Source organism: Pteronotus mesoamericanus, unplaced genomic scaffold (genome assembly GCF_021234165.1).
Source record: "Pteronotus mesoamericanus isolate MK-2021 breed Mesoamerican mustached bat unplaced genomic scaffold, CSHL_Meso_final contig_1224, whole genome shotgun sequence".
Classification (NCBI taxonomy): Eukaryota; Metazoa; Chordata; class Mammalia; order Chiroptera; family Mormoopidae; genus Pteronotus; species Pteronotus mesoamericanus.
In genome coordinates, this window is record NW_026555048.1 from 2,750 (window position 1) to 74,838 (window position 72,089).

Sequence of the window (72,089 nt, forward strand, 5' to 3'; positions counted from 1 at the left end):
CACTGGTTCAATTCCCAGTCAGGGCACGCGCCTGGGTTGTAGGCCAGGTCCCCAGTAGGGGGAGTTCAAAAGGCAACCACACATTGATGTTCCTCTCCCTCTCTTTCTCCTTCCCTCCCCATCTCTCTAAAAGTAAATAAATAAAACCTTTTAAAAAAATAAACTGAACCCAACCATATAAACAGAGATTTCTTATAAGGAATTGTCTCACGCGGTTATGGAGGCTCTAAGATGTTAGTCATCCTCATTGTGCCTTTTCTCCTGCTTAGTGCCAGTCATCCACAGGCTTGAGGTGTCACTCAATGATGTCACGCACACACCCAATAAATAAACACCTATGACAATGGTCAAAATCTGGTACAGTGACAGCCCCAAATGCTGTCAAAGATGTGGAGCAGTAGGAATGTACATTCATTACTGGTGGGAATGCAAAATGATACAGGGAGTTTGGAAGTCAGTTTGACAGTTTCTTATAAAAGTAAACATAATTTTAACATATAATCCAGCAACCATGTAACTACTTACCCAAAGTTGATGATGGTATATCAGTGTAGACACATCTGTTGTTAAAAATGGACTATTCTGATGGGGGACATGATAACGGGAGATAGTATACATGTGAGGGGGAAGCAGAGGCTTACTGGGAAATCTCTGTATCATTCTCTTTATTTTTCTCTTCATCTAAAAGTGCTGTAAAAAATTGTCTTAAAACAAACAAAATATGAACAACAATATTGGAAAAACAAAACTTGAGCAATCCCTGGGGGAAACTAAAGACTATGATGATGTGGGATGTGTGTTCAGGAAGGGGCCTTGGGGCAGCAGGGAAGTTGGGAAGGGCTGCAGACTGTATGATGAAGATGACAGGGAAGGTAAGAGAAAAGATTTTAAACTCATGCCCCTACTTCTTTACAAAAGTCTGAGGCATTTAGCCCACACATGCCTGTAACACTGGGGAGCTCTCTTGGCTAGATGACCAAAGGAAGTGTCTCCTGAATTCTATAACTGGATGTTAGACAGCCTGAAGATTTGATACAAGGAGTAGGGCCTCAGACCAGCAAAAGGATGACCCTGGTACAGCTGAGAGTCAGGTTGAGGTACATGAGGGAGAATTGCAGAGACCCTGGACCTCACAGCATAAGTGACCCAACAGAAACCTGCCCCTGCTCTGATCCCTGTAAGTCCCCTTAAAGGTATTAATTATAAGTGGCATTTTCTGGCTTCCACATTTGGGTCTAGGAGAGACTGGAAAATGTATAAAGGGCCCCCATTCAGTTGACTATAGGGAAGGGCCCCGGTTCTGGGGGTGGGAATCAAGGCAAGGACCTTGAGGGGGGAATGAAGACCTAGGACCCCAAAGCAGAGATGGATCCTATGCCCCTGCACTCAGTCTCTGTAGGCTCCAGACCAGCAGGATAACCAGAGGAGGTGATTCCTGACTGCTGCCCAAGGGTAGGGGTCATCTGGAGGTATAGGCCTTGGTCTGAGGAGTGTGGCTTCAGAACAGCAGAGTAACCTCGGCCTGCAGGATGCATCCTCAGGTTAGGAGAAGGGATAGATCTAGGCCCTGACAGGAGGAAACACAGATACCTTGAGGCAACTGAGGGCACTCCAACCACACCCAAAGAGGGCCCAATAAAGTTGGCCCCTGTCATCCTTGTCATCCCTGAAGGTGATATACTCCTTTTGTTCATGGGCAAGAAGATGGAGATTCATTAGGAAGGTGAGGTCTTGGCCCAAGTGGCTGAGATCAGTTATTCCAAGCAGGTGGTCTGGAAATAAGGCAATCCATGGCATGACTAAAAATGAATAACCTGCAGGAGGACTGGGAAAACCAACCAATGCAGAGGGTGTGGTCTCTGCTGTCAACCTTTTGTGATGTTGGCAGAAGCCAGGTGGTTTTGAGTATGAATATGAGCCTCATTCCTTTGCTCTGTAGTCTCTTAGGGAGGTGAGGACCTTGGTCTGAGAGGACAACATCAGCTCATTTGAGGAAGTGTTTCTGCTCAACAGAGACCAGAAACCACAGGTCCTGCCAAGAGTCAAGGTGAGGACCCTGAAGGAGAAGTGAGTGTATCTCAATCTCCAGAAAAATTTGTGGGCCCCAAATAAATCTGATCTGTGCCTACTGTCAACCATGGAAACCCTGGACAGGACTTTTATGTTGAGCACCTTCTTGTTTTCAGATCCATGGTTTCAGGGAAGGCATGGTCTTGGTCTCAGGGTCTGGACTCAGGTCAGGTGAAGCAGGGTCCTAGAACCTGGCAGAGGTCATGGTGAGGACTGAGGAGATCCTTCACACCAGGTCATGTGGAACCCATAGTGTATGGCCACCCGTTGTTGTCACTTGGTGACCACTATAAGTTCCTGGGCAGGTACTGCCAAGTAAGGGAAATTTTAACTACCTTCTGTTATGTTTCAGTAATGTTTGGTCTTGTTGTAAGAATTTGGTTTCAAGCTAGCAGGTGGGGGTGGGAGGTGGAAGCTGGACCTTAGTTAGCATGCAACAATCCCCCACTGAGAAATGAAAGAAATTTCTAGCACCCCACCTTACATGATTCTACTGTCAGACCCAGAACCTCTGACTGTGCCAGCTGCATAGTGGTTTCAGGATGAGGGATCTTAGGGATATGAAGTCTGAGAGGAAATATCTGAGCAGCCTTCTCACTTCTTTTTTTCAGAATGTTAAGGGATAGGTTACTCAGGAGGCAAGACCCTGTGCGACCTGAGAGTACCCCTAAAGATCAGACCTAAAAGTCACCTTCATTGGAGCTGCCTAGGGTGTATTTGTCAGCTTAGGTCACTCACACACTCTCTCTCCCCTTGGTCTGTGGGTTCCCATTGCCCACCTCCAGCCCACACTCTGGCTGCTGCCTGACACAAGTCATCATACTTCTGGGTCAGATGAGTGAGATCTGCAAGCTTGAGGAAGACCACCAGGATCCAAGAGAAAACCAGGGCCTGCTGGAGGAGCAGCTGATTTGGGCTGAGGAGGAGGTGACCATGTCTGCCTCCTCCTTTTCTTTCTCTCTCTGACTTGTTACCAGAAAGCCTAGAGGAGGTGGCTTCTTCTGGGACACCTAGTCCTCCCCAGAGCTCTCTGGGTACCTTCCCTTCCCCCATCCCTGCCATGTTACCCCCACCCCCCAATGGAGCCAATCTGAAAATGAGAGTTCCAGAAGCAAAGATGAAAATGAGCCAAGAAGCGGAGAGGTCTCTGAAGATGCTGAGTCCTCACTCTAAGATACCCTACATTTGACGATGGCTGACTTGATGGAGTTCTTGCTCCTGAAGTATTGTGCAAAGGAACCCACCACAAAGGCAGAAATTATGAGCAGCAGCATCAAAGAGTACCAGGAAAACTTCCCTGAGATCTTCAGAATAGCCACTGATTGTATGCAGCTCCTCTTTAACATTGACGTGAAGGAAATGGACCCCAGTGACCACACCTATATTCTGGTCACCAGCCTGGGCTTCACCTATGATGGAATGGTGAGCAATGGGAGATTATGCCCAAGACCAGCCCCCTGGTCATGCTTCTGAGATTGATTCTCTTAGAGGGCAACTGTGCCCTTGAGAAGGTCTGGGAAGCTCTGAATGCGGTGCATGCCTGAAGGAAGCCTTATATCCATGGGGAGCCCAGGAAGCTCATCACCAAAGTTGGAATACAGGAGTAGTAACTGGAGTACTGGCGGGTACTCAGCAGCCATCCTGCATGCTACAAGTTCCTGTGGGTTCCTAGGATCCATACTAGAACCAGCAAGTTGAAAATCCTGGAATATTTGCTAAGGGCCAATAACAAGGATCCTAGTTTCTTTCTATGCTTGCCTGAAGGGGTGGGGAGCAATGAAGATGAAAGAGCCTGAGGCAGAGTTGTACCCAGGCACATTTCAGACCCATGTCCATCATCTCCCTGGGAGCATGAAGTGATACTGAGTCGTCACATGGTGTTTGAGGAGAGAGCAGTCAGCATTCTACGTAGTGAGGGCCAAGGTAAGTGGGGGATTAAGGGGTGTAGCATATTTGGTCTTGTATGATAATTCAGAAGTTTATCCTTGTTTCCTTTAGGCATTTTTCAAATGTCATTCCTTTTAATGGAAGCTTTCATAAGTTTCAGTATCTAAGTTTGCTAATGACATTGATCACACAGGTATTTGTACAGTTCAAGAGCAAGAGTTTTGCTACTGTGTCACACAAATTGGGAAACCCTCCATCCTACTTTGTGATCCCAAACTAGATAACATGGCATTAGAACAGTGAAAGAACTCAGCAGTGCAATCAATGGAATCAAGAAATAGGGAAATAAAAGCAAAAGGTTGTTAATTCTTGCTTCTTATCCCTTCTGTCTGTCATTCCATGAAGCAAATTATATAAGTATCCTTGGATTTGTTTGGATAATTCAAGAAAATAGAGATATTTCATGTGACTAAAGATGACTCCTGCTCAGTGGTTCATTCATTCCCTAGACAGTCACTGAGCCGCTGTCCTCTGGAAGGTCCTGTGTTATAGTGGGGACACTAGGATAAGCAGGATATACCTACCCATAGAATGACAGTGTGGGAGCCACAGTCATATAAGGAATATGGTGAGGCATCCCCAAAGTCCTACATAACAAGTAAAGGAAGGGGAGAGGTGATGGGGCTCCAGGGGAGGGCACTCAATTGTAAATGGCCTGAGCCAGGGCAGATTGGGGCTTCAGAAAACTGTAAATCCTTCTGTGGGCTTTGATTGTAATGAAGCTGGGTGGTGGCAGTGGCCAGACTCCACAGACAGTGCATCTTGGGCATGAAAGTCTGTAATGGAGAATTGCTCTGAAGTTCTTTTTGGATTGTGGATAAACCAGAGAGAAATGTCCACCTGAGGCAGGTAGGATGGTTCCTGTCCTGTGCTTCTGTTGCATGGCAGAACACAGTAAAGCGATAGTTTTATCCCCATTATCTGCATGGTTTCCCACATAAATTAGGATTTTGATCCTTGAAGCAATGCCCCTAAATTACTGGACAGACACTCTTCTCTCCGGTCTGGGAAATCCAGGGCTGACTCCATTGAAATGACAATTTATTATAGTTACATTTAGTTTACCTTGGGCAACTATATGTAAGTGCTAGATTTTAGTGAGAGTTAATGAAAGAAAATAGGAGGTTTTAATGAAAGGGCAACTGCAAAGAGGAAAGGAGTGGTCTTGGAATGGAATTCTGGAGCTTTGGGTTAGTTGCACCCTCTAGGTGATAGTCTCCACCCAAGAAGAATCATCTATCTTCCAGGAGGTAAATATAACAAGCAGCAATTTGGGCTGATTTCCTATTTAGTTGCCAATTGAGCTGCAAAATCTCTGACTAATCAGAGAAACAAATTTTCAGAGGAGAGATTGTTAGGGTCTGGGGTCAAAATTTTACTAGAAATAAACACCAACTACTGTAGATTTAATATATTCCAGTTTATTTGCTAATGCACGTTCAGAAGTGTGAAAGGCAGCAGAGACTCACAGGTGAATATTGTGACATTACTTGGAAAGAAAGGAGAAAATTTATCCCATAAGATTTTAGGTGTTATTGCCATGGGAAGTGCAGAAAGGTGCTCTGGTGTGAAGAGGGTGATGCCTTTCTCTGAGATGTATAAATATTTTGAAAATTAGATGTGATTTTGGATTTGAAACACCTGCTGCACTGAAAAAAGGTGGAGAATTTTGAGGGAAATATGACTTTTTGAGAAAGTCCTCCTAGAAATAAAGGGAATTTTGTCATAACAGAATATAGCAGCTGCTTTTGATGAGCGCCTACTATGCAGCAGTCAGCTGGACAGATGTCAAGTGCTCGTCCTCCCCTTGTCTTCCTCTTACATGGCTTGCTGAACAAAGGGGGACACTACATTGCCAGTCCTTTTGTACTCAAGAAGGGTTACATGATGACCCTTTGCAACGGAATTTTGAGCAGAAGGATTGTTTGTCACGGCCATTTCTATAGAAGGTGGCACAGGGTCTGTGGATTTATTCTCAAACCATGACAGTGCAGACTAAGAGCAGTCTGTTTGCTCGCCCAATGCCTTAAGTCATGCACATTTGCCCCTGACATGTGAAATAACAGATTGTGTGCCTTTAAGGCCCTGGGCAAGTGTGGGAGTGTTCAAAAGAGGGGATGGCCAATCGGAAGCTGGCTGCAGGAACTCATGCCTCCTGCACCCCTAAGCCCCTGAGTTGCTCCCATTAATCCACTCAGTGCTGTGATGAGTTGTAATAAGAAGGCCAGCCACCAGTTGGCCCTGTTGTAATAGTGGTGTCCTCCTTCTCGGGCCCAACCATTGCCCCCATCACCACTGCTGCCCACCTCACTCAATCTCTCTCCACCCTGGCCCAGCCTACACAGCTTGGGGCTTTACTCTGCCTGTGTTCCCACAGACAACTGCTCAGTCCCCAGTAATGATGTTCACATGCAATTATCTTCACATGACAGTCCCCAGAAGTTGATCCCCCTTTCAACACAGTGTGGTTCAGGCAGAGCTGGCAGAACGTGACATATCTTCTCAGTGAGTCTCTTAGTGGCTGGTAAATGACAATTATTGCCTGTACATATGTGACTAATCACTGTGAGTTTGAGTTATTTTCAAATAATTCCCTTTGTAATGCCCAAACACTTGATTAAACTGATGACCTTGTTTAGGTGATTATGAGATGTTGCTGTCTGAGGCTGAGGCAGAGAGGGCAGGAGAGGTGCCTTGTCAGTCACCCACAGAGCCATCTGAGACTTTGGTGTCCCAAACAGGCAGTTTGAACCAGGTGAAAGCCTGAAGCAGATGGTATAGGTGGTCACCAGGATGCTCCCCCAGGTCCCCGGAACTCCTAAAGTCAAGCGAGGGTTTGGAAAGGACCTGGGAAGATGAGTGTTCTTGGGGACCTAGGATGCAGGCTGTGAAGAGGCTCAGCAGTTCCAGGAGAGGGGAAGTGAGGGGGACCTGTTAGATTTCATCTGAACTGCCCTGGGCTGGCCTGCAGAGGAACTGTGGGGCAGATGCAGCAGGAGGTGAGCTAGAACCCTAGATACATCATGAAATGAGTACCCGTGGGAGACATCACAGGACCAGAACCCTGTGGGGCACTGCAGGATGGAAGCAGGGACACCAAGTGCTGGTTCTTGGAGGGAACTTGCTGGTATAAGACAGTGCTTGCCCAAGGAGGCTATGGACCACAGGGTTGTGGCAGCTGGGATGTCCCAAGCATCTGCCAGATTCTTCAGAGAAGCCTTTCCAGGGTGCAGTACACTGTACAGCAACTTCTGTGCAGACACACACCACCCAGGTCCCTAGCCAGTCCTGACCAAGGTGGGGCAGAGCACACAAGAGCTCCACCCATCATCAGGAGTGTTCTGACATTCTCTAGATGCCCTGAGCCTGCCCCATTGAGCTGTTGGTATGCCAGGTCTCAGCCATGACCCTGCTCCCTTAAAAAGCCCCCATTCCCCAGCCAGGGCTATAGCTTGCTGTGAACTCCAGCCTCCTTGGCAAGGGACTGACCTCCTGCCTGGTTTTCGCTCACCCTCTTCTCTGGCAAATATTGCTGTTAGGTCCCCTGGGACCTTTGGTAGCAAGAAATTAGTCCCAGGTCTCAGCCTGTCTTTGGTCCCAGAGCTGGGGTTTGGCACAGGGACAGCGCTAGGCTGGTGGCAAGATGCAGGGTGTGATGCCAAGGGACATCCACAAGATAGAGTCAGAGGCAGTCATGTTTGCCCAGCACCCAGAGATTTTATCCAAAAGGGCCCCATAGAGGCCCCCTTGTGGAAGCAAGAGAGAACTAGCCCTGTGGGCACTGTGTAGGAAACTGCAGGCCTGCAGTGTTCCTGATGTCTAGCCTGCCCAGGGGATTGAGCCATAGGACAACTTTGCTTTCCATGAAAGTAGCAGTGAATTTGAAGCAGTGTAGGTACATATACTTCTCAAAGATTGGGGATGTGAGGCCTTGCTTTAGTCCTATTCTTCCCATATATTCTCATGGACAGGCCTGTATGCTCCTCTTGGCAATTTGGTTTGTTAGAGTAAAAGAATATGTTGGCAACTTGTATATTCATGTCCTATTCCCTGGGCTAAACAGTCCCCCTGCAACATGTTCATCTCTGGGGCAGCGGTGTACCTGTGGAGCAGTGGGTTCAGCTCTGAGAGTTTCTGGTATCTCAGCAAAGTAGTATGTGCCCTTGAGGCTCTGGACCCTGAGCAGCCAGCCTGATCTCTGTGAAACTCTTGAAAGAGTAACAGTGCCTGTTGTTCAAGTGTCTTAGCAGATAATTTCACCCCTTAATACTTTTTTGGGGTGAGTCTGACAGTAATTAAGATGGGTCTGGCCAATCTGGCCATTGTCAAGTACCTTTTTCTAGAAGCATGTGGGTTGCAGGTTCAGCCAGACTCCAAGTTGCAATTTTGCTCCTATACCCTTACCAGCTGGATGGCTCAGGACACATTCTACAAGCTTCTATGTGCCTCAGCTTTCTCTCCTGTATATAAATGTGTACTGGTAAACTCAGGGGTAGATACTTGACTCTACCTGAAGGGTGTGCAGGGGAGGTGGACCAAAAAGTCTACACTGGGCCCTGGTGCTTCAACAGCTGACAAACTCGATTCAGTTTACTCATCCTTAAAAACACTGCATGTATTAATATCCATTTCCCAGTGGGTTTGGGAAGCCTAATTACTACTTGTGAAATGTTTTAAAGTTCTCAGAAGAAAGGTGATGCATCATGGCAAAGTATGAGTATCATAATTGTGATCTTCTTAAGGTGCCCTCAGGGATAACCCATATAAAATGGTCATTCATGAAACTCTGGTATTATAATAAAATTATCCATGATATTAGAGTAATGTCCAAGGTATTGCTGTGCTCATGGAAAACTCTTAAATCATCCAGAAGGAAGTGAAGAAGGTAGACTAAGTCACCTGCTGTGACCTCATTCTGCTCTCCAATTCCAAAAGTAAATAGGCTCCTTGAGGAGGTAGGCAACTCAAAGAGCACCAGATAGTAAGAGCATTCTTTGAGCACTTAAGTGGCATGTATCAGGCACTGTGTTACGCAAATTATGTCATGGAATATTCCCAACAAGATTAGAAAGTAGGCTTTATCATTTCCATTTTGCAGAGGAGAAAAATTGAGGCTCTAAGATGTTGACTTGCCCAATGAAGATGAACCTGGGAGTTTAAAAATGATGGTCTGGAGTGGTGGGAAGAGGCCAGATGTGAGGTGACCAAAAAGTCTAGGCAGGAATCAATGAGTCTTTGAATTAGGTTACTAAAGCAAGGATGATTCCCAAATTTCCAGTTTGGGCACTCCTCAATGCCCTCCACAGCCCCCTTTGCCCTGTGAATAGGTCTGCTGCCAAAGGAGAGGCAACCCAGGAGGCCAGCAGAGCAAGGCCATTGGGAGGAAAGATGACTTTTGTGCCGGGTAACCTGAGTTTGGGATGGCTAGAATATCCTTGACCCTTGGGAGGGAAGTTGAGAAGCAGGCTTTGGAGTCACTGACGGCTCTGACAAGTGAAGCCTGGAATTAGATTGCCAAAATGCAACGTATCACCCTTGGCCATTACCTCCTCTCCCCCAGGAGGTTTAGTGCTCACTGAAGGAAATATCCAGAAGGCAACGTAGGCCAAGGTGACAGGTGTCCTTGAAGACCTTACTGCACTACCTTCCTGTAAGCCTGCACCTAGATAGCGTCCCCGCTTGGTTGTCCGTCCCCTCCCACGGATCCCAGTCTTAACCAGCCCCTAGACCCCACAGTAACCTTAACCCTCCATGAGGGAAGAGGGCCCAGGAATGGCGTGCTCCCGCAGTTACCAGTGCTTCCCAGGGTTGGTGGGCGGGGCATAGTGCGTAAGCGCAGCCGCTGTACGGAAACTCAGAAGGAGGGGGGCAGGAGACGGTAGCTCAGGTTTCTCGGGGTGGTTGCAGTAGTGACGGGGCGGGGGCAACAGCAGGGGCAGCGGCAGCGGCGGCGGTGTGGTGGCAGCGGAGGCAGTGGAGGCGCGGCTGGAGTGGGCACTATGGATCCACTCTAACGCGCAGGCTACGCGGCGCGGGGGGGCTGGGGGGAGGGGGGAGGAGGAGGCTGCCGCTGTGAAGTTCTCCGCCATGAACCTGAGGGGCCTCTTCCAGGATTTCAACCCGAGGTGAGGCGCCACAAGCTCAGCCTCAGGGAGGCTCAGCGGGCTGATGCTGCAGCGGGAGGCCGGGCACCTGCAGCTCGGGGCTCCGTTCGAGCCTCCCTGCGGGTGAGAGAGACTCTCCGGATAAACAGTCGGTCTCGGCACAGGCCCGCTTCTTTCTCGCGCGCCTGGTGCCTTCAGTTTCTGGTCCGCAGCGCCTTCTAAAACCTCCCCTCCCAGCCAAGGCCCCCTCCTGGCCCCGGGGGAACCCCGTTCTTCCTGGTGTGCCCTCCCTCAGTACTGTCCCAACTTTCCCCTCTCTGTCCCAGCTTCTCGCACCCCGCTACCTGTGCCCCCTTTCCCTAAGTCAAGGCCATTTTATTTGCCCGCACACACCTACCCCCCACCCTAGCTGTTTCCTCCAGGTCTTCTTAGCCCTTGAGGTTTTTCTTGGAGGTAACCCCATCCCTCCCTTCTTTGCTTCTTTGTTGGAATGATATCTGAAACGTTGAATCCTTGGAGTCGGTGTCAGGGTATGGCAAGGCCTTACATAATGCCTTTGGGGGTGAACCTGACAATTTTCCATACGCGTTTTCTTATATGTTTACTATAAGTTCATTTGCAGAAAGTAGATTTTGCTGCCCTGTTTCACAGTTGGGCAATATCCATTGGACAGTATGAAGAGAATACTGGCTAAGATATAATGTATCTGTCCATGCACTTGCCCAAATGGTCTGTAACTGTTTCCTCCCCCCAGGCTCTGAGCTCCTTGAAACAGAGGCCATCTCCTGCTTATTTCACTATCTCCAGCACCTCCCACCGTGTCTGACGTATAGTAGTCACTTATGAAATATTTGGGAAACTAAACTGGGCCAGCAGACCTGGATTGGAGACCAGATCATATATTATTAGGTGATTCTCTGCTCATCTGAAAAATAAAAGTTGGCCTAATTGATCTCTTACCTCCGCTCCTCTATGAAGTACCTATTCTCTTATTTGCTGGTGGGGAGCCATGCACTCAATAAGCCTGTTGTATGCTAGGTCTTGCGCCAGGTGCTTTAGATGCTGGGTGGTTCCAGGTTGTGGATAAAGAAGGATATGCACATAGACGCTTGACAGCACTGTGCATTTGTACTGTGGGAGCCCAGTGGAGCCCACTTGTCTGAGCTGCTTATGGGGAAAGAAAGGCAGTCTTGGGGGTAAGGGGGGATGGAGAGAGAGATTGAGTGAGTTGGGAGTACAGTCTCCGTAGGAACAGTGACATTTCACACAAGTTATTAGTCATTGTTATTTCCTAGGTGTTCTTGTTGCTCTTTGAGCACTAAGTTCGTATTTGGGTCTGGAGTGCCAATATCCCAGTCACAGTGTAGTCATGATCATTGTTGGCCTTGAAGGTATTCTGCATAGAGGAACTTGTTGAGAGCAGGTAACGGAAAACAAACTGCAGCATCTTTCTCTCTTGTTTGTAGGAATTAGGACTGGTCTGCAGAGTAGCAGGATTGGTGCTGGAGCTGGACAGACTGTGTGTGTTTACATTGTTTGGTGAGGGTGATAAGAAAGATAAGTCAAACCTGAATTGTTTTGTGTCCTTGGGCCACTCACTTATCTGGTCCATCGTATTGGTAGAATTAGTATAATCTCCCAGCAGATAGGGAGACCAAATTAACAATTGGCTGAAAAGTGCTTTACAAATAGAAAGTTCCAGGACTATATTGTAAGGTGACAGATAATTCATAAGCCACAAAGAACTGCATGGAGTGACCTAACTGGCTGTTAGAGTGGCCAAAGCAAAATAATGCTGCACAGATAACGTCTTTAGACATTTTTCCTATAGCTTCTTCCCTTCCCCCCAAAATTGGTATATGAAAATTACAGTGAAATATTAGGTATCTAAACAGATTTATAGCAATAGTAATCATTAACATGTTTATCAATATTTTAATACTACGCAGAAAGTTTTAAAATATTTCATAGGGTGCCATTTACCTGAATCAGTGGACGTCAACAGCATTACCTCACAGTGGCGACTGCTAAGGCAGTGGCCAAGGAATATTGGCAAGTCTGATATTTTTTTTTTTAGCTGGTGTTATGTCATGTCTTGTAGGCAGGAAACTGGACAAGTCGGCATTCATGCTGCCTGTCACCTACCAGACCCAATAAGCAGAGATAGGGATTGAACCTTTATGGGTGCTTTATTCAGATGGTCGGTGACCTGAGAAGACAGCAGGTTTGTATTCTAATAGATGGTCTTACATTCCATTTTCAACCAACCCTCTTTATAAGGAGAAGAAAAGTGTAGGTAAGGGGATTGGAATTCAGGAGAAAAGTTAATCAGATAAAAGCTGCAGCATTCTTTATCTGTGCCCTGGCTGGTGGTCTTCTCACTCTGCAGTACAGTGGCTCAGATAACATCTTGATTGCTTGAGACCTCCTGAGGCACAAAGGTGAACTGCTTATGGTATCCTGGAGCCAAGGTGGATCATACCTTCATTTCCTGAAACAATAGCTTTTTACATACATTGATTACTAAGCTTATTAACTATTACATGACGCTAAAATTTTTCCAACACTTGAGCCCTCCATCATTCTCCCACTATTAGTTTAAACTATCTTATTTCTGTGAGATCAGTTTCATATTGAAGTACTCATTTTGTTGTTGGGCACGTATCTTAGCATTAAACCGTCTGGTAGGGGGCTTAGGAATACATTTAATTGCATTGTGCACAAGGGGGCACATTGTATGCAACAACAAGCTATGATAAAGCACAAAACAGTTTTTAGAACAATTGACAAAAGTTGCACACTCTCCAGCTGAGGATTACATTAGTTACTTTTAAGGAAAACATTTCCCTGTCCATTAGAGTTACCACAGGTTCACAATTATAAATACTGGAGTAGGTTATTTTCTTACTGATATGCTAAAAGAAAGTATAATCTCAGAGGCTCTCCAGGGGAGTACAAACACTTATAAGACATATAGTGAAAGTTTGTTCAGCATAAGTTCCTCCTGCAAGACAAAATTCAAAGATGTTTAGAACATTTTTACTAAATATATCCAGATATTTTTATCTCATTTGAAAGGAACAAGTTCTCTATAACATAGGGTTAAACAAAAAGTAATGAAAAGAATATGTCACTGTTTTTGAAAGATGACTTTCAGGTCTTCTTGAGGTTTGGTGGTCCATTTTTCTTCTGGTGATTTCTTTACTCTGGTGTGATGAATCCAAGGTTTTATTTCTGCCAACTTCACCACGGTTGGGGTGGTGAGGAGTATTTCCCAAGGTCCAGTCCACTTTTCTTTTAGTTGGCTCTCTGGAGATCCTGTCTTCCAGGTCTTGAGTAGCACCTTGTCTTCAGGCTCAAAGGAATGTAGCAAACCTGTAGGGGAGAGGTCCTTAATGCAAGCAAGGCCATTAATCACAGCTAAGGTCTGACTTAGATGTTGTACATATTTCCTAACCTTTACTTCTTGATCTATATACATATCTCCCACCCCAATCATAGTTTGAGATACAATTTCATAAGGATTCAATTGAATCCCACTTCGAGGAACCACCCTTATCCTGAGCAGGGCAAAAGGTAAAGCTTGATCCCAGTGGAGGTGAGTTTCTTGGCGCAGCTTGGCTATAGTTTTCTTCAAGGTGTGATTCATCTTCTCTACATTCCCAGAAGCCTGAAGTCTCCATGCCTTGTGGAGTCTTCACTTGATTCCTAAAAATTTACTAACCTTCTGTGTAATTTCCGAAACAAAAGGAGGCCCATTTGCGTTCTGGATGCTGCTGGGTATGGAAGAGTGATGAATTATTTTCTTCAGTAAGTGTTTCACTACCTAGAGGATTTCTCTGTTCTAGTAGGATAGGCTTCTACCTATCCTGAAAATGTGTCAGCAAAAACGAGCAAGTATTTCCATTTCCACCCTTGGACCCTTGGCATCTGGGTAGTCTATTTGCCAGTCCTCAGATGGGCTCTGTCCTTGCTATTGTTTCCCTTCTTTATTTCGATGGTGATCTGTCTTGGGGTTGTTGTTCTGGCATAAACCACATCTAGCAATTATTTTTGCATGGCTTTAGAAATTCTAGGACCTGTGCGCCACACTTTCTTATATGCGGTTAATGAGTCCCTTGCATAGTGAGTGGTCTCAAGCAAATGTTTCATGACTGGCTGTATTAAGTGTTCAGAAAGCAGTATAACTCCTTTCTTATTTTTTCTCCATCCACTATCAGCACCTTCTTCATCAAACCTAGCTCTCAGCTTTCTCTAAGGCTGCAGTCAAATATTCAGGGTCAAATTGTGATGAGTCTAGAACAGGTACCAAAGGCATATAAACATTCCTTTAGCAGCCTCTTTCGCTGCTGGATCAGCCAGATTGTTTCCTCTAGCCACGTCAGTGTCCTCTTCGTGATACCCTAGGTGGTGCATAACTGCCACCTATAAAGGTACCTGAACGGTTTCTAACAATTTTAAAATTGTCTAACAATTTTAAAATTTTAAAATTTAAGCATGTCTGTTGCATGCTTAATCTCCTTTTTATTGGAGGTTAATAGTCCTCTTTCCTTCCAGATGGCACCATGTGCATGCAAAATTAGGGAAGCTTACCATGAGTCTGTGTACACATTGACTCTCTTTTCATGTGACAATTCCAGTGCCCTCATCAATGCAATCAGTTCAGCTTTCTGAGCAGAGGTTCCTGGTGGCAGGGCCTTGGCCTCTACTCTTCCTTCAAGATTGACAACTGTGCATACCCAGTCTTTCTGTTTCCTTTGTCCATATAACTGCTTCCACCTGCATATAGAGTCCAGTCTGCCCCTTCTAGAGGATGGTTCTGTAAATCAATTCTGCCAGAATAAGCTTTATCAATTATCTCAGTGTAGTCATGTATTAGCACAGCCAAGTCAAACTCTTGGAGAAGAGAGACAGGATTTAACTTACAGTTTTGAGGGAGACATTGGAATTGTCAAGAAGAATGGATTGCTACCTGCCCATTCGTCCAGCGGTGAGCCACAAATTTCCTTTTGGCTCCAGCAGGCTCAATTGTTGGTGGGGTGCATGAACAGTGACAGACTGTCCCAAGGAAAATTTTCAGCTTTCTGTAAGAGCTCACAGGTGGCTGTCACAGCTCTCAAGCAGGCTGGTCACTCCTGGACAGTGTGATCTAATTTCCTTAACAAGTATGCTATGGGTTGTGAAATGTCACTAAGCATTTGGGTGAGGACTCCTGGGGCAGTGTTCTGCCTTTCATGAATGTATAATTGAAAGGGCTTTAGTAGGTTTGGAAGCCCGAAGGCTGGTGTAGAAGCCAGGTGAGCCTTCAGGGACTCAAAAGCCTGAGTGCACTCCTTTGTCCATTCTAAGGGGATATACTCTGGTCCTTTTAGAGTTTCTCCAGTTTAACAGATCTGGTGTAGAAAATGGAGCATGTGCCCAATAATATCCAGCGGGCTGGCCCTCTGGTCCTACTTCCACTGGAATTTTTTGAAAAGGGTATTGTCCTACCCTGGTAGGGGCTTTTCCTCCATCAAATTTGGTTCCCTGACAGGTTTGAGACAGCGAGACCAGTTCAGGCTCACTTTCCCCAGTTTCCTCAGCTAAGTAAGGAGGAAGATCCCCCAGGGCTGGAGAGGCCATGGGAACCCTGATCATGCTCACAGTAGCCATAATATCTAGATCTTCCTGGGCCATCTCCTCTGAGCTTCTGCTGTCTTTCACAGGCAAATTCCCTTTTCTCTGGACCATTAATCTATTTCCTTTTTAATCCTGCGTTCTGATTACGTAAATTTACAAGTTAAGGCATTTTGTCTCACTTCCCCAATCTTTGACAAAACAACTGTAGTTACAATAGAATAATTTAAAGACCCATTCAGTGGCCAGCACTCTCCTGAGTCTAGATTAGGCAATACGTAAGCCAAACAGTATTAAAATAAAAACCACCTTATTTTTAGTCACAGGTTTATCAGTATAGGTTGACCAATCAGCCAAAACTTGCACCAAAGGGCTATTTCCCAAACCAGAAGACAGACATAATTTTTACTAGACAGAGCTCTGTAAACCAGATGTTACCTTAATTCCTGACTAACTTGTGACCAGGGATTGTAACCTGAACCAGAATGCACAATGATTTAATCAAAAATGATGATGATAGGAAGTGCTGAGAGTCTGAGAAGCAGAGTCCCCAAGTGAAATCACTTGGCAGCTGCTAGGGGGTCTCCAAATGCACACCACAGGCTCCCCCAGTCCAGACAGCCAGTGGGACTCCCCGCCAAATACCCAGACTTACCAGAGAGTCCCAAAGTCTGGCCCGGTAGAGTCACCAGAATATGAAACCAGAAAAGCCAGTGTTTGCACTGCCTGTCACCTACCAGACTCAATGAGCAGAGACAGGGATTAAATCTTTATGGGCGCTTTATTCAGATGGCTGGTGATCTGAAAGGACAGTGGGTTTGTACCCCAACAGACTGTCTTAAATTCCATTTTCAACTGACCTTTATAAAGAGAAGAAAAATGTAGGTAAGGGGATTGGAATTCAGGAGAATAGTTAATCAGATGAAAGCTGCGGCATTCTCTATCTGTACCCTGGCTGGTGGTCTTCTCACTCTGCAGTACAGTGGCTCAGATACTGTCTTGATTGCTTGAGACCTCCTGAGGCACAAAGGTGAACTGCTTATGGTCTCCTGGAGTCAAGGTGGATCATACGTTCATTTCCTGAAACAATCGCTTTTTACATACATTGATTACTAAGCTTATTAACTATTACCTGAAACTAATTTTTTTCCAACATTTGAGCCCCCCATCAGGCACACCTAGTTTTTGACATTGTTCTTTAGACTGTTCCATGATGAGCAGGACCATTTGCCAGGAGTTACAGGAGATATCTTTTGCCAGGGCTCAAACCTTATTGCTGCTGCTTTGCTCCCAGTTCAGCATTTCCCTCCTACCCCAGGACTTTGGAATATACTGTACTCTTCATTGGAATGTTTCCCTCTCCTCTCTTCTCCTATCTTCTCCTCCTGAACTAGTTAACTCCTATTTATTTTTGATAGCTGAGCTCACTTGTCACTTGCTAAGGGAAGCTCTTCTGACTTCTCTGACCAAGTCCACTGATTCCAGTTTATACAATTTCTGTAGCATGCTGCACTCTATCATAATACTTACTTGTCTGTGTGTTTATTTGACTAATGCCTGTTTCCCCTACTATAATTTCTTCCTATAAGCCCCACGGGGCCAGGGCCAGGACTCTGTTCATTATGCATACCTAGAATAGTACCCGGCTCAATAAATATTTCTGGAATGAATGAATGAATTACTCTCCGGAACCTGTGAGAGAAATCTAGAGCTGCTTCTTTAAGTCACTTCTTTCCTGGTGGTCTGTGGCCTGGTTCTCATTCCTCTCGCTGCCTTCCCATCTTCAGAGTGCAGCCATTCCATTGGCAAGACAGGAAACACCATGACACTAAGGCAGGATATGGCTGCTTTTGCTTTGTGGATTATGTGTGTCACAGAAATAGTCTTTGTCATGGTTTGGTGGGTCCCAATTCATGGACCATGGCTCCAGATATCCTTTCCAACCTTTTTATCTTGATGAGAGTCTGAACCCACTGCTGTATTGCCAATGCTCTGAAAAACTACAGTGACAGAGAATGATTCATAAGTGTTAACACAGAGTTGCACAGGGCTGCCAGCTAACCCACTGCCTGTTTACATCTGGCATAGATGTAGTTCATCATGAACTTTTTAGTTAACACAGGTTAAGACTTGCTGAAACGGATTCACTGGACCCACCAAGTCCTTCCTTGAATGCCTGAGGCTTCCTAACAGCTAGGGAGCCCTATTCATTGAATTGGCAAACTATGAGAAGTATACAGAATTGACAAACTCTGACTCCAAGATGTTCCTGGGAGGTAGAGATCTGGGAGTAGGTAGCATCAAGCTGGCACCCTGCCCAACCCAGGGAGCATTGGGTTTTCTTGCTACCTTGGTGGCATTGCTGGCTCAGAAAAGGACCTTTATCCCTGGTAGCCAGGCATTGCTTCAAGGCAGTGAGAACTCTGCTATGCTTTCTGAGTTGTCCACAGTGAGCTCCTGACAGAATGGGGTACATCCTACAGGTGTACTGGCCTAGGATAAAGGCTGAGGAACCCTGTTTTAGGGATTCTGACCAGTGGGCATGGAGTACGGAGGAGGTTGGTAGTATTTAGAAACTCCCGTGTGCTGCAACTTCTAAGGTTATTCTGGAGTCTCAGTTATCTTGTCTCTCATTTGAAGTCGGGGAAAAAATGAAATGTGGTTGCTGGTAATTGTTAACAGTCTGTTTGTAAAGTATTTATATTTAAAGCATTCATGACTGAAATATCTCCTGAGTTCTTACTGTGTGCCAAGAAATGTGGTAGGTGCTCTAAGTACAAAAAGAAATGGGATATAGTCCCTCTTCATGCTCAAGTCCAGAAGAAGCAGAAATGGAAAACAAATACAATTCAATATAAGATGAGACATTCCGGAGACAGGAACCAAATGTATAGGAGCACAAGTGGTAGAGCCACTAATTCTGTCTAGAGCAGGCTAGGAAAGTTTCACAGCTCCATCTTGAAGGATATAATTGTAGGGTTTTGTCAGACCAGAGGGCAGGAAAGGCATCTTAGGAGGGACAAGGTAGGCAGAGGCATGGGGTCATGTGAGGGTGTGATGAAAGGTCAGTGTGATGGGAACACTGCTGATGACATGTGATTTAAAATACTGTATGCAATGGTAACAGTTACTTCAAATATTATTTACATATTATTTTAAAAAAACAGTGTATGTCGGTGCTGTTAATGTGCTGCTTATCACCCAAATGTCTTTTTACCTGTCATTCTGTCATTCAAAGCACCTATAGTAAGAAAAGTTTCTTGATTATACTGAAGTTATTATTATAATCAATAGCTGTGGCTTACAGGGCACCTACCACATGCCAGGCACAGTGTCAGTGCTTTGTATGTATTATCTCAAATCGTTACAACCACACTGTGAGTTAGGTATCAGCCTTATTTTGCAGAGTCTTAGAAAGCTTGTGACTTGCCTGAAGTCACACAGGCACCAAGCGGCCAAGTCAGGAATCTCACACAAGTAGGTCTTCTTCTGAAGCTGGTGCTCTTTCTTGAATGCCATACTACTTCTCTAATTTAGTGACTGCCTCCCCCCACCATGACATAGTAGTTCTGATATACTAAGGAGCCTTCTATTTATGAGTTGTAAGTGATTAAACAAAGGGAACCTTATTTAGAGTTTATACATCCAAATGTGTATTATCCTTCAAATAAGTTAACTAGGGAAAAGAAAAATATATAGGGGGGAAGTAGTTTTACAGTTATTCATATAGAAACTAATACAATAATTAATAAATAATACAGGAATAAACTCTGTTTCATGTACTTAAAACTGTAAACCTACTTTTGCCCTGCCCTGTGTGTATACCTATTCCATGCTCATACTCCGTTACATATTTGAAATTCCCTTTATAAATCATAAGGAAATTAGTTTTGTTATTCAATAATCATATATCATTTTTTGAATCCAAATAATCCTACCTAGTTTGATCACATACCTTATTTTTTAAATTCGGCTCTGACTGACTTATGGCCATTTCCAAAAATCGAATGTCCTCTTGGTGAAGATTTGACAGCATTGAGGATATTCAGAAGAACAGACTGCATGCTCTCAAGTGATTCCAGGAGGCAGGCTTTAAAGATGGTTTGAGCAATAAAGTGGGATTAGTGCATTGTCTCCCAGGGGGACTGTTTAAAGGAGAAAAAGCTCATTTGAATGCATAATTTCTGGTTTTAGAAATATGTTTCATATTACTTGGCAATTACACGCATTGTTCTAGGCTGTGAGTTCTTTGAAGGCCAGGATGTTGCATCATTCAATAAGTGTGCTGATGAGTGATGTTGAGTACAAATAGAAATGTACTACTGGAGACTCTTAGTTATATGAGAGAGACAGTGGGTTGGACAGATTTTAGATGGTTTCCTAGGACTCTGGGGGTTAAGATTCCCATTATTGTTTGGGATTTCTAATTGCCTTGCCTAATTATAGTTCGTGCCTATATAGTGTGACTAGAATTTAAGATAAAACCCTTGACTTGAACTCTGGAGATGGACTCTTTAAAAGTGATGATTTGTACTTTGTCAGCTAAGACCTAATAGTGGGGAAAAATGATTGCTAAATGAGACTGTTAAAACTGTTCTCTTTTAGAGTAGCAGCAACAAAAATTGGTAAAATTGATTATTGACACAGGGCTTTCACTTCCCTTATCTTAATGTATTGATATATGAGCAACCTGATGAGGAGACAAGCTTAGATAGAGTGGCCCACCCACGACCACACAGTTTTGCACTGGCCTGGGCTCTTCCTAAGCCTTCCTTAAAAGTGATTTGTTTTTATTTGGCACTTGTGCTTTCTTATATATATTGGTTAGGTGACTTTAAACATTTTTCCATCTTAGTAAAAACCAATTAAAATTGTCACTAAAAGATTATATCTTGTCAGTAAGGTTCTGCTCAGTGTGAGAGGTGCAGTCCCTTTAACAGTTTGGAAGAGTGTCAACACATTGTCAGTTGGAGTCATTATCTGAAGTGTTAGAGAGGTGCTTACAGGATGTGTCACCTACAGCATTCATGTGTGCATGTATATACATGCACATGTGCCTGTTCCATTTAAGCCCACTGCTGGAGAAAACTGAAGAGTCTAAAATGAGTCCGGTTGCATTCCTCTGATTTGCAGAAAACAGAACATTTACACTCACAGAGTCATCTCTTTACTAGGTACATTTTCTCCCTGCCTCCCTCCCTAAATCCCTTTCCTTTCCCTACAAAGTGGAGAGAGGAAATTTGAGCCTCAAACCAAAGCTCCATATACATTTCAGAGAGGATATTAAGTTTGTAGTTTGACACATGTGACACTACTAGTGATCACATACTATCAGTAATGATTCAGATGAGAGTGGAATAAATTCATTTTAAAGGTGTAATTGGAAAAGTGAAATTTAGGAAGTAGTGGTTGATGCCAGAATATCCAATGGAACCTCCATTTGCTGGCTTGTGGAGAACTAAGCAAAGTTTATTTTCTATTGTACTTGGACTCTGGTCTGAATGTTTCTTGAACAGTAGCTCAGAATAGTTTAGGCTTTGACCATGACTTTATTTATTTAATTTACATTTTTAGACAGAGGGGAAGGGAGGGAGAAAGAGAGAGAAACATCAATGCGTGGTTACCTCTTGCACACCCCCTACTGGGGACCTGGCCTCCGACCCAGTCATGTACCCTGACTGGGAATCGAACTGGCGACCCTTTGGTTCACAGGCCAGTGCTTTATCCACTGAGCCACACCAGCCAGGGCTGACCATGATTTTTTTAAAATATATTTTCTTATTGCTCTGTTATTGCTGCATCATATTCTCTTCTTGCCAGTCAGGTTGGGATTTCCTATTTAATATGCAGTCTTTTTATTTTTTACTTGTCTCTCAAATATATTGGTATAGTTGAGATACTGTTTCTTCTTCCCTCAATTAAAGGCGTGTGTATAAATTCTATCTTTTAAAATTTCTGATTGTATTAACTTTTTTATCAACTGAGTAGTTTGTTCATTTTCTCCAAAGAACCACTACTGGTGTAACTTACTAATTCTGTTCTTGTATCTCTGTATCTACTTTTAGTTTTATTATTTATTTGACCCCTTTAGTTTTTTTCCCCCCTAGATTTCTTAGAAACAGTTCACTACTTTGCCTTTGTTTCCTTTCTTTTTTGTTTTCATTTTACACTTTTGGACTGGATACATTTTCTCTGAGTTTTGGTTTGGCAGCAGTCCAGTTGTTTTGATGATTTGGTTGTATTTTAGAAATATTTCAAATACTCTGATAGTGTTGTATTTCATCCTTGATTTAGTCATTATTTAAAACTTCCATTGAGTATTACGTACTTGATGCCACACCCTGCAATAAGTGCTGTCAGATAGTTATTTAATTCTTACATCAGCAGTGTCTGGTAGAGGTCATGTTATCTGCATTTTGCTCATGAGGAACCTGAGGCTCAACTAAAGTTGCACAAATAATTTCTTCAATGCTACTATACTGCTTAACAAGTGAATACTGAAAAGAGACCTAGTCTATTTTTTCAGTCTATTTTTGTCAGTTTATTATGAATTATGTGGAATTTCTGCTTCCATTCTCTACCAGTTACAGTCTAGCTTGCACACTCTTCTATACCTTCTGTCACCCTTTTCCTCAGAAAATCTCCAATGGCTTCATATTGCCTGTTAATAAATTTGAAGGACTTTACCTACCTTGATATTTAAATCCTTTACCTTCTTACCCAGTCTACCTTTCCCTTATTTCTTCAGGTGCCTTTTCTCCTGTTTCCCCAGCACCCCACCCCAGAAAATTCACAGAATGTACTCCATGTGTTCCAGTCTCCTGAGATACGAAAGACTGTCTCCCGCTTTTAAAAATCTTATCCCCTTCGTCTAGAATTCTCTGTCCCCAAACTACTGCTCCAGTCTTTCCTCCCTTCCCAGCTCTCCCAGGGAAATTAACCTTCCACATCTCAGTTTATCATTGTATATATATTGGTTTAGCCAAAAAGTCTGTATGGATTTTTCTGTAAAAGAAAAGAAACATTTTTCATTTTCTTCAGTAACTTTATTGATTTGGATATTTTGAGTACGTTGGCTATCTCCCCTGTCATATAACATTGATTGTTCTCAATTAATATCTTGATTTGATTGCTATCAACTTCAACTGGTCTACCTGACCATCGAGCATTGTCCATTGAGAAATCTCCAACACAAAACTTAGCAAACCACTTTTGACATGTTCCATCAGTCACAGCAACTCCTCCATACAGTGCACAAAATTTTTTTTGCATTTCAGTTGCATTTTTACCTTTCTTGAAGTAATGAAGCATAATATGCCAAAAATGTTGCATATTTTCTTCCATCTTCAATATTAAAATAGCTACACAAAAATTTACCAATTTTGGTAAGTTTTTTTAATGCATGCTGATATGACAGTTGTCACAATACAATGTAACAAAGTTGTTTTTGAAAGAAGTTACAAGAGCCTTGGCTGGTGTGGCTCAGTGGATTGAGTGCTGGCCTGTGAATCAAAGACTTGCTGGTTTGGATCCCAGTCAGGCACATGCCTGGGTTGTGAGCCAGGTCCCTGGTGGGCGTGCGCACGAGTGGCAACCACCCCCTGATGTTTCTCTCCCTCTCTTTCTCCCCTGCTTCCCTTCTCTAAAAAAATAAATAAAATCTTAAAAAAAAAAGAAGTTACAAAACAACTAAGTGCTACTAGAGCCATCTTATGTAAAAAACAAACTTTTTAGCCAAACCATTAGTTACCCGTTGATCGATCATTCCCCTCTGCTCCTAATAGTCTTTGAGCATCTTCAGGACAGAGACTGTTTTTTTCATCATCATTGTATATCTCACACATTGCAGACACTCAAACAGGTTTTTACATTTTAAATTATATTTGTGTTTATTGTATATCAATGCCCCGTGATTCTTTTTCCTCTCTGGAAAAATCTGTGTGCATGTAAAGAAATCATACGTTTTTTTTCTCTCCTGCTACTTAATTCTCTTGATAGAACAGTGGTAGGCAGTTGGATAGACATGAGCAGAGGAAAGACAATGGACCAGGTATAGAAGGTCACCAGGACGGAGAGCACTAGGTACTTAGCAACAGGTAAAACTGGGAAAACAAGGACCTCTCCCCCAAGGTAACCTTTTCTCCCTAGCATATTGTTGGTCATGCAGTTTGGACACTCCCCTGACCTTTTCTCCCCTGGTATGTTGCTAGTCATGCCAGTTAGACTCCCTTAGAGGGGAATGAACAAGAGGGGTGGAGCATAGCCTGTAAACATTAAGCCCCCAGGACAGTGAGGTTCTGACCTACAACAAATACCTCTGAGCCTCAAGTGTGTTTCAGCTGCAGGTCCAGAAAAGCAGCAAAACCGTACATGCAATGCCATGGCTGACATCAGGACCAGCTGCAATGACTGTTGATCCCCTGCTCTGGAACCAATCATTCAGTGGAAACTGCAACCCTGAAAGAACACACTTGGAAGAAAGCTGATGAATAGTCTATTGGGATTGTCCCTTGAGACCTCCAGATAAATACCCTCTAGTGAGAAGACCCAGTGCAGCTCTCTCTATGGAGCACACCTGCGCCTTTCCACACCACCTACTCTCAGGCATGTTTTTCTTGATCTTCTCTCTTTCCTAAGCTCCAAGGGCACTTCATTTGCCTCTGTAACTTTGTTTCCTGAGCCCATTTCTTCTACGGCTCACTTCTGCCTGTGTGACTTTTTTCTAAATAAACTTTCTTTTATAGTTTGAGTCTTGGCTCTGAATGCTTACTCAGCAGAACTCAAGTTTCTGCTAAAAACGCAAGTTTCTTAGCAGAACTCAAATTTCAAGATTGCTGAACCAAACTCCATTCTGATGCCATTGGTCTAATACCTGGTACTATTTCACTGCCAACAGAACCATGCTATTTTTATTTACTTGTGTGTTCATTTCCAAAGTTTTCTTAGTAACTTTGTCTACTTGATCTACTATGATTTAATAGTAACATGTAGAAGCCCACAGTGAGAATACCTCTGTATAGTCTTAAAAGAAGAATTGTCAGATTGTTTTCATATTCTGTAGCCATGTTGTTAGGTTTTCATTATTTATATTTTCCTTATTAGTCATCTCTGTATTTTAATTATTTTTGTTTTTAAATTTAATTTATCAAATTATTGTACTAGTAAACTCCTTCTCTTTCTTTACCCAGGCATGATAAACCTTTGTCATCTCCTTTTTTGTAGTTGATTTAACTTGCGACATTGGTTGCAAGTGTGAATCTTAAATACAACATATTTTAGATTTTATTTATTTTTTAATCCAGTAAGTGACCTTTCTTATTATTGGCCTGCGGTAGGCCGGGTAATGACCCCCACCCAAATATGCCCTCATTATTATCCTTAGAAACTGGGAATATGTTCTGTTACCTGGCAAAGAGAAGCTAAGGTAGCATATGGAATTAAGGTTGCTAATCAGCTGATCTGAAAATAGGGAGATCATTCTGGATCCTCTGGCTAGATCCATAATCACAGGAGAAAAGAGAGGCAGAAGAAGAGGTCAGGGTGAGTCTTGTGGGAAGGACTGGACTCTCCACTGCTGGCTTGGAAACTGGATCCAAGGGCCATGAGCCAAGGTGCTCTGAGGCATCCTCTACAAGTAAGATGGAAACATTCTCCCCTAGTGCCTCCAGAAGGATCACAGCCCTGGTGATGCTTTGATTTTAGCCCAGTGAGACCCATTTCAGATTTTTGACATCTAGAACTATAGAGAAAATAAATCTGTGTTTTTTAAGCCACTAAGTGCGTAGTAATTTTATATGGCAGCAGTTGAAAACTAATACAAGGATATTCCATCCTATTTCTGTTTTTCCAATCCTAATATTTGAATTAGGAATTATATTTTGTACTATTATCATAAAGTTCCTTAAAAAATTTACTGCTCCGTGTTATCTCCTTTACCTATGAATCCTGTTTATTATTGTCCTTGCATTTGTTAATGTTCTAATTCACTTTTTTAAAGTTATTGCATTATTTTTTAATTTATTTTTAGAGAGAGGCAAGGAAGGAGAAAGAAAGGGAGAGAAATATCAATGTGTGGTTGCTTCTCACGTACCCACTACGGGGGACCTGGCCCCCAACCCAGGCATGTGCCCTAGACTGGGAATCAAACCAGTGACTCTTTGGTTTGCAGGCCGGCACTCAATCCACTGAGCCACAGCAGCCAGGGCTTGCTTTTCTTTTTTTTATTGTATTTTATTTATGTGGTTACATTTGTCCCTGTTTTTCCCCCTTTGCCCACCTCTACCCAGCACCCCCCACCACATTTCTCAGGCAATCCTCACACCATTATCCATGGATCATGCATATATGTGTTTTAGCTAATTCCTTCACCTTCTTTTATCCAATTTTTAAAAAATATTCTATTTTTAATATTGTTTCTGGTGATATATATAGCCAAATTTGGTTGACAAATGGGTTCCGATTTTCTAGATTTTGCAATTTCCCCCTGTGCTTTCAGAGAGAAAAAAAAATCATCTCAACTGGTTACTTTCTCTATTTTTGGTGCTCACTCCATTTCTATTAGCTTTAAATCCCCCCTTCTCAAGAGTCTAGGGATGAAGTCATTCTTATCTTGGCATTTTTGTTTCTTCAGTTTGGAAAAGCCTCCCTTTGTCTTTGAGCATTAATAATTATAGCTAACATGGATTTAGTGCAGCAGTTATCAAACTATTTTCCTCAGACCCCTTGGGGGCCTTGAGAACCTTTCCAGGGGTCTGTGAGATCAAAACCATTTTCATAATAATACTAAGACATTCTTTGCCTGCCTCTTTCTCTGGGTTGACATTTGCGCTGATGGTGCAAAAGCAATGACGGGTAAACTGCTGGTACCTGAGCCCAAGTAAGAGAAAAGTGTACTAGCTGTCTTCAGATTCTTTACCACAGTGTGCTTTTAGTTACAAAAAAAAAAAAAAAAAGGCCAGCTTCACTTGTGAATGTCCTTGATAAAGCACGAAAAAAATACCAATCTCATTAATCTTGACCCTTGAGTATACATATAATTTAACATTCCATGTGGCAAAATAGAAAGAATGCATAAAGGCCCTCTGCTGTATACTGAAGTACAGTATTGGACTCAAGGAAAAACACTTGTGTGCCTGAGTTACAAGCTGGTGTTTTCATGGAACACCACTTTTACCTGGGACTGTGGCTGTTTGTACTAGGTTATTTGACAGATGTTTTCTTGAAAATGCAAATAAACTTGTCACTTCAAGGAAAACAACCAATTGTGTTTTTGCAAATGGTAAAATTTGAGCTTTCAAGGGAAAAATCAGAATTTTTCAAAAGATTTTATTTATTTTTAGAGAGAGGGTAAGGGAGTGAGAAAGAAAAGGAGTGAGACATGAATGTATGGTTGTTGCCTCTCATGCTCCCCCTCACTGGGGACCTGGCCCACAACCCAGGCGTGTGTCCTGACTGGGAGTTATACTGGTGGCCCCTTGGCTCGCAGGCACTTAATCCACTGTGCTACACCAGCCAGGGCAGAATTTTTAAAATGTTATATGCATCACCATGAGCTTGAGAGCCTTTCAATACATAAAATATTTCTGAAGTGGGTTGTGATAGTAACTAATGTGATTATTTTGCTTTGCTATTGTATAGTGAAATGTGTCAATATTGGAAAGATCTTTATTACTCAGTGAACCAGTATTTTCCATAAGTTCACCGATAGGGTTTTAGATTTCACACCACATTCAATCTTCAAGAAACTACCATTTGTTCAGTTTTGGTGTCCTACCAAAGAAGAAAGTCTACTATTATCTGAAAGAGCTATTAAAATATTTTGTTCTTTTCTAATTACATATCTCTGGGAGGCCAGATTTTTATCATATGCTTGAACAAAATCAACATACTGCAACAGAATGAACGCAGGTATAGATATTAGAGTCTAGGAGTCTTCTATGAAGCCAGACATTTTTAAAAATTGCAAAACTGTAAAAAAATTTTTGGAAAATAGATTTTATTAAAGTTATTTTACATATATTAATATATGAGTTTATTTTAATTAATATACTTAAATAAGTTTTAAATTGTTTAAAGGTTTTATTTATTTTTAGAGAGAGGAGAAGGGAGGGAGAAAGAGACGGAAAAAAACATCGATGTTCGAGAGAAAACATCAGTGGGTTGCCTCTCACATGCCCCCAACTGGGGACCTGGCCCGCAACCCAGGCATGTGCCCTGAGTGGGAATTGAACCATTGACCTTTCCGTCTGCAAGATGATACCCAACTCACTGAGCCATACAAGGGCACAGTTTTAAAACAATACTGTAAATAGCCATAGGTATAACCTATATAAACAAAGCTCTTTGGGATCCTCAGTAATGTTTATGATTGTAAAGGAGTCCTGATACAAAACATTTTGAGAACCACTAATTTAGTGCTTTACACAAAACACTTTCCATATTCATTATCTTACATTCACAACCACTTTATGAAGTACATACTACCCGGATTTTGTAGAGCAGAGTACCTCTCTTTCTTCCCATCCATCCATCCATCACCTATCTAATCTGTCTATCTATCTATCTATCTATCTATCTATCTATCTATCTATCTATCTATCTGCCTATCTATCTGCCTATCTATCTATCTATCTAAATTTGCAACTGCCCCAAATCACTGCAGTTTACACTCTTAGAGGTTTGCTTCAGAGTTGAATTTTGTAGATTTCCTCTAACAACCCCTCCCTTTTTTTCCAATTGAAGTTCCTTATGTTGTTTTTCATAATACAAAGGGCATGCACCTTGCAGAAAAAATCAGCAATCACACATAAAAAAAGTGTGGATACTGTCTTTAATCTTCCCTGCTGGAGATCACTTTTAATCCAAAAAGAAAAAAAAGGAATTTATTTATAAAAAAATATGTATTCTTACGTGTTTAAACTTCAGTACTCTCCATTTAATGCAATACACCTGCTGGGATGTTTTTTTTCCACTGTTAAAAACAGTTTTTGAACTTGTCGATTTTGATGCCTTTTAGTGCTTCTTCTGTTTTTGTTTTGCCTCTTCCACATGAGCAAAACGTTTCCCTTTGAGGACTTTTTTCATCTGGGGAAACAAAACAAAACAAAAAAATTACTCAGGGCAAGATCAGGTGAGTAGGGAGGGTGGGACACAGGGATCATACTATCATGCTGTTTTTTGGTCAAAAACTGCTGAACACTCAGTGCAGTGTTGTATATCTGGATGCTTTTCCAAAAATGTTGACTTATCAGTATAAAGTCAGTACTCAGTTGAAAGGATTTTAGAGGCAAATCTTTGTTTGAATCCCAGATCTGAGCTGCTAGCTGCTTGGACAAGTTAACATCTAAGCTTTCATTCCTCATCTGTAAAATGGGAATAGTGAAAGTGCCTCCTTCATAGGGTTGCTGTGAGTCTTACGTGAAAAAAATCTGTTGAGAAACAGCACAGTACCTCACATTCCACAAATAACTATTAAGTGTTAGCTGTTGATGTTGAATATGTGTATGTAGATAACAGATATGCCAGGGTTATCAAAGCATATTTTACATGCAGTAAAATTTACCCTTTTTAGTGCACAGTCCTATGAGTTTTGATAAATCCATACCCTTGTATAACTGCCACCTGAAGATACAAGACAGTTTCATTGCTGAAAAACTTCCTTCATGCTCCTTTATAACCAATCTTTCCCCCAAAATAGCCACTGGTAACCATACTGATCTGTTTTTTTTGTATCTACAATATGTTTGCTTTTCCAGAATGTCAACTAAATGTAGTCATACAATATTTTGTGTCTTCAATCAGAGTTATTTTACTTAGCATAGTGCATTTGAGGTTTGACCATGTTGTTGCATGCATCCCTGGTTTGTTCCTTTTTAGTAATGATTAGTAGTCCATTGAACGGATGAACCACAATTGGTTTAATTGTTCACCAGTTTATGGACATTTGGGTTGTTTCCAGTGGCTATTATAAATATAGCTGCTTTGCACATTCAAATACAAGTCTTGTGTGGACATAATGTTTTTCTTTCTCTTGAGTAAATACCTAGGCATGGGATTGCTGAGTCATAAAGTATGTGTTTAATTTTATAAGAAACTGCACAAGTGTTTTCTGAAGTGGCTGTACTGTTTTTGCAATCCTACCAGCAATGTATGAGGGTTCCAGTTGCTCCACATCCTTAGCAGCAGTTGTCATAGTTGATCATTTTAACTTTAGCCATTGCAGTGAGTGTATAGTTTTATCTAAGTTTCATTTCCTTACTGTCTGAAAATACTGAGTATTTTTTCATGTGCTTACTTGCCTTTTGTATAACCTCTTTGATGGAGTGTCTATTCTTATTTTTCTTCCATTTTTATCTGATTGTTTTCTTTTTTAGTTGTAAAAGTCCTTTATATGTGCTGATATGTGTACTTTCTCAGATATAAATATATGTTTTCTGAATGTGTCCTACCAGTTTGTGGCTTGGTTTTTAATTTTTTTTTTAATTGTGTCTTTTGGAGAGTAGCTTTTAATTTTGAAAAATTCCAGGTTTATATCCCATCTAAGAAATTTTTGTTTAATCTTAGGTGGCAAATCCCGCCCCCCCCCAGTGTTTTCTAGACATTTTTTAGTTTTGGTGATTACATTTAGATCTGTGATCCATTTCATGTACATTTTGTATATGCTGCGAGGATAAGGATCTAGGTGTATTTTCCCATCTATACTGTTGTTCAAGCACTGCTTGTTGAAACACAACCCTTTCTCCATTGGACAACACGGCAACCTGCATTGCCCTGCCCTGGCAAATACCGAAGGCTCTGCCCCTTCCAACATAACAGGCATGCTGAGATAAAGAAATATGGCCAAATGAAATAACAGATCAAAGCTCAAAAAATAGAACTAAGCAATGAACAGATATCCAACCTATCAGATTTACAGTTCAAAACACTGGTAATCTGGATGCTCACTGAATTGTTTGAGTATGGTCGCAAAATGGATAAAAAAGTGAAGGCTACGGAAAGTGAAACAAAAATATACAGGGAACCAACAGTAAAGGGAAGGAAAGTGGGACTCAGATCAATGATTTGGAACAGAAGGAAGAGATAAACATTCAACCAGAACAGAATAAAGAAACAAGAATTCAAAAAAATGAGGAGAGGCTTAGGAACTTCTGGGACAACTTTAAACAATCCAACATCTGAATCATAGGGGTGCCAGAAGGAGAAGAGGAAGAGCAAGAAATTGAAAAGTTATTTGAACAAATAATGAAGGAAAACTTCCCCAATCTGGCAAAGGAAACAAGACTTCCAGGAGATCCAGGAAGCTCAGAGAGTCCCAAAGAAGTTGGACCCAAGGAAGCACACACCAAGGCACATCAGAATTACATTACCCAAGATTAAAGAGAAGGACAGAATCTTAAAAGCAGCAAGAGAAAAGGAGACAGTTGCCTACAAAGGAGTTCCCATAAGACTATCAGCTGGTTTCTCCAAAGAAAACATGCAGGCAAGAAGGGGCTGGCCAGAAGTTTTCAAAGTCATGAAAAGCAAGGACCTACATCCAAGATTACTCTATGCAGCAAAGCTATCATTTAGAATGGAAGGGCAGATAAAGTACTTATCAGATAAGGTAAAGTTAAAGGAGTTCATCATCACGAAGCCCTTATTACATGAAATGTTAAAGGGACTGACTTATTTAAGAAAAAGAAGATCAAAAACTACAAACAGTAAAACAGAGGAAAGAATGGGGGAAAAGGTACAGGGAATAAGCAGCATAAATAGTAGGTACAAAATAGGCAGGAGGAGGTTAAGCATAGTACAGGAAATGGAGAAGCCAAAGAACTTATATGTACAACCCATGGACATGAATTAAGGGGGGGAGAATGCTGGGGGGTACAGTGGAGGGGAATAAAGGGGAGAAGAGAGAAAGAAGAAAAAAATACCAAAGTAACTTTATGCTCAAGGGAAATGGCACTGGATAGTAACATGAATGTTTATTCTTTTTCTCCTTACAGTTCTTTTCTTAGAATCATGTTTATTCTGTTACAGTTGTCTCAATTTTTCCCCTTTGCCCTCCTCCACCCTTCCCACCCCCTACCCACTTCTCCCACAGTCAATTCCTACTCTGATGTCCATGTCCATGTACCATTCATACATGTTCTTTGTCTTAGTCCCTTCCCCTTCTTTCCACCATTGTCCTCCTTCCCCATCCCCTCTGGTCACTTTCAGTCTGCTCCATATTTCCATGCCTGTGGTTTCTTTTGCTCGTTAGTTTATTTTGTTGAATAGATTCCACTTATAGGTGAGATCATACGGTATTTGTCTTTCACTGACTGGCTTATTTCACTTAGCATGATATTCTCCAGTTTCAGTAACATGGAAGTTTAGAAAGAAACAAATAGCATTGGAAAAGATATATATGTGGTGAAATATGAAATATTATACAAGTAGCCTTGGCTAGGTGGCTCAGTTGGTTGGAGCACTGGCCTGTACATCAAAAGGTTGGGGATTTGATCCCTGGTCAAATCACATACTTAGGTTGTGGGTTTGGTCCCCCATCGGCGCATGTATGGGAGGCAGAAAAAAAAAAAGAAACACAATCCTTTCTCCATTGAGTTGCCTTGAGACCTTTGACAAAGGATAACTGACCATGTATGTATGAGTCTCTGTTGGACTTTGTTCTCAGTCTGTCTCTCCTGATGCTAATTACCATTGTCTTGATTATTTTAGCTTTAGAGTAAGCCTCAAAGGCATGTACTATAGGTTCTCCAACTTTGTTCTTTCTTACAATTATTTTGCCTATTTTAGGTCCTTTGCATTTTCATATACTTTTAGAATCAGTATTTCAGTTTCTATAGAAGAGGCTGCTGGAATTTTAATTGGAATTGCACTGAATCTTTAGAATAATTTCATGATTGGTATAAGCTAAATAATGGCTCTGAAAGACATCTACTTCTTAATCCACAGAACCTGTGAATATTACCTTCTATGGCAAAGAGATGATAATTACTTTACATGCCAAAAGATGTGATTAAATTAAAGGTCTTTTAATGGAAGAGTATCCTGGATTATCCAGGTGGAACCTAAATGCAGTCATAGATTTCCTTATCAGAAGGTGGCAGAAGGAAAACTAGTAAGAGGGGCCAAATTGCTGGAAGCAGAGAAAGAGATTTGAAGATGCTGCTCTGCTGGTTTTGATAATGGAGGTAGGAGCCCAAGGAGTGCAAGAAATGCAGCTCTAGAAACTGGAAAAAGCAAGGAATGGGTTCTCCCCTAGTCTCTGGACGGATCAGTGTCCTGCTGACACTTCAGTTGTAACTGAGTAAAACCCGTTTTGGACCTCCAGAACTCGTAGGAGAATAAATGAGCATTGTTTTAAGCCACCAAGTTGGCTTAAATATGTAATATTTTTTTATAGCAACAATAGGAAACTAATATGTAGAGAATGTAAATCTTAACAATGTTGAATTTTTAAATCTATAAACATGGTATATCTCTCCATTTATTTTGATCTTTAGTTTTTCTTGGTAGTGTTCAGTAGGTTTCAGTGTACAAGTCTGTGCATATTTTGTTACATTGATCTTTAAGTACCTCATATTTGATGCTGTTGTAAATGGCAGTTTTTACATAAGCTTTTATTTTTAGAATTGTTTTAGAATTATAGGAAATTTTCAATAAGTTATAGATAAAAAATTCAACATTCAATGTCTCATTGCTAGCATATAAAAATGCCATTATATTTTTGGTACATTTATTTTGTACTCTGAAACTTTGCGTATTTCACTTATTAGATTTAGTAGCTGTTTTGTTAGATGATATGATTTTCTACATAGAAAGTCATACTGTCAGCAAATAACAAATCAATTCCTTCCTTTCAAATCTTTATCCCTTTTATTTCATTTTTCTTGTGTTATTATTGTGGCTAGGACCTCCAGTACAATGTTAAATAGATGTATTGAAGTGGACACATTGTCTTGTTTACAGTTTTAGGGAGAAAGTATTAAGTCTTTGACTATTAAGCATTATAACTGTGGGTTTTTAATAGATACCCTTCTGCCCTGGCTGGTGTAGCTCAGAGGACTGAGTGCCAGTCTGCAAATCAGAGGGTTGCCAGTTCAATTCCCAGTTGGGGCACATGCCTGGCTTGCAGGCCAGGTCCCCAGTAGGGGGCACGTGAGAGGCAACCACACATTGATATTTCTCTCCCTCTCTTTTTCCCTTCCTTCCCTTCTGTCTAAAAATAAATAAAATTTTTTTAAAAAATTAAGAAATAGATACCCTTCTATTCCTAATTTGTTTAAAGCTTTTATCTTAAATGGATAGTGAATTATATCAAATGCTTTTTCTGGAGCTATTGAGATAATTATGTTTTGTTTTGTTTTTCATTCTCTTTATACACTGAATTTTATTAACTGATTTCAAATGTTAAGCCAAGCTTTCAATCCTGGCTAAAATCACACTTGATCATATATAATATGCTTTTTTATATATTGCTGGATTCAGCTTGCTAATTTATGAAGTTTTTTTGCATCTCTGTTCATGGAAGATACTGGTTTGTAGTTTTTTTGGTCAGGTTTTTGTATCTGGGTAGTGCTGGCCTCATGAAATAAATTGCAAAATATTTTCCCCTCATCTTTTCTTGCAAAAGTTAGTCAAAAATGGTGCCATTTCTTCCTTATATGTTTGGTAGATTTTGTCAGAGCCTGACATTTTCTTTGTTAGAAGGCTTTTAACTACAGTTTTAGTTTCTTTAATAGCTATATAGATATGAAAATACCTATTTCTTCTTGTGTGAACTTTGATAATGTCTTTTATTCAAGAAATTTACTTGTATAGATTTGTTCATAATATCCCCTTGTAATCCCTGGAATGTTTGTAGGACTCATAATGATGTCTCTGCTTTCATTTCCTGATACTGGTAGTTTGTGTCTACTATCTTTTTCTTGACGGCCTTAGCTATAGGTTTACCAATTTTCTTGATATGATCATTTAAAAGAACCAACTTTTAGTTTCATTGATTTCTCTCTAACGTATTTCTCTGTATTTCATTGATTTCTGTATGTATATTTATTATTTCCTTCCTTCTGTTTACATTTTTAATTTCCTTCTCTTCCTAGTTTCTTTTTTAAAAAGATTTTATTTACTTATTTTAGAGGGGGAGGGAGGGAGAAAGAGAGGGAGAGAAATATCAGTGTGTGGTTACCTCTCATGGACCCCCTACTGGGGATCTGACCTGGCCCGCAACCCAGGCCTGTGCCCTGACTGGAATCGAACCGGCCACCCTTTGGTTCGCAGGTCAGCACTCAGTCCACTGAGCAACATCAGCCAGGGTTCCTTCTCTTCCTAGCTTCTTAAAGTGAGTCTTAGGTCATTGACTTCAGATCTTTTCTCATGTAAACATTTGATGCTGTAAATTTCCCTAAATATTACTTTAGCTGCATCTCACAAATTTTGGTATATTGTATTTTCACATTTATTTAGTCCAGAATTTTTAAAATTGTCCTTGCTTTTTTTCCTTTCACCTATGAATTATTAGAAGTGTTGTTAAATTTACAAGTATTTTGAGAATTTTCCATATCTCATTTTTGTTGGTTTTCAGTTTAATTTCATTGTGCTTAGATATTTACTTGTATGATTTCAGCACTTTTAACTTTATTGAGGGTTGTTTTATAGCCCAGAATTTAGTATGTCTTGGTGAATGTTCCATGTATACATTCAAGTAAATTTTGCATTTGTATCCAAGCAGGAATTTGTATCCTGCTTGTATTGGAAGGAATGTTTTATCAATATCAATTAGGTTGTGTTGGTTGATAGTGTTATTACCATCTTGTATATCCTTAGTAATTTTCTGTATGTCTATCAATTATTGAGAGAGAATTGTTAAATTCCAGTAATAACTGTGGATTTTTCTATTTATCTTTAATATTTTAAATGTTAATATTTTCCACATGTATTTTAAAATTTTATTAGGTACATAAATATTTACAGTTGTTAGATTCTCTTTGACAAATTGACTTCGTTATCATTATGAACTGCTTCTATTTATATCTAGTAATTTTCCTTGTTTAAAAATATACCTTGTATTGTGATAGGTAGAATGTCCCCTCAAAGATGTCCAGGCCCTAAGCCCTGGAACCTGTGAATATCTTATGTTACATGGTAAAGGAGACTTTGCAGATGTATTAATTTTACAGTATTAGTTTCTATTGCTTCTGGAACAAATTACCAAATACTTATCATCTTAAAACTACACAAACTTACTATCTCACAGTTTTGTAGTTTTTGTACAGCATGACTTAGTATCAGGGGTGTCCAACCTTTTGGCATCTCTGGGCCACGCTGGAAGAAAAGGAGTTATCTTGGGCCATACATTAAATACACAAACACTAATAAAAACTGATGAGCAAAAAAATGTTTTAATTAAGTTTATGATTTTATGTTGAGCCGCATTCATAGCTTTCCTGGGCGACATGTAGCCCGCAGGCTGTGGGTTGGACACCCATGGACTTAGTTGGATCTTATGCTTAGAGCATTGCAAAGTCAAAATCGAGATATCAGAAGGGCTGTACAACAGGTCTTTGAATAGTGTCATTTCATTATAACATTGATAAGATGCTGTAAGACCTTAACTCTTGTTTATATCATTTAACCTATGGTAAAATTGGTTTTGTTTACATTGTTTTGCTTAAAGTTGCAGAACCTATCAACAGTATTAACTGAGAACTTACTATATTCCTTTCTGGAGGCTCTGGGGATTGACCGATCTGTTTCCAGACTCATTCAAGTTGTCAGAATTTAGTTCAATGTGGTTATAGGGCTGAGGATGACATTTCCTTCCTAGCTGTCAACCAAGAATCATTCTCAGTTTCTAGAGTCTGCCTGAATTTTCTGGTTATTGGACCCCTTTTTCTGACTTCAAAGCCAGCCAAACATTCCTTCTCATGTTTGAAATCTGTATATTCCCCCTTCTGTCCCGTCTCTCCTCTCTGCCACATCTCTCTGACTTACTTATGTGCAGCCTTCTGCTTTTAATAGCTCACATAATTTCACTGGACCCACAAACATAATCTGGAATAATCTCCCTGTTTTAAGGTCAGCTGATTAGTAACCATAATTCCATCTGCAAAGTTATTTCATGGTAGTATCTATATTTGTGATTGAATAATCAGAGGGCAGGAATTTTGAGGAACATCTTTTGAATTATGCCTACCACAGGTATGGACTTCAAGGTAAGGAATAATAGCTCGGATTATCCAGGTGGACCCAATATAATCACATGCACTTTTAAAAGCAGAGAACTTTCTCAGGAAGCAGGAACAATATGGCAGAAGGAAAAGTCAGAATTCTAAGCATGAGAAAGATGTGATATGATATTGCTGGTTTTGAGAGGTAAAGTCCTATGTGTAGAGATCACAGAGAGACTTCTAGGATCTAAGGGTGGCCTCCACCTGACAGCCAGCAAAAAACCTGGGATCTCAGTCCTGGAACCACATAAACCAAAATGCCAACAACCTCTGAATGAAGCAGATTCTTCCCAGAGTCTCTCAAAAAGGGCCCAGCCAACTAACATCTTGATTTCAGCCTTATGAGACTCTGAGCAGAGAAACCAATTAAGCCTATCTGGACTTCTGACATATAGAACTGTAAGATAATAAATTTGTATTATTTTAAGCTTCTACATTTGTGGTAATTTGTTACAGCAGTAATAGAAGACTAAAATAGATATTAATATAGTCATTCCAACTTTCTTTTGATTAGTGTTTTCTTGAAAACTTTTACTTTTTTTCCATCTTTGAGTTTACAGTTAGATAAAGTGGGTTTCTTATAGATACAATACAGTTGTCTTGCTTTTTAAATCTAATCTGACAATCTTTGACTTTTAATTGGTATTTATATAATTTACATTTAATGTCATTGTTAATACCATTGGATTTTAATTACTTTCTTGCTTCAGCCTGGAAACTGCCTCCAGGCAGTAAGCTGAGACAATAATAGAGTTTACCTTCTTAGTTTTCCTTCTTTTTTTCTGCCTTCATGGTCTTTCACTACCTGTTGTCCAACCTCTAAAAATTGTTTCATATATTTTGCCCAATTTCTTGTTTAAGGTGGAAAGGAAATCCCGATTCCTCTTACTACATAAAAAAGTGGAAGTAGAGGTCCTCAACAATGTAATTTCTTTCTTTTTTAAAAAAAGATTTTATGTATTTATTTTTAGAAAGAGGGGAAGGGAAGGAAAAGGAGATGGAGAGAAACATCAATGTGTGGTTGCTTCTTGTGCGCCCCCTACTGGGGATGTGACCTGCAACCCAGGCATGTGCCCTGACTGGGAATCAAACTGGCAACCCTTTGGTTTGCAGGACAGCACTCAGTCCATTGAGCCACATCAGCCAGGGCAACAATGTAATTTCTAATTAATATTTTAATGATATACTCTTTAGGAAGTCCTTTTCATGTGGAAAGAGAGAAATGGAGAGAAATTTATTCAATCATGAAAACTAGAATACATGAATTAAAATGTTACTGTATAGGAATAGGACAGATGGCAACCTTTTATAAAACAGAATCAAATAATTAATGACAAAACTTGACCATATCTTGACATGCCAACATTTCCAGTCTCCATGTCTTGGTATGGCTAGTTCCTTCTGCTTGGAATGCATCTTCATCTCGCATTCTTTCCTGCCTGGCAGTTTTCCATGTTTCTTCTGGAACCAGTTTCGGTGTTATCACCTCTGTGCTTCCCAGTGCCCCATATTTTCTCTTGTGGGCTCCCATCACACCCTGCTCCGTAGCACCATTATGGCACATGTTAGGCTGTGTTATAATTATATGCTTCTGTGTGGACTCCCTCCTACAGGAAGCCCTGGAAAGCAGGGAACTGATTTCAGTCTTCCTTATGTTTTTCTCATCCCCTAACACAGTGTGTAACACAGAACTTTTTAGTAAACTATTGTTGAATTAGTAACTGTTTTAATGTGCTCAAAAATACTGCTATTATTATTCCCCATTTCAGTATCACATATTTATAAATGTGAATCCTCTTTAATCATTTTACTTTTTTCCCAGTAAATTCCTCATCTATGCCTGTCTGCTGCTATTCTCTGTGCTGCTGGCCCTTCGCCTGGATGGCATCATTCAATGGAGTTACTGGGCTGTCTTTGCACCAATATGGCTGTGGAAGTTAATGGTCATTGTTGGAGCCTCCATTGGAACTGGAGTCTGGGCACGAAATCCCCAATATCGGTAATACTGCTTTATAAAACCCATTGGTCTCTCTACTGAGGGAGCAATATCTTGATTTTCACTTTGGACAAAGTAAGGACTATTTTCTTTTCTACATATCTAAGGTTTCATAAGAACTATTATACAGGCAAACTTGAGTTCTAGTCTGAATTTTTAAAAATTAGGTGTTTGACTTGCATTTTCTTACAAAAGCAGTGTTATTTTTGGGTGGTTCATTTCCTAGGCAGCCCACAAAAACCTATGTAGTCTAAAGTTCTGCCAAATAAGAATTGTTATGGCAATGCTAGACTAGGAGGTATGAAACCACCGTATTTGTGGGAGCAATTCTACAAACCAAAGTTCTAGCTCTGATCATCAGGTATATATCCGTCTCCAGTTCAGTCCTGAAACTAGGTCTCCTCTAGTCCCAGTCTGCTAGTCCTGGAGTTTTGGGACTGTTCTCAGTGTGAGCAAGGAGTCCCTCAAATAAGGAAAGAAGATGACCAGATGCTGTGCAGGAAAGCAGAACCTTTGGGAGTTGGGCAGATGTGTGACTTTTATCTTCAGCTCCTTTGTGCCTTTCTTCTTGGATGGCTTAGCTGGTCCTACTGCCCAGAGTTAACTCACTCCAGCATGTAGCCTGGAGCTGCTGGGGCCTTTGAGAGTCGTTTCTCCTTTGCAGAGATTGGAACTTAAGAAAGGATAAAAAGGAGGAATTGAGAAAGGGGCCATTCTAAACCTTCACTAGGATGGTGGGAACTGAAGGAATGCCCAGTAGGCAGATATGGAAGAAAAAGAGGGACACATGCAGCTGCTCATGTGAGAAAAGGGTAGACATTATGACACCTCAACTTGTTTAATTCTTGGTTATTGACGTTAAAATAAGATTCAGACCTTATAAAATATTACCACCTACATAAGAACTTTAAAATTGCCACACAAAGAACCTTGGTAGATGGATGACATTGATGTGTAGCTTTTTTAAGGTTATTAGATTCATTTTATTTTTGGATTACCCATGTGGCTGCAGATCTTTTTATAATGAGATACTTTCAGATATCTAACATCTACTACTCAAAAAATGAAAAGTTAAATTACTGAACATTTTGGGTTTCATTAATTGACAGAAGCTATTTGAACTTCTCTTTTGTTTAAGGTTTTTAGAGCAAGGAAAGGAATTGTATGTATGTAGTTTAATGCACTGAGTATACAGATGTGGTTGTTCTAGTGTCAACAGTAGTCAAGGAAACGTTGGATCCTATAGAAATTTTATTTTCTCTGTGTCCTAAACTCAGTTGTATTTATCATCATCAAGACACATCATAAGTGTTCATCTATATTTTGAATGAAAAATTATAGGCCTTCTAAATTTATTATGAAGCATTTCCTGATTAGTGGCCTTACTATTTTTCTGTTATTCATCTGATAAATTTATGCATGATAGTTAAATAGCTAATGAAACTGATTTTAAGAACAGTTTTAACTTTTTTTGCTCTTCTCTCTTTCATCTGTAGGTGTTAATTCATCCTAGTGGAATAGAAAGGAAAATAAAAAGGCATTAATACTTTTTACTTGCTTGTTAAAATAGCACCTAACAGTAGTTACTGTATTTTCTTGAAATATAACTCACACTTGTTCATAGAGTTATTTTTATAGCATTGCATGAAATGTGATTTATGTGGTTTTTAATTCATTAAGAAATGAGGATAAGCCCTGGCTGGTGTGGCTCACTGGATTGAGTGCCAGCCTGTGCACCGAAAGGTTGCTGGTTCGATTCCCAGTTGGGGCCCATGCTTGAGTTGCAGGCCACGTCCATACTTGGGAGACTGCCAGAGGCAACTGATTGATGTATCTCTCACACAATTGATGTTTCTCCCCTTCCCTTCCCCTCTCTCTAAAAATAAATAAATAAAATCTTAAAAATAAGAAATGAGGATCATGAGATTTAATGGATATTTGTAAGTTTTTAGCAGTAGAAGTGATCAACTTGAATAATCTTGGAAGTACATGAACAAAAGTGTTTTGTACACTGTCGAAATAATAACTGGCTATTACGTCTGAGAATATCTCTTTTATAGTAAAAACTTTAAGACTGATTTGGTTGTAATGTTTATTCCTTGTCATGTAGTAGTTCTATGTTTGAAAGATCACCTGTTAAATATTAAGTGTAAGTTAGCTTTCTGCCTGGTATTCCCTTTGCTTTTTCTCAAATTTGCAAATACAACTCACATTATCAACATAAGTTGGTATTTTCCCTGCATTGTTTGTTTATTATGGAGAATCTGAACTGAATGTGTTTTTCTTCTTCTTCTGTCTCATTTTAGAGCAGAAGGAGAAACATGTGTAGAGTTTAAAGCCATGCTAATTGCAGTGGGCATCCACTTACTCCTGTTGATGTTTGAAGTGCTGGTCTGCGACAGGATCGAGCGAGGCAGCCATTTCTGGCTTCTGGTCTTCATGCCACTGTTCTTTGTTTCCCCGGTGTCTGTTGCAGCTTGTGTTTGGGGCTTTCGACATGACAGGTCACTGGAGGTAAGATTTCAATTTCATATATTTAAGAATGGTCAGTTATTGTAATGTAGAGTTCTTGCCTTTTGTTAGGAAGAGATTGATCATTAACTCTATATTATGATATATAAAGAAACAAAAGACCATGGAAAGAATTGCATTTCACTTTCTTGAGTTAAAACACTGGTTTTTCACCCAGGCTGTCAACCTTCTTCCAGCTTCACATCTTTGCCTGTGTACCTGTTTCAGTCAGACTTCTTATGAAAAAGAGAACCAATAGGATAGATGTAGATATAGGTGTAAATATAGATATAAATATAAATATAAGGAGATTTCTTTTAAGGAGCTAGTGCATTCAGGGCAAGACTGGGATCCCATTTCATTTCATGTGCACTGATCCACATTGAAGTTGTGGGCCCGCAGCCCTATGTAGATTGGTTCCAGGGAGAGCTTGACACTTGAGTTTTGTGGGTAAAAAGTGGAAGAAGGAGTTGGCATTGGGTTGGAAGGAATCTGAAGGGTGGATTACTTAGTGTATGTGAACCTTGAGAGGAAGGTGCCTGTGAAGAGGAAGGGTGATAGAGCAAGGGTCTGTGGGAAATAGAGAGAACAGGACCCTAAGCCTCAGGAAGAGCTTGGCCTTGAACAGGGACAGTGATTCCTCTGGTGCTGGGGGCAAGGGTATGGGTAGGCTGTGGAGTAAGAGTGCCCTAGAGGGCCCACATTTACTCTCCCTGCAATTCCCAAGACTGAACAATCCAGCCACTTCTCTTCACTGCCCCCTGTGGCTCCTTTCCCACAGTATTGACATTCCATGACGGAGTATGATTAGGAAAAAAAATGTCTAAAAAGAATCCTGGGGGAACAGTAATTTGAGCAACTTTGAGAAACTGTCAGTTAGATCCTCCTTTCTCTCCTGCAACCTGTTACTTGGTCATCTCTGCACATGCCCTTCCCTACACCCTTTTCCCAGAAGTCATTCGAGACCTTTGTTCTCTCTCATTCCTGTCTGTCCATCCTGGGACAGATGCTTGTAATTCAGGCCCTCTCCCCTTCCTGTTCTTCTGAGTTTTTGCTCCTGAACTTATCCACACTGTCTTCAGTAACTCTGCCCTCTGTCATCTGAACAAGACAACAAAATGACAGCAGCAAAACCTTCTCAAGTCCTCTGGCTATTTTTCCTTTGCTTTACATTCACAAAAAGGTTCACCCAAAATAATGCTATTCTCAACTCATGTTCTCTGCTTAGCCCCTGCACACCATGAAACTGGCACTGAGAACCCTCTGACCAAAACCAGTGGGCCCTGTCTTCATTTTTTCTGGGCACCGGCCACTCTACAACTCCAGGCACTCCTGGTCCTTAACCAGTCTGGCCACCCCTGTCTTAGGCTCCATTGCTGTTTCTTAGGATTCTAGACTTGAGCATTTTCTGTTCTCACTCTGCATAATTTCTCTGAATATCTTGTCTATACTCCCTGGTTCCACTGCCACTTATGTGGTATCACCTCCTAAATTCTTACTTCTTATTTTTAAAATCATGTTTGTTCTATTACGGTTGTCTCAGGTTTTTCCCCCTTAGCCCTCCTCCACCCCTCCCACCCAGCACCCCTCTCCCACAGTCAATTCCCACTCTGTTGTCCCTGCCCATGGACCATTCATACATGTTCTTTGTCTAATCCTTTCTTCTTCTTTTCACCATTGCCCTCCTTCCCTATCCCCTCTGGTCACTTTCAGTCTGCTCCATGTTTCCATGCCTGTGGTTTATTTTGTTTGTTACTTTATTTTGTTGAATAGAGTATACTTATAGGTGAGATCATATGGTATTTGTCTTTCACCGACTGGCTTATTTCACTTAGCATAATATTCTCTAGTTCCATTCATGTTGTCACAAAAGGTAGGAGTTCCTTCTTTGTTTCTTTTTTTTAAATGCAGATTGATTTTATTTATTTATTTTTTAAATGTCAAAATCCATTATAAAATACTTTAAAAATTTAAATCCATTATAAAGTCTCAGCAATTAAAACAACATGACACCAGTACAGAAATAATCAAGTAGATCAATGAAATGAGCATTTTAGAAACAAACGTATATATCTGTCTAACAATGTAATATATGATTAAATTGATATTTCACATCAATGAGTAAATAAGGCTTATTCAACAAAAAAGGTGCGTGGACTACTATTACTTGAAGTAAAACAAATATAGAGCCCTATTTCACACATTATACAAGAAATATTCAAGTGAGTTAAAAATCAATATGTAAAATCTAAGGAGTTTTAGGAGAAGATACAAACTAATATTTTTCTTACCCTGAAATAAAATATTCAAACCCAGAAGATACAAAGAAAAATATTGACAATATGACTATATTAAACATTTAAGACTATATAGTAATATACATATAAAAAAGTTAAATAGAATAGGAAAGTAGTTGCAACACATCTATAAAAAGGTTAATAGTGTGTGTGTGTGTGTGTGTGTGTGTGTGTGTGTGTGTGTGTGTGTGTTTAGGGAAAAATTCTACAAGCCTTTAATCAAAAAATGGATAAAAAATACCAAAAAGTCATTTAAGCTTTTTAAGAATAATGGAAATAGGCAAAAAATATACAAAAACAGGTTTAGTTTCAACAAATAAGTAACAAATTAAAATACATCATTGTCACAATCAGATTAATAAGTATTAAAAATATTGGTAATATCAAGTATTGGTGACTGTGAAAGGAACTACGTATTCATAGACTCTTTTTCTTCATCTTAAAGCAGTCCCTTTAGCATATTTTGCTGTATGGTTTGGTGGAGGTGTATTCTTTTAGCCTTCTTCTGTCTGGGAAACTCCCTATTTCACCTTCCATTTTAATTGAGAGCCTTGTTGTGTAGAGCAGTCTTGGTTGCAGGCCTTTGCTTTTCATGACTTGGAATATTTCTTGTCAATCCCTTCTGGCTTGAAGTGTTTCTGCTGAGAAGTCAGATGCTAGCCGTATTGGGGCTCCCTTATATGTTACTATCTCTTTCTCCCTTGCTGCCTTTAAGATTCTCTGTCTTTGATATTTGACCTTTTAATGATGATGTGTGTTAGGGTGGGCCTCATTGAGTTCCTCTTGAATGGGACCTTCTGTGCTTTCTGGACTTGTGTGACTTTTTCTCTCCTCCAATTAGGGAAGTTTTCCATCATGACTTTCAAACATGTTCTCTATCCCTTCCTCATCCTCTTCTCCTTCTGTATCCCTATTATATGGGTATTATTCCATTTCAGGTTGTCCTGCATTTCCCTCAATGCCTCTTCAATCTTTTTGAGTCTTTTTTTCATATTCTTCCTCTTTCTGGGAGCTTTTTTGTTCCTTTTCCTCCAGCTCGCTGATTTGATCCTCAGCTTCATCCAGCCTGCTTTTGATTCCTCCTACTGTGTTCTTCAATTCAGAAATTGTATTCTTCATTTCCTCTTGTCTCTTATTGATAGTTTCTATGTCCCTTTTCATGCTGATAGTTTATAGTAAGTTCCTTCTCGTTTTCCTGTAGCTTTTGGTAATTCTCTCTGAGCTTACTGAGCTACTGAGCTTCCTTATAACCATTGTTTGGAACTCAATATCTGAGAGTTTACTTGCCTCTATTTTGTTTAGTTCTCTTTCTGGGAATTCCTCCTTTCCCTTTGATTTGAGGGTGCTTCTTTTTCTTCCCATTATTTGTGAGGCTCTTCTTTTTTGCTTCTGCTTCTTAAATTGATCTGTCTTGATTTCCTGACTTTGTGGTGTCAACTTCTATCGTAAGAAGACTACTGTTTTCTCTTTCTGGATCTGCCTCTGATGATGTCAGATGTTGTCCCTCTCTGACCTTAGGCAGTCCGTTCGAGACTTCCTGGAATCTACTGTCTATGGCTGTCTCTTTCAGGTGTTATTCTAGTCATTCTGCATTCAGCAGGCTGTCTAAGACACCCCAGGGCAGGGCAGAGTCCCTCCTGAGAGCGAGGTTATTGGGTCCTCTCAGGCTGGTGCTGCTCAGGGGAGCTGTCAGCCTGAGCCTGATGACTGCTGCTGTATAGGGAAGGAGTCAGCACCAGGATACTGCCAGCTATTTTCTCTGTTCTCTTCCCAAAGCCTCCATCACCAGTCTCTCCTCAGGTGTCTATAGACCACTCTGTGCGTCCGTTAGCCAGGGATCTACTATTTGTGCTTCAACTCTGTACTCAGCAGTCAGGCTTAAGCACCACTGGGCCAGGGCCAAGTCCCTCCTGGGGGTAGGGTATTGTATCTTCTCATGCTGCTGCCACTCATGGGAGTGGTCTGTCTAAGGAGGATGGCTGCTGCCACATGGTGGATGAGTCAGCACCAGGATCCCGCCATCCACTCTCTCAGTCCTCTCTCAATAGTCTCCTTCCCCAGTCTTCTCTGAGGCACCTCCAGCCCACTCTGCTTCCGCCTTAGCTGGAGACCAGGGTAAATGGCTGCAAATAAAATTTTTTTGTGTTGGCCCTGTAGAAGGCTCTTTGCGTCTCCAGCCTCCTGTCTCTGGCAGAGAGGAACCCTGCCGCTTTTCACAGCTGGCTGTTATCTGTGTACTTTGCGAGCTCTGGTGCTGTAGGCTGGAGATCCCTGCTTATGGTTTAGACCCTGCTCTTCTCAGGAGATCAAACTGGCCGTTTCAATATCTTCTGGTGCTGCTGCCTGTGGGCACCCTGCCCACCTTCTCAAGTCTCTATCACACTCCTTACCAGTTAGGTTGTGCTGAATCTGATTCTTCTGTCTGTCCGAGGTTATAAGGCTCCTCTCTCACTGTTGTTCAGTTGTTTGTTCCATGTGATTTCTCCGCAATTTAATTGTAATTCCAGATTGGTCCTGGGAGGAGGTCAGAGTGATTTCCATTCACTTCTACGCCATCTTGATTCTCCCACCTCCTAAATTCATGTATCCAAACTTAGATATCTCCTGTAGCTCCAGACTCCATATCCAGTTTCACCCAAATTTGTATTCCCTATAATGAATAAAGGCTCCATTCCCACCCAGTCATCCTACCTTTCTATTTTATGTGTCTCTTGCTTTGCTTGTTTTTCTATTACCTGAGCAAGTAATATAAAACAAGCTTAAAACTCATTTGCAAAAGATTCCATTAAACAAAGTCACTGAGTTAAAACATTCTAGATAGTACCTATTTGGTTCAGCATTTCTCATTGGAGGATGGGGTATGCACTTAGCCTTCTGGATAGAAAATGTTTTATTTAACAGGACTGTCGTATGCATTGCAGGACCTCTGCCCACTAAATACTAGTGGAGATGCTCCTCTCCCTCAGTCTTTGTGACATCCAGTAGTGCTCCTGCATATGTGTAGCCTCTCCCCAAGAGGGTAGCTGTTGCCCAGGTTGAAAAGTACCAACTTGTATAGGGGGTGAGAAGGAGGTTTAAGAAAAAAAAATGTGTTACCTTGTTCCTTAGAAAGCAAAAGCATATACAAGGGCTAGGACTGCATTGAGCATGAAACAGTATTTTCCTAATGCAGTGTTATAGAAATTGGTCATTCATATAGTCACAGTCTTGGCATTTCTACTTACAAGTAGAAATACCACGCTGGTAGCTGAGCTCCCCTTTGGTTCTTATATCCCAGAAGGAGGAGTACCTATATTCACTAAAGTGTGTTTGGGGATAGGCTCACACACAGATGTGAAGGAGTCAGGCTTGGCCAGCATGCCCTATGCAGATTGGGAAGGATATGATAATTTTCAGGCAGAGACAGGAGAAAATCTGTCATGTTGAGTCAACTCTGGTGGCTCAAATATGTCTAGAGCACAGTTTTGCAAGCTGCAGAATTTTTGGAGATGAGTAGTGGTAATATTTGCACAACAATACGAATGTACTTAATACCACTGAACTGTACAAAGGTGGTTAAGATGGCAAATTTTACGTTGTGTGTATTTTACCACAATAAACATATGCCTGGCCCTGGCTGTTGTAGCTCAGTGGATTGAGTGCCAGCCTGCGAACCAAAGCGTCACTGGTTCGCTTCCCAGTCAGGGCACATGCCTGGGTTGCAATCCAGGTCCCCTGTAAGGGGCCCATGAGAGGCAACCACACATTGATGTTTCTCTTCCTCTCTTTCTTCCTCCCATCCCCTCTCTATAAGAATAAATAAATAAAGTCTTTTAAATATATATATGCCTGGGACATAAAGTAGAAAGGAGGACATTGTGGCAGTTGGAGAAAAGGGAGGCTGTACAGAGGGATTGGGTTGAGTAGGGGCTAGATCCTCAGTCCTCAAAGCATGTGCCGAACTACCATAGGTTCCATAGTCAACTCACGGAGTACCATGAGGTATTGGACGTTTTTGAGGAAAAAGCATACGTATCTGACATCTGTGGGGACACCACAATTGCTCCAAGTAGATTATGGTTTTATTATTAGTTTACATTGCATTCTTTTTGATAATATCACAAAAATCTGGGTTGCTGGTAGATGAGAAGGTAGTATTGTGCAAAAATCCCTATGGGGAACAGGTAACGAGGATGGAAATGTCTTGAGAAATTATGCAGTACCCAAAAGGCACACCTATCCCCTTAGGAATTAGTTGTGCTTATTTAAGAATGAAATAAAAATATTTTTCTTTCAATTTATGTGACTATTTTTAGATGGCTACTTAGGACACAAATACTAAGTTTAGATCTAATTACTTAAATAAATGGAACTATTAGGTACTTCTTTTTGCCCAGGTGCCTATGAAAGTATTGCTCAGCCCCTAAATGCCCTGTGATCTGGGAACTTTTGAGCAGCTCTGGCCCAGATCCAGTGGCCTCATGAGATTTTTATTTCTGTAGGCACTGGTGAGCCTTTGAAGAGGAGTAAGCACTGTGAGCAGAAGATAGGCAATATGGAGAGCATTGGGGACCGGAGGACCTTTGGGACTGGAGGCTGGGAAGCTCGTCAGGGCTATTGGAGTACTTTGGGTCTTTGGGATGAGGAGGGCCTAACTAGGCAATATAGTCTGGATAGTAGAGGACAGGAATGTGGTGACTGAATAGGAGAATGTGGGAAAAGGAATATAGGGTGCTTTCTGGGTCATAGTGTGGGTAATTAGGCCACTAATTACCTTACAGCAAGATGGGAGACTACCAAAATGGGTGCGACAGGATAGAGGTGCAGGGAGTAATGAACTCAGTTTGGGACTGGCTTTATCTGAGGTGCCTGAAGGAGAGCTGGGTCTGGGCCACAGCAGGAAAGCTAGACTGGAGACAGAGATTAGAGGACCAATCAGTAGGAGGTAATACAAAAAGCCTGGAATGTGGATGACATTTCTTCTCCTCCACCCCCAGGGTGGAGCAAGTGAGTGAAAGCATGTATGTTTGTGTCTATGTCCCTCTAGTGGTGAGAGAAGACTGAGTTTAAGGTTCTGGGGAGAATCACCGTTTAAGGAGAGGGAAAGGAGACTGAAAAGAACTGTCAGAGTACCAAGAGGTGGGCAAAACTATGCCATAGGACCCTAGATGGAGGAAGCAGTGGTCAGCAATATCAAATGCTGCAGAGACAATCAGTAGGATGTGAATTGAAGTGATGTGATGCTGGAGAGGTTAATGGCAACCTTGATGAAAGAAGTTTCTGGGTGGTCCTCGGAGTGGAGGCCAGATCACAGTTTGTCGAGCTTGGAATGGCAGGGTCATGGAGCTTAAGTACCATGATGTCTCACCAAGTTTGAAGGTCATGGAAAAGGAGAGCTAGAGCTAGGAGGGCAAAGCGGATCAAGGGAAGTGTGAGTTCATTTATTCTTTGGGTTGTTTTGTGCGTGTAATGGTAATGACTTGAATTTGTTTCTGCGTTTCTGGGAAAGATCAGTGGAATAGGTAGGGTTACAGATACAGTAAAGTATTTGTAATTGATGTCTTGATGTGACAGGGACTCCAGCATCAAGAAAGGAAGGGGTGGGTGCAGAGCTGAGTCCTGGGTACAAGAAGGAAATACAGAGGTAGTTAGGAATAGACATGTTTGTGGGTAGCGGCAGGAGGGGAGCTTGGGGAGTCCTGTGGATTGCCTCTATACTCAGCCAGCCTGCAAAGAAGGTCATTGCCTTGATGAATATGAAGGGCAAGGCAGCCACTGAGCAGAAGGGTCGAGGCAGGAGAACAGGGGCAGGTTTCTCCTTGGCACAGCACTACTTCACTCCTGTAGTGCTAGAAATCTGTCAGTCCCAGTGTAACTTAATAAAACTTTTACCATATCATAATTTGCATTTCCTTTTAGTATGTTAGCCAAAAAATTGCAGTAATGAATACAACTTTTACTTTGTTTAACTGTTTCTTCTCTTGATTTTTAGTTAGAAATCCTGTGTTCTGTCAACATTCTCCAGTTTATATTCATTGCCTTAAGACTGGACAAGATCATCCACTGGCCCTGGCTTGTATGTAACTATTTAAATCCTTAAATAACTTTTTTAAAGTTTTTATTTATTTTCTTTTAGCGAGAGGGGAAGGGAGGAAGAGAGGGAGAGAAACATCAATGTGTGGTTGCCTCTTGCATGCCCCCTATTGGGGAACTGGCCCGCAACCCAGGCGTGTGCTTTGACTGAGAATCTAACCGGCAACCCTTTAGTTCCCAGGCTGGCGCTCATTCCACTGAGCCACACCAGCCAGGGCTAAAACCTTAAGTAAACTTTTGTATTATAAAAATATTTTGTGTTCATTGGAGAAAACATAGAAAAGACAGATAAGCATAGGTAATAGAATAATTATCACCCATAAGCCACTGGGAGATAAGATATTTAGAGTATTTCATTTCCTTGTTTCATGGTTTATTGTTTCATAAAGATAGTTGAGAACATACCACATATATAATATTGTATTCTACTTTTTTGTTCTAATGTTTTATCATAAACATTTTCCCATATCAGTAAAAGATCTTTAAAAACATAACTGTTAAAGTTTAATTGCTGGAAAAGATTCTTCAAATGCATTTACCAAATCATCTCCTTATTTCTGAATATGGAGGTTATTACTAGTGTTTTGTGATTATAGATCATGCTGTATAAAAATCTTTTCCTGTTTTTTTTTCATTATTTTCTTAGGAAAGACTCCAGAAACAGTATTACTAGGCCAGAGGATAGGCACTTTTTGGAGATTTTGAAATATAAATTGCACTGCCAATTTACTTTTCACAAAAACTATGCCAATTTATACTTCTACCAAGGGTGAAGTCTAAGTCATGCTTGTAACCTGTGGCTTCGGTTAATGTGTGTTTGGTTAATAATGACTGTGCATAGATAGATGGATGGATGGACGGGTGAACAGATGGATGGATGAATGGATACATTCATATGTACATATATATACATGGCAAGCTACAAATTAGAGAATGCATTACGGTTTCAACTATTAATGCATAGAAAGAAGATAAGAATGAAGGTAGAAGAGTTACATTGCATCTGGGAGGTGGTCATGCCAGTGTCTTTTTCCCCTCTGCTGTTTAATGTGTATTTTTGCACATAAGACATTTTCTGTAATTCACATGGTTTACTTTTAAAAAAGAGAAAATAAAAAATATAGTATGAAAAATAGTTATTTGGCAGCAGGGAAGAAAATAAGGGACTATATGTTGCCTTCACAATGAATACAGACAAAGCTCATCACTTCTGCCCAAAGTCTTTGATGAAATACTCATAATAGAAAATAATTGTCCGGGCACCCATCCTACATCTTCAGGGTGCTGTATCTGGAGAATGGTAATTGGGTTTCAGACTTTCTGTTCTGACACGGAGGAAACAAACCTTGGGAAAACCAAAATTTTAGTGTATGGTAAATCAGAAAAAAAATAGGAGTTGTGAATGTTTTCTGTAGGTGAACAGAGGGATTTTTACAGACCTAATCTAGTGCAGGTCCCAGCAGATGAAGCAGTCTAATTGCACATTTCCCACAATGATCAAAAGAGACCAGATGAGGCCATTAGGACCTCTGACATTTCACCCACGGGGGGCAAGCCACTAAATGCTAGTCTGATCACAGGGCAGAGGCTGTGCATAGACTTTACAGGAAAACCTATGATCAGGAACTCCAAGCTACTCAGGAGGACAAGAGCTTGTGGGCTTGTAGGGGCTTGTAGGGGCTTGTGGGGGCTTGTAGGGGTTTCTGGTACCACAGCAACAGTCACAGAACCCATATAGAAGAGGTGGCAGGGACCAGGTAACAGAGCCCTCCCAGCATCAGTGTGCAAGTTGCTGGAAGGCCTATGCACCCATGGCAACTGAAGCTTCCAGAACACACATTCCCCAGTCTTTGGCCAAAGTACTTCTGGCAGGATGGAGAAACGATGTGAAGAGGGTATGTTAGGGTGAGATGGGGTGAATGTGCATGGAGTGTCAGCACTGTCCTGTTTCCCTGGGGGTTGGGGGCAAGAGGGTGATGCTGGCAGAGCAGGTACAGGCTAAGTTAGATCTTACCTTATGAAAAGCAGCTGCGGGGCTCTTCACCCCAAGAATGATCAGTGGTGGAACATTTACAGGGCAGGTGGCAGGTCCCACAGTGAGCACACTGTGTGTCCTCACAGCATTCCCAACATGTAGGGCTGTTCACATTCATACTTGCAGTATCTTCACCACTAGATTCAGCAAGGGGTTGACTATCCCCTCAGATGCTAGGGTAGAAAGTAGACTACTTTAAAGACATTTATTCTCTCCTTCCCTCAGGTTGTGTGTGTCCCCCTTTGGATTCTCATGTCCTTTCTGTGCCTGGTGGTTCTCTATTATATTGTATGGTCTGTCCTGTTCCTGCGCTCCATGGATGTGATTGCAGAACAGCGAAGGACACACATAACAATGGCACTGAGCTGGATGACCATTGTTGTGCCTCTCCTTACTTTTGAGGTAAGCTTTTGACAGTAGAACTTCCAAGGTCCTGAGGCTACCCTTTCCTATGAAAGCACTCTGCATAAGGGCAGTTAACCCTCCTTGGATGTCACCATGAGCTAACTTTTGAAGAGCATACCAAGAGAGAATGACAGTAAAATTAGAACATTGCTTCTTTGGGGGAGCTGGGGGCTAGCAGTGAGAAATGCACCTTTCTAGGTATGAGGCACCTATATGCAACAATTTGTCTACTTCTAGAAAGAAAGTTGGGTGTTGTATTTTCATGTATGAGTTCTGTGGAGAACTATAGGATGGGCACTGTTGGCTCCTCAGAGCCAACTCTGGAAGGAGATTCCCATAACGATCATGGTGATGGATGCTTTGCAGGTAGACAGATACTGTTTCTTCAAAAGTAGAGGGTTTCTGTGGTCTCTGGTCTCCTGAAGAGCTGACTTCCCCGCTTATGAGACCTGATGACGGAGGAATGCTCTGGCTTCAGACATTGTACATTTGTAGATGCTGTATCCACGAACCTCAACTGTTTCTCTTTCCTTAGATACTGCTGGTTCACAAACTGGATGGCCACAATGCATTCTCCTGTATCCCAATATTTGTCCCCCTTTGGCTTTCCTTGATCACTCTGATGGCAACCACATTTGGACAGAAAGGAGGAAACCACTGTATGTACTCAGCATTTCAGAAATCCTTGACCTGTGCGTGTATATGCATGCATGTGCATGTGGCCCTGCTGTAGGAAAGGATGTACCTGAAGGCCCTTAGGGAGTTTGTATGGGAAAACTGGCACTGAGGAAAACCTGGAATCTTACAAGGGAAGGACATGCTGTCAACCTTGCTTTCCCTCTCCTGCATTGTGGCCTCCCTACAAGTACACTACAGTTTGATGTAGGAGTGACCATGGTAGGTAGCCTGTCTTGAACCCCGTCCCATCTGCTGTAATGTGAGAATTAAGGTACCTCTTTCTCAGGGGATCCTGAGGATTAGCTGAAAATCCACATCATCCATTGAACCCTAGGATTCCTCCTAGGTCCTCTTTCCTTGCTTTCCCCACTGTCATTCTTGACATCACCAGATCTTGTCAGTGGTGCCCTGCTTGCTCTCTCTTCCTCTCCACCTACAATGCTGTGATACCCAGGTCTGAAGTGATCTATGAGGAGAGCCCCTTCCTCACTAGACTGAGAGCTCCTTTGCATGTAGCCCCTGAACCTGCCTTCTGGAAGCCAATGGGAGAGAGTGTTATGGCCCAGGAGAGCCAGCACTGATCTGATGGTCCAGGGTACATGGGAAGAGCGGGCCTCAGAGAAGTAGCTGTGAGGTAGCCCCATGAGCTCAGGCTGCGTCCTGGCCTGGACCAACATGTACCTGCCATACTCCTGGATTCCAAAGGATGACAGAAATGGTTTCCTTGGATGCCACTCTGTCACATGCTAGTTCGTCCAGGATGGGGAAGATTAGAGGATGTCCACAGAGTCTAGATGCTGCAGGTATTTGAGATTCGCTAGAGCAAGTACTCAACTTGGAGCACCCATGAGAATCCCTGGGAGGGCCTTTGCAAGCAGACTGTCCCTACCCACCAATTCTGATATAGGAGGTATGGGCTAGGCCAATATTGTATCCCTACCAAGGCCCCAGGGACCCTATCATGGTTGGTCTAAGAAACCCACTTGGAGCACCATGGAGCTTAGATCTGACTTTTTGTCCTTAGTGGATATTTAGGTCTTAGTCAGTCTTCATTTCTTCTTTCCCCTGGTGCATTTTTTTTATTGTTCAATTACAGTTGTCTCCATTTCCCCCCATTACTCTTACCTGCCCTGCCCACCCCACCTCCCACATTCAACCCTCCTCCCCGTTGTCCTTGTCCATGGGTCTTTTATACATGTTCCTTGACTTGACCCAGAGACATGGAAATAAAGAACAAACTGACAGTTACCAGAGGGGAGTGGGGAGAGGGATAACAGGGGGATGGGACAAGTCAGTCTTCATTTCTAAGATATCAGGGTGAAACTTCTCATTCAGGAAGGAAAAATAATATGAAATGCAATGCAGGCTAGTATTTGAAAAAGTGCATTCTTCTTTTTCAGGGTGGTTTGGTATTCGCAAGGATTTCTGTCAATTTCTCCTTGAAATCTTCCCATTTTTGAGAGAATACGGAAATATATCCTATGACCTCCATCATGAAGATAATGAGGAAACAGAGGAAACCCCAGTTCCAGAACCACCTAAAATCGCTCCCCTGTTTCGAAAGAAGACCAGGGTAGTTATCACCCAGAGCCCTGGGAAGTACATCCTCCCACCTCCCAAATTAAACATTGAAATGCCAGATTAGACTCCACTTCCTGGGGCAGAACGTAAGCGCACTGGGACGCATGTGCTCCTCTACCTTCCTCTGCCTCTTTGTTGCCCTCCCTCAGAACTGGAATTGGAGCTAGGGCTCCAGGTATGTCCATCTCATGCCTTGTTTGCACTCAATGCCTGCCAGTGACTCACTACAATGGGACACACAGGTGGCAGGTGACTGGGACATGTGCAGTGGTTTGGGGCGTGTCAGTGGATGTGGATGTTTTGGCGGGAGCACATGTGAGAGGGAGAGATCAAGCTGGTTCAGACCCACTGGTGATGGCTGATTAGGCCAGAGAAGTACCATTTACAGAGCTGGTTTTTCAAGTTCTAAAATTCCTATCAAAAGTGTTAATTTGAAAATGTGTTTTTAAACTGGGCCAGTCTCACCTTAGCTTAAATTCTCCTTTCATGGCATAGTCAGTAGGAACTGTAAATAGGCCTTTCTGGCACTACATGTGTATCCATACCATCATTACTGTTTGTGTTCCTGCTGTGGAAGTAGTTTCTCTTTGGGCATGCTGACAGCAGTTTTTAATGGCCCCATCAGTGAGCCCTTTCTAATGGAGTGACTCTGTGCTTGTATAGTATTTATACAAATATTTTAGCATTGTAATATACTGTGTTAAATCCTAGTTCTGTACAGTATATTCTGTTAAAGTATTTTTTTACAAGCTTTTACTGGAGACATGTGTTCTGTTGCAGAAGTCGGTGGCACGCCTGTCCCACCCACTGTGGTGCCACCTCTTAACAGGACATCGCCATTTTCCCTTCAATTTCTCCACATATACAGTAGCTGCTACTGCCAGAACAGCCATAGTAAGCAAGAAATGGTCTGTGCTTTTCTACATTCTGTGAATATTGGCCTGCCAGAAAACTAGCACTATTTGAAACTGGAACACTGGGGGAAGTTGCTGAGACTAGAAACAGCCAGTAGCATTATGTATATGAGAAGATATGAGGCTTTTTGTTTGCCCCCAACAAGAATGCTGCTGGCTAGGCCCATGCTTTTAGGTAGGAGGGCAGTTGCTCCAAGAGCTGGTGGTAAAGCCAAGTGTCAGAGGGGAAGAAGTCAGATCCTACAGGTAACAGCTTACTGGGAACAAGTAGGCCATTTTATAGAGGGTAAAAGGAGCACTGACATTCTTATCCAGGAAAAGAGTAGAGGGTTTAAGGCAGGCATCTGCCAACTTGCCTAAACCAAAACTGATGTCCACCACATATGTGACTCTAGCCTGGCCCTGACCTCTAGCCAGACTGTTCTGTCTGGAGGGAAAGGAGGCATTCGGAATGGTAGAGCCTTTCCTGCTTGGTGTGTAACAAATGTAGATCAATCCACTATTTTTGCTCCCTTTAGCTGTTCAATAAACTGGTTCTTCATTTTCAATGTGCTCTGTGTGGGTCTTGTTTTACATACGGTATAGGACTCTGGAATTTTTCTGAGCCAACAGGGAAGCAAATTGCTAGCTGCCACAGGTGGTTGAGGCATGCAGAAGTGGGTGAAATTTCCTGTCCTTAATGAGTCTTCAGGTAGAGCCTAAACATGCAGTATGCAGAGGGAAAGAGTGGTGTCATAGAGATTCTACTGTTGGCTGGAGAATGGAATTCTGCAATTGTTAGAGTTCAGGAGCCTAGCCTTACGGAAGTCGTTGTAGGTTACAAGACAGTTTAAAGCTGATATAGGCTATTTAGTGGTCCTAAGGCATTGCCTGGACACATCAGTAGCTGAGTATTATTTATGAAGAAATACAATAATATCATTTTTTTTGTAGCACACCCTAGCTGCCTGTACAGTTTAATAGGCATTTAACTCCGGTGGTGTTTGAGCCCATGCTTTGTAGCAACTGACAAGGAAGTCCACCACTTGCTGGTTTCATGATCTCCTGCAGGAGCAAAAGGCCACAGATGGGTCATTTCTAAAACCCATTAGATTTCAGACTTGTTAGACAAAACACACTTTTTCATAAGCTCAGTAGCTATGGATTAAGGATCAGGTACCTTGCTACCTAATGTACATCCCATTGAATCCTCAGGAACACATGAAGCAGGAGCAACTGCTATTATCCCCTTGAGTAAATGGAGCCTCAGAAATTTCAAGTAACAAGCCCAGAATCATGCAGCTAGGAAGTGTCGGGGCTGAGATGCGAGTGACTCCCAGCCAAAAGGACAGTCTCCATGACAACCCTATTTCCCTCTGCATATTGCATGTTTAGAGTGTACCCCAAAACTCATTAGGGATGTTCACTCTCCCCCAAATGCCTTGGCCACCTGTGGCAACTAGTGGTTTCCTTTGAGGGAAAGGAAGGGACAACTGTGGGAGAGAAGAGAAGGCTAAGCCCTCCAAGTCTTTAGCATAACCTAACTCAGAGCTCAATTTGGGGGGTGGCTAAGTACTCTTTGTGGACCCCACATGAACCCAGCAGGACCTGGACCTGCAGCCTCTCCCTGACTGAGTCTGTGCCTCTATGACCAAGACTGTGACTCCCTAAATTCCCTGAGGAGGTGGAGGCGGGGGTTGCTCAGCCTGACAACCATGCTCACGGTCCCCTAGAGCCAACAGTAGCACCTGGAGTTGGTTTCTATGGGTCCTGTGTGTTGAGGCAGGTAGAATCCTCGGTCCTTATTCTGGAGGGCCCTAATAACCCTTGCAGATAATGCTTTCAGTACCAGGACAGATGCCAGAGGGGGAGTTGCAGTGCTCAGGACATGGGGGAGGGTCAGAGAAGAAGACCCCCTTCCATTGGCCTCTCTTCACTAGCTCAGTGGACACTTTGGAAACCCTATGTTCTAAAGGTAAGTTATTACTGAAGATACTGAGAAGCAGCAAGGTTTTGGAGAAGTCCTGCTGGTTTGCACTTATCTACCTTTGCCTTGTGGAGTGCAGGGATTTTCGTTTTCAGTAATACATTTTATATCTCTACCTAATGTGTGTGCACATTATTTATATATAATATAAATGTAGATTAGATGTGTTTAAGTACCCATATATGTACATATCACATACATAAACATGTACATAGACATGCATGTTTATGTCATATACAGGGTCTGACAGAAGTAAGCCTTGCTTGAATGTGGTTGGTAGGGTATGTGAATGTCTCGTACAAGATGGACAGCAATTTGAACATTTCACCTAAAATGTCATATAGTGTGCTTGAGTATGATATTGTTCAGTTACAGAATTACATGCTTATAATTTTGTAATAAAAGATTTTGTAATAAAAAGGGGCATTATTTGTGCCAGACCCTGTATTTATATATAATATACTATATGTTAGGTAAGAATACCTACTCTTACTCTGCGTGATTCACTCTAATATTTGATGTTTTACTTCTAGTCTGTTCTCTATATTCTATTAGCATAATATTTTTTTAAAAGCCAGTCACTCTCTAGGATTGTTTCACAAGGTTGTTAGCACAGACGCTGGACTCAAATGTCCCAGTCATCCCTTTTCCTGCTGTCCTCCTCTTGTCCCAGGGCGACTGGCTTGTGTGGTCTGAGGGCCTCAAATTTGTGCAGTGAAATAGGGACAAAAGTTTGAAATCTTCTACAAATCCTGTTATCTACATTATGCAGCCTATATAGCCCCTCAAACTTGCGTTCTCTCCCATGTCGCCACCTCAAACCCAAATACCAGCTCACCACAGCCTTCGTTCTCCTCCAGGGCTTTTTCATGTTTTGCTGTTTAGATTTGTTTTTTTTTTCTTTTATTCTTTTATTTTTAAATCATGTTTATTCTATTACAGTTGTCTCAATTTCCCACCACCCATTCCACCTCCAACCCCTACTCCCACAGTCAATCCCCACTCTGTTGTCCATGTCCATGGATCATTCATACATGTTCTTTGTCTAGTCCCTTCCCCTTCTTTTCACCATTGTCCTCTTTCCCCATCCCCTCTGATCACTTACAGTCTGCTTCATGTTTCCATGCCTGTGGTTCATTTTGTTTGTTAGATTATTTTGTTGAATAGATTCCACTCAGAAGTGAGATCATATGGTATTTGCCTTCACCAACTGGTTTATTTCCCATAGCATTGTATTCTCTAGTTCCATCCATGTTGTTGCAAAAGGTAGTTCTTTCTTTGTCTCTCTCCTTTCCTTCCTTCCTTCCTTCCTTCCTTCCTTCCTTCCTTCCTTCCTTCCTTCCTTCCTTCCTTCCTTCCTTCCCTCCCCCTTCCCTTCCCTTCCCTCCCTCCCCCTTCCCTTCCCTCCCCTCCCCTCCCCTTCCCTTCCCCTCTTTGCTCTTCCTTCCTTCCTTTTTTAAATGAAGGTTGATTTTATTTATTTTCTTAAATGTCAAAGTCAATTATAGAATACTAAAAAATTTAAAACAATTTTAAAGTCTCAGCAATTAAAACTACATGACACCAGCACAGAAATAATCAAGTAGGTCAATGAAATGAGCATTCTAGAAAAAAATATATATCTGTCTAACAAATGTAATATATGATTAAATTGATATTTCAAATCAATAAGGAAATAAGGCTTATTCAACAAATAAGGTGCATGGACCACTATTACTTGAAGTAAAACAAATATAGAGCCCTATTTCACACATTATACAAGAAATATTCAGGTGAGTTAAAAAATCAGTATAAAATCTAAGGAGTTTTAGGAGAAAATACAAACTAATATTTTTCTTACCCTAAAGTAAAATATTCAAACCCAGAAAATACAAAGAAAAATATTGACAATATTAGTATATTAAACATTTAAGACTAGTAATATATACATATAAAAAAGTTAAAGTAATAGAATTAGGAAATTAGTTGCAGCACATCTATAAAGGGGTTAATGTGTGTGTGTGTTTGTGTGTGTGTGTGTGTGTGTGTGTGTGTGTGTTTTAGGGAAAAATTCTACAAACCTTTAATCAAAAAATGGATAAAGAATACCAAAAAGTCATTTAAGCTTTTTAAGAATAATGGAAATAGGCAAAAAATATACAAAAACAAATAAGTAACAAAATACATCACTGTCACAATCAGATTATTAAGTATTAAAAATATTGGTAATATCAAGTATTGGTGACCGTGAAAGGAACTGTATTCGTAGACTCTTTTTCTTCATCTTAAAGCAGTCCCTTTAGCATATTAAGCTGTGCGGTTTGGTGGAGGTGTATTCTTTTAGACTTCTTTTGTCTGGGGAACTAATTTCGCATTCAATTATAATTGAGAGCCTTACTGGGAAGAGCAGTCTTGGTTGCAGGCCTTTACTTTTCATGATTTGTAATATTTCCTGCCATTCCCTTCTGGATTGTAGTGTTTCTGTTGAGATGTCAGCCCCTAGCCATATTGGGGCTACCTTCCATGTTACTACCGGTTTCTCCCTTGCTGCCTTTAATATTCTCTGTCTTTGATATTTTACCTTTTAATGATGATGTGTCTTGGGGTGGGTCTCATTGGGTTCCTCTGGAATGGGACCCTCTGTGCTTCCAGGACTTGTGTGACTTTTTCTGTCCTCCAATTAGAGAAGTTTTCCATCATTACTTTTCACACAGGTTCTCTATCCCTTCCCCCTCTTCTTCTCTTCTGGTTTCCCTATTATATGGATATTATTAGGTTTCAGGTTGTCCTGCATTTCCCTAAATGTCTCTTCATTCTTTTTGAGTCTTTTTTCATTTTTTTGCTCTTTCTGGGAGCTTTTTTTCTATCTTGTCCTCCAGCTCACTGATTCGACCCTCTGCTTCATCTAGCCTGCTATGGATTCCTTCTACTGTGTTCTTCAATTCAAATATTGTATTCTTCATTTCTTCTTGTCTCTTATTGATAGTTTCTATGTCTTTTTCATGGTGATATAGTTTGTAGTAAGTTCCTCATAGTTTCCCTGTAATTTTTGGTAATTCTCTCTGAGCTCACTGAGGTCATTGAGCTTCCTTAGAACCGGTGTTTGGAACTCAGTATGTGATAGTTTAATTGTCTCTGTTTCATTTAGTTCTCTTTCGGGGGATTCCTCCTTTCCCTTAAATTGGGCGGTGTTTCTTTGTCTTCCCATTATTTGTGAAACTTTTCTTTTTTGCTTCTGCTTCTTAAGTTGATCTCTCTTGATTTCCTGACTTTGTGGTATGGACTTCTATGGTAGGAGACTGCTGTTTTTACCTTCTGGATCTGCCCCTGATGATTTCAGATATTGACCCTGTCTGACCTTAGGCAGTCTGTTTGAGACTTCCAGGAATCTACTGTTTGTGGCTGTCTCCTTCAGCTGTTAATCTATTCAATCTGCACTCAGCAGGCCAGTTTAGACAGCCCAGGGTGGGGTCGAGTCCCTCCTGGTGGTGGGGTTATTGGGTCCTATCACAGAGCTGTTGCTCAGGGGAGTGGTCTCTGCCTGAACTAAATGGCTGCTGGCAAGGGGTGGGTCAGCACTGGGATCCCACTGGCTACTGTCGCCATTCTCTCCCCGAAGCCTCCATTCCCAGTCTCTCCTCAAGTGTTTCCAGACCATTCTGCAGCCCCTTTAGCCAGGGATCTACTGTCTGTGGCTGCTACTCTGCACTCAGCAGGCAGCTTAGACAGCAGAAGGCAGGGCAGAATCCTTCCTGGGGGTGGTTCTTTTGGGTCCTCCGACGCTGCTGCCACTCAGGGGGAGTGGTCTCTGCCTGAGCAAGATGCCTGCTGCTGCTTGCGGGATGAGTCAGTACCAGGATCCTGCCAGCTACTCTCACTTCACTTACCAAAGCCTCCTTCCCCAGTCTCTCCTCAAGTGTCTCTAGCCCACTCTGTCCCCACCTTTCCTGGAGACCAGGGTAAGTGGCTGCAAGTCAAAATTTATGTGTTGGCCCTTTAAAAGGCTTTTTGAGTCTCCAGCTGCCTGTCTCTGACAGAGAGCAACCCTGCCGCTTTTCTCAGCTGGCTGTTTTCTGTGTGTTTCTTGGGCTCTGGTGCTGTAGGCTGCAGATCTCTGCTTTTGGTTTAGACCCCGCTCTTCTCAGGGGGATCCAACTGGCTGTTTAAATATTCTGGTGCTTCTTCCCTTGGCCACCCTACCTGCCTTCTTGAGTCTGTACCACACTCCTTACCAGTTAGATTGCACTAAAGCCACTTTACACTGGTCAGAATGGCAATCATAAACATTTTCAAAGAATGGGTGCTGGCGAGGATGTGGAGAAAGGGAACCCTAGAACACTGTTGGTAGGAATGCAGACTGGTGCAGCCACTGTGGAAAACAGTATGGAATTTCCTCAAAGAGCTAAAAATGGACCTGCTGTTTGACCCAGTGATTCCACTGCTTGGATTATACCCTAAGAGTCCCAAAACATCAATTGAAAAGAACTTATGCACCCCAATGTTCATAGCCACATAATTTAAAATAGCGAAGCCCTGGAAGCAAACTAAGTGCCCATCAGTAAATGAGTGGTTCAAGAAACTGTGGTACATTTACACAATGGAATACTATGCAGCAGAAAGAAAGAGCTCCTACCCTTCATGACAGCATGGATGGAACTGGAGAGCATTATGGCAAGTGGAAATAAGCCAGGTGGTGAAAGACAAATGCCATATGATCTCATCTATAAATGGAACCAAATCAACAAAACAAAGAAGCAAGCAAAATATAACCAGGAACATTGAAAGAAAAAAACAATGACAGTAACCAGAGGTAGGAGGGAGGGGTGTAACAGGGAAAAGAAGGGGAAGTGTCGAGTCAAGGAACATGTATAAAGGACCCATGGACAGAAAGTGGTGGTGGGAAAATGGAGAGAAATGTATTTGAACAATGAATAAAATTAGTTAAGTAAAAAATACTTCTTTTTTTTTTAGCACTTCTCGGTGTACAGAAAAGAGGAAGGTACAGAGATTTTCCAGTAATCCTCTGCCCCACACATGCATTGCTTCCTCAATTGTCAATGTCCCCAACCACACTGGTACTTCTGTAACAACTGGTGAGCTTATATTGATACATCCTTATCACCCTATGTCCATAGCTTACAACAAGGTTCATTCTTGGTGTTGCACATTCTATGGGTTTGGACTAATATATAATGGCATCTATCCATACAGTATTGTATAGAGTATTTTCACTGCATTAAAAATCTCTTGTACTCTACCTATTTATTCTTCCCCCCACAGTCCATGGCAATCACTGATATTTTAACTGTCTCCATAATATTACCCTTACAGAATGTTATATAGTTGGAATCATACAGTATGTAAACTTCTCAGATTGGCTTTTTCCACTCAGCAATATGCATTTAAGGTTCTTTCATGTCTTCTAATGGCTTGATAGGTCATTAATTTTTTTTCCTGCTGTTCAGTTACGGTTGTCTCCATTTTTCCTCCATTGCTCTCCCTGCCCATGCCCCATCTCCCACATTCAGTCCTCCTGCCTTCCGCACCCATTGCCTGTGTCCATGGGTCATTTATACACATTTCTTGACCCTACCCCTGCTTTTCCCTGTTATCTCCCTTACCCCTCCCCTCTGGTCACTGTCAGTTTGTTCTTTATGTCCATGTCTCTGGTTCTATTTTGCTCACTTGTTTGTTTTGTTGATTGCGTTCCACTTATAGGTGAGATCATTTGGTATTTATCTTTCACTGCCTGGTTTATTTCACTTAGCATAATGCTCTCCAGTTCCATCCATGCTGTCATGAAGGGTAGGAATTCCTTCTTTCTTTCTGCCACATAGTATTCCATTGTGTAAATGTACCACAGTTTTTTGACCCACTCATTTACTGATGGTCACTTAGGCTGTTTCCAGCATTGGCTATTGTAAATAATGCTGCTATGAACATTGAGGTGCATAGGTTATTTTGACTGGGGTTTCAGGATTCTTAGGGTATAATCCCAGCAGTGGAATTGCTGGGTCAAAAGGCAGTTCCGTTTTTAGTTTCATGAGGAAATTCCATACTGTTTTCCACAGTGGCTGCACCAGTCTGCATTCCCACCAACAGTGCACTAGGGTTCCCTTTTCTCCAAAATCTGGCCAGCACTTGTTGTTTGTTGATGTGTTAATTATGGTCATTCTGACTCGGTATGAAGTGGTATCTCATTGTGGTTTTAATTTGCATCTTTCTGATGGCAAGTGATGCTGACTGAGCATCCTTTTGTGAGTCTTTGGTCCCTCTATGTCCTTCTTGTAGAAGTGTCTGGTTAGGTTCTTTGACCATTTCTTCATTGGATTGTTTATCTTCCTGGTGTGGCATCATGTGTGTTCTTTATATATTTTGGAGATCAAACCCTTGTCCAAAATATCATTGGAAAATATATTTTCCCATATGATTGGCTCCTTTTTCATTTTGCTGATGTTTCCTTTATCCATGCAGAAGCTTTTTAATTTGATGTAGTCCATTTGTTTATTCTATCCTTTATACTTTTTTTGTCTAGGGGACATATCAGTGAAAATATTGCTGTGTGTAATTGAAATTTTCCTGTCTGTGTTTTCCTATAAGATTTTTATGGTGTTTTGACTTATACTTAAGTCTTTGTTCATCTTGAGTTTAGATTTATGTATGGCATAAATTGGTGGTCAAGTTTCAGTTTTTTGCATGTAGTTCCCCAGATCTCCCAGCACCATTTGTTGAAGAGGCTATTTTTACTCCATTTTATGCTCCTTCCCCCTTTGTTAAATATTAAGTGACCTAACAGTCTTGGGTTAACTCTTGGCCTTTCTATTCTGTTTTGTTGATCTATGTGTTCCTATGCCAGTACCAGACTGTTTTGTTTTCACTGGCCTTGTAATATAGTTTGATATCAGATATTGTGATCCTTCTACCTTTGTATTCTTAAAATTTCTGCAGGTATTTGCGGTCATTTATCGTTCCATATAAAGTTTTGATATGTTTTTTCTATGTCTGTGAAATATGTCATTGATATTTTAGTTGGGATTGCATTGAATCTATAAATTCCTTTGGATAATATGGACATTTTGATAATTCTTCCAATCCATGAGCACAGATTATTTTTCCATTTATTTCTGTTTTCCTTAATTTCTTTCTTCAGTGTTGTGTGGTTTTATGAGTACAGGCAGTTTATCTCCCTGGTTAGCTTTATTCCTAGGTATTTTATTTGTCTTTTTTCTATAGCATATGGCATTTCCCCTGATTTCTGTTCCTGATATTTCACTGTTGGTGTACAAAAATACCTTCAATTTCTGAATGTTGACTTTCTATCTCCCTGTTTCACCAACTTCACTTAGTAGGTAGAGTAGTTTTTTGGTGGAGTCTAGATGGTGTTCTATGTACGCTAGTATGTTGTCTGCAAACAATGACCATTTTACTTCCACCCTTCCATTTTGGATACCTTTTATTTCTTTTTCTTGTCTGATCACTGTGGCTAGGACTTCCAATATTATGTTGAATAGAAGTGGTGAAAGCAGAAATCATTGCCTTGTTCCTGATCTTAGTGGGAAATCTTTTAGTTTTTTCTCCTATTAAGTATGACTTTGGCTGTAGGTTTCTCATATATGGCATGTATTATGTTGAGGTTTGCACTCTCTACTCACACTTTGTTGAGTGTTTTTATCACAAATGGGTGCTGTACTTTGTAAAATGCTTTTTCTGCATCTATTGATATGTTCATGTGATTTTTGTTTTTCCTTTTGTTTATGTGATGTATTACATTTATTGATTTGTGAATATTATCCCATCCTTGCATCCCTGGGATGAATCCCACTTGATCATGGTGGATAATCTTTTCAAAGTATTGCTGGATGTGGTTTGCCAATATTTTGTTGAGGATTTTAGCACCTATGTTCATCAGCGATATTGGCTTGTAGTTTTCTTTCTTAGTTGTGTCTTTATCTGGATTTGGGATTAGGATGATGCTGGCCTCATAGAAAGAGCTTGGGTGTCTTCCCTCTTCTTGGATTTTTTTGGAATAGCCTGAGAAGGACAGGGCTTAGCTCTTCCTTAAATGTTTTGTAAAAGTCTCCTGCGAACCCTCTGGTCCTGGGCTTTTGTGTGCTGGGAGTTTCTTGATTACTGCTTCAATTTCACCAGCTCTTATCAGTCTGTCTGGAGTTTCTGCTGCTTCTTCATTCAGTGTTGGAAGGTTATATTTTTCTAAAAATTTGTCCATTTCACCCAGGTTTTCAAATTTCTTGGCATATCATTGTTCATAATAATTTCTTACGTCCTTTGTATTTCTGTAGTATCAGTTGCAATTTCTCCTCTTTCATTTCTGATTTTATTTATTTGGGTCCTCTCCCTTTTCTTCTTGATGGGTCTGCTTAACGGCTTGTCAATTCTGTTTATCTTTTCAAAGAACTAGCTCCTGGATTTATAGATCCTTTCAATTGTTCTTTTAGTCTCTATGTCATTCAGTTCTCCTCTGATCTTGATTATTTCCTTCTGCTCACTCTGGCCTTTGTTTGTTGTTGTTTCTGAAGTTCTGGAAGATGTAGGGTTAGGCTGTTTATTCAAAATGTTTCTATCTTTTTGAGGTAGGCCTTTATTGCTATGAGCTCCCCTCTCAGGACTGTCTTCGCTGTCCCATAGGTTTTAGACTGTTGTGTGTTTGTTTTCATTTGTTTCCAGGAACTTTTTGATTTCTCCTTTGATCTCACTGTTGACCCACTCATGGTTTAATAGCATGCTATTCAGTCTCCATGAGACTGAATATTTTTTTAGTTTTTTCCTTGAGCTTGGTTTCTAGTTTCAAGCCCTTGTGGTCCAAGAAAATGCTTGTTACGATTTCAATTTTCTTGAATTTGTTGAGACTTGTTTTGTGTACTGTCATGTGATCTGTCTTTGAAAATGGTCCATGTACATTTCAAAAGGATATGTATTTTGCTTCTTTGGGATGAAAGGTCCTGTATATATCAGTTAAGTCCATTAGATCTAATGTGTCGTTCAGTTCCACAATATCCTTGTTAATGTTTTGTTTGGAAGATCTATCCATTGTTGACAGGTGTTAAAATCCCCTACTATTAGTGTTTTACTGTCTATAGCTTCCTGTAGTCCTTCAGGATTTTCCTTATATATTTGGGTGCTCCTATATTGGGTGCATATAGGTTTACAAGGTTTATGTCTTCTTAATGGATCCTTCCTTTCAGTTTTATGAAGTGTCCTTCCAGTCATTTTGTATGGCCTTTGTTTTGAAGTTTATTTTGTCTGACAGATAGCTTATTTCTTTTAATGATGAATAATATTCCCTTATCTGCGTTACCACAGTTTATTTATCCATTCACTACTGAAGGGCATCATGGTTACTTCTGTTTTGTCAATTATTAGTAAGGCTACTATAAAATCTGTGTGCAAGTTTTTGTATGGACATGAATTTTCAAGTCCTTTTGGTGAATACCTATATGATTGCTTCATCATATGGTAAGAATATGTTTAGTTTTGTAAGTAACTGCCAAACTGTTTTCAAAAGTGGCTGTACCTTTTGCATTCCCACCAGCAATGAATGCAAGTTCCTGCTTCCCCACTTCAACAGCATTTGGTGTTGTTACTGTCAGATTTTGGCCATCCTAATTATTATATTGTGTGTGTGTCTCAATTCATTCTCTCTTCTATCATTTTCCATCATTGATTCTGGGAGTGGTAGACAAACATCTGAGCTTGTCTTCTTGGCAGCTGTGGGTAAGACACTAAATCTGTAAATCTTTAAGCAGAATTGATATTTTTGCAATATTTTGTGCTCTCTCAATATAACAGTGCTCCATTTTGAGGGCACTTTTATCTGAAATTATCAGTAGACTTGTTTAGCATTCGTAAGGATTTTGTGTATATTTTTTAGGCATCTTAATTAAATGCTGGGTTATGTTGCTGTTGTGAATGGGGTATTTTCTATTACATATACTAAAAGTTTTTGCTTCTATTTGGCAAGACTCTTGATTTTGCTGTGTTGATCTTTTATCCACTATTTTTTGAAGTCTCTTTTTTTATTTGAACATTTAATGTGCCCATTACTTCAACTTTCTTAGAAAGGTGATCAGCTTGTTATGACAAATATTAACTCAATCTTTTCAATACTCATACCTGTACTTTATTTTGATATTCATAGTTCTGGTTTTTAAAAAAATATATATTTTATTGATTATACTATTACAGTTGTCCCATTTTCTTTCTCCTCTTTATTCCCCTCCCCCCTACACTGCCTCACCCTCCAGCATACCCTGCCTTAGTTCATGTCCATGGGTTGTACATATAAGTTCTTTTTGGCTTCTCCATTTCCTATACTATGCTTAACCTCCTCCTGCCTATTTTGTACCTACTATTTATGCTGCTTATTCCCTGTACCTTTTCCCCCATTCTTCCCCCTCCCCCTCCCCTCTGTTTTACTATTCATAGTTTTTGATCTTCTTTTTCTGAGATAAGTCCCTTTAACGATTCATATAATAAGGGTTTCATGATGATGAACTCCTTTAACTTTACCTTACCTGGGATTCACTTTATTTGCCCTTCCATTCTATTTGATAGCTTTGCTGGATAGAGTAATCTTGGATGTAGGTCTTTGCTTCATGACTTTGAAAAGTTCTTACCAGCTCCTTCTTGCCTGCATGTTTTCTTTGGAGAAACCAGCTGATAGTCTTATGGGAACTCCTTTGTAGGTAACTGTCTCCTTTCCTCTTGCTGCTTTTAAGATCCTCTCCTTATGTTTAACCTTGGGTAATGTAATTATGATGTGCCTTGGTGTGTGCTTCCTTGGGTCCAACTTCTTTGGGACTCCGTGAGCTTCCTGGATCTCCTGGAAGTCTATTTCCTTTGCCAGATTGGGGAAGTTTTCTTTCATTATTTTTTCAGATAAGTTGTCAATTTCTTGCTCTTCCTCTTCTCCTTCTGGCACCCCCATAATTTGGATGTTGGAACGTTTAAAGTTGTCCCAGAGGTTCCTAAGGCTCTCCTCATTTTTTTTGAATTCATGTTTCTTCATTCTGTTCTGGTCGAATGTTTATCTCTTCCTTCTGTTCCAAATCATTGATTTGAGTTCCGATGTCCTTCCCTCCACTATTGGTTCCCTGTATATTTTTCCTTGTTTTACTTTCCATAGTCTTCACTTTTTTCTCCATTTTGCAACCATACTCAAACAATTCAATGAGCATCCAGACTGCCAGTGTTTTGAACTATGCATCTGAGAGGTTGACTATCTGTTCATTGCTTAGTTCTATTTTTGGAGCTTTGACCTGTTCTTTCATTTGGGCCATATTTCTTTGGCTCAGCATGCCTGTTATTTTAGATAGGCAGAGCCTTAGGTATTCACCAGTGTGGGGCAACCCAGGTCGCTGAGTCCGAGAAAGAACAATGCTGGTTGCTCAGCTCTCAGACAGCTTTCAGTTACTTCCTCTGATACCTTCAATCCAGTTGGGCCCTTCTAGTGCTGATTCCTGGGTCAGTGGGTTTGTGTACATTCTAGGACCTTGTGGGTCTCTCCAATGGACTCTCCTGTGAGGCTAGGAGTTTTTCCTGCCACTGCAGCCCCCATAGGTTTTTACCTCCAGAGGTTTTGATCCTTTCTTTTTCTGCACTGGAATCCTGGATTGCACGGTCTGTCTCACTCCCCAACTGTTCCTCCTGGTTTATTCGCACACAAATGTGGGACTTCCCAATCTTCTAGCCCCCACCTCACCTTCCTGGTCCTCCAGCTGCCGCCTGTCTGCATCTCCTCCACCCCGGCTGCCTATCTCCATCCCTCCTACCACTCTGGATGAATGTTTCTTCTTTAACTCCTTGGTTGTTGTACTTCCATATAGTTTGATTTTCTGGCAGTTCTTGTTCTCTTTTGTTTTTAAATTTGATGTTGTCCTTGTTTTGGTTGTGCAGGGAGGCAAAGTTTATCTGCCTATGCCTCCATCTTGGCCAGAAGTTCTGGAAAGTCTCATAGCTCTGGTTTTGTGTTCCAATGTAACTTCAAAAAGTAGAAGTGATAGAATGTTCCCCCACACAAACATATGACATGTCTCTGACAAGACTGCATCTATCATTTCACTCTTAAGTATGTTTGCTGTTAATTTTGACAAAGGAAAATTCCCTTCTAATTTTGTTTTGCTAATAGTGTTTTCCTTGTTCAATTTCTTTCAAAGGACTTTCCTGTACCAATTGAAGTGATCAAATGTTTTTCTTTTGCTAATTTATTAATGTAAAGAATTGGAATGAGAGAATTCTTTGATGTTAAATTGTATTTTCATTCATTGAATATGACCTGTTTGTCCATTTAATTCACTCCTATGTTAAGTGTGCTATTAATTTAATTAGCATATTTGGTGCTTTATGAGTGGTTTTTGCCCAAGTGTTCTTTTCATGGTGTGGCCCTCCTATAATATTTAAATCAAGGAGAACTAGCTTGGGAAAATGAGTGGAACAATTGCCAGTATTTGTTATGGGTGGAAAGAACATACCTAAGACAGTGATGAATTCTTCCTAACCATTTGTTAGAAATGACCAGCAAAACTGCCTTTTTCTGGAACATTTTAGGGTTGCTCAAGCATAGGATGTATACAGTTTAGTTTGTAATGAACAACTTAGGGGTTTTTATTTTTGTGGATATATTTGATCATACAGACACAGGGTGGAGCAAATGTAGGTTTATAGTTGTGAGTATGCAAAACAGTTTATTCTTGTATTATTATTTATTAATTATTGTCTTATTTTCCACACAAACAACTGTAAACCTACTTTTGCCCTCACCCTGCATGTGTATATAGATATGTATATGTATAAGCATATACATATATCTGTGGATACACACACACACACACACACACACACACCATATTTTGCCACATATAATGTGCACATTTTTGCCCAAAGTTTTGAGGGAAAAACAGGGTGCACATTATACATGGGTATAATGATTACATACCATGAGTAAAATAATGGTTATAATAATCCAGTGTGTAATGTGCACAAAAATGTGGCTGCACATTATACACAGCAGAATACGGTATATATGAGCTCTGTCTGAAAAAAGTCCAGCCACTGTTGATATAACAAGAATGGTTTGGCAAGGGAAAGTGGTGGGGGGTAGGCAGAGACAAATGTATTTGAAAAAATAAATTGATTAATTAAAAAAAAAAAAAGAATGGTTTGTACAACATTGACGTGACCTGGCAGTCAAGGAGAGTGGACTGGAATGCACATATGTGAACTATGATGACTTCACTGTACTTATCAGTGAGCGTGGCAGACACCATTGAGTTAGCATGTGTACTATGTAGCTGTCATATTCAAAATGACTGAGTAGAGCAATGAATCTGCATCAAATTATGCATTAAGCTTGAACATTCCTCCACAGAAACTATTTGGATGATTCAGAAGGCTGAAACTTTGGGCAGCTGGTGATTAGCAGCTTCATCAAGGAAAGCATGTGCCCTCACACATCACATCTCATGCAGAGCTTTTGACAAAACATCAAATCACCCAGGTGACTCACACCCCCTACAGCCCAGATTCAGTGCCCTGTGACTTCTGGCTTTTCCCCAAACTAAAATCACCTTTGTAAAGAAAGAGATTGCAGACCATGAATGAGATTCAGGAAAATACGATGGGGCAGCTGATGGTGATTGGGAGAGCTGTGTGAGGTTCCAAGGTGCATACTTTGAAGGGGACTGAGGCATCATTGTCCTATGTACAATGTTTCTTGTATCTTGTATCTTATTCAATGCATTTCTCTAATTTTCATAGTATGTGGCTGGATACTTTCTGGACAGACCTCATATATATTGGAATGGTCCATTTACTTAGAATTTCAAATTTAATGGCATGTTATTTACAAGTAAAATTATATATTTTACTTTGAAAATATTGATTATTCTTTACTTTATAGTTTGCTTTGCTTCTCTTTAGAGTTACACCTTAAGATGTTTCCCCTTGTTTAAGATAAATTATTGACAAAAATGATCTTGCTTTATATGTTATATATCTTGAAAACATTGTCATTTTTGTATATATATTAGGAAATATATTAATAAAGAAGACAAATGGGTAAAATAGCTGTAATTTTAAAAAATCTGCATGTATTCATTTTGGTTCTGTATATCATTAATATTTTTTCAAAATTATTAAAAAAAATTTTTTTATTATAGAAAATCTCAAACATGTAACAGTAGAGAATAGTGTAATAAAAGCCATATACCTGAAACATAGCATCACCAATTTTTCATACATGGCCAATCTGATTCCAATTATACCCCTACCTACTACCTGAGATCTCAGTAGCTGGAATACTGTTAAGCATCTACAAAACTGTACTATTTCATCTCTAAGTACTGTGGTATGCATTTCTAAAACATAAGTACTCTTTTATGAAACATAAATCCAACAAGATTATCATTAAATAAGTCACTAATATAGTGAAATGTCCACTATTTTTCACTTTTCTAGTAGCTACTCATTTTAAAATGCAGTTTCTTTGAGTCAGTATCAAAATATATTCTATACATTTTGGCTGATCAGGTCCCTTAAGTCTTTCTAAATCTACAGATTCTCCACATCACCTCTTTTTTTTTTTTTTTTTTAGCAAGTGTTGGGTATATTTTATGGGGTATACAAAGTAGATATGCTCTAAATGACTCAGAATATGTTTACTTGGACTATATTAAAAGCAATTGGATA

General features: G+C 40.9%; 1 protein-coding gene and 1 pseudogene across 1 annotated transcript; both read left to right on the plus strand.

The window, feature by feature from the left end:
- The first annotated feature begins 3,261 nt into the window (after positions 1–3,261).
- Positions 3,262–3,866, plus strand: LOC129081731 (melanoma-associated antigen 10-like; annotated as a pseudogene).
- A 6,205-nt stretch (positions 3,867–10,071) lies between these two features.
- TMEM185A (transmembrane protein 185A) lies at positions 10,072–55,964 on the plus strand. The gene is made up of 7 exons (XM_054587424.1): positions 10,072–10,142; positions 38,775–38,951; positions 41,255–41,462; positions 49,728–49,811; positions 52,089–52,265; positions 52,804–52,927; positions 54,347–55,964. The coding sequence occupies exons 1-7, from the start codon at positions 10,105–10,107 to the stop codon at positions 54,589–54,591; spliced, it is 1,053 nt and encodes a 350-aa protein (XP_054443399.1). The 5' UTR covers positions 10,072–10,104; the 3' UTR covers positions 54,592–55,964.
- Positions 55,965–72,089: the final 16,125 nt, after the last annotated feature.

What these genes read in the sequence shown, in the direction of transcription:
- TMEM185A (XM_054587424.1), top strand. Translation starts at nt 10,105, where the DNA reads ATGAACCTGAGGGGCCTCTTCCAGGATTTCAACCCGAG. An exon ending in TCATCCACTGGCCCTGGCTT is followed by an intron (nt 49,812 to 52,088) that starts GTATGTAACTAT and finishes TCCTTCCCTCAG; the next exon opens with GTTGTGTGTGTCCCCCTTTG. An exon ending in TGCCTCTCCTTACTTTTGAG is followed by an intron (nt 52,266 to 52,803) that starts GTAAGCTTTTGA and finishes CTCTTTCCTTAG; the next exon opens with ATACTGCTGGTTCACAAACT.